The 72,089-nt window shown below is 44.0% G+C and overlaps 2 protein-coding genes and 1 long non-coding RNA gene across 3 annotated transcripts in view; 1 reads left to right on the forward strand and 2 right to left on the reverse strand.

Moving 5' to 3' along the window:
• The window catches only part of LOC132817583 (putative uncharacterized protein DDB_G0290521), a 4,447-nt gene extending 3,497 nt beyond the window's left edge, over positions 1-950 (reverse strand). Inside the window, exon 1 of the mRNA XM_060828089.1 lies at positions 921-950. Coding sequence (XP_060684072.1) covers positions 921-938 — 18 coding nt within the window. The 5' untranslated portion in view covers positions 939-950. The remainder of the gene's footprint in view (positions 1-920) is intronic.
• A 14,339-nt stretch (positions 951-15,289) lies between these two features.
• Positions 15,290-40,208, reverse strand: LOC132817584 (alpha-aspartyl dipeptidase-like). The gene is made up of 8 exons (XM_060828090.1): positions 40,187-40,208; positions 37,965-38,096; positions 30,980-31,068; positions 27,672-27,746; positions 24,238-24,317; positions 21,319-21,378; positions 20,331-20,413; positions 15,290-15,413 (listed from the first exon to the last, which is right to left on the reverse strand). Exons 2-8 carry the CDS (start codon positions 38,057-38,059, stop codon positions 15,347-15,349), a joined length of 549 nt encoding a protein of 182 aa, XP_060684073.1. The 5' UTR covers positions 38,060-38,096; positions 40,187-40,208; the 3' UTR covers positions 15,290-15,346.
• Positions 40,209-53,923: 13,715 nt separating this feature from the next.
• LOC132817608 (uncharacterized) lies at positions 53,924-58,346 on the forward strand. The gene is made up of 4 exons (XR_009644902.1): positions 53,924-53,954; positions 56,052-56,096; positions 58,002-58,070; positions 58,325-58,346. It is a non-coding gene; the product is annotated as an uncharacterized LOC132817608 (long non-coding RNA).
• Positions 58,347-72,089: the final 13,743 nt, after the last annotated feature.

Raw genomic sequence — 72,089 nt, forward strand, 5'->3', positions numbered from 1 at the left:
CATACTGGTTCTGATGAAGGGCTCTTTACTGAAACGTTGATTCTCCTGCTCCTCGGATGCTGTCTGACCTGCTGTGCTTTTCCAGCACCCACGAAGAGATTTAAAATACAGATGAGCAGAATGACTTCTCCCAAAGGGTCATAAATCTGTGGAATTTGCCATCCCAGTTGTGGTGGATACTGGGACATTGAGTAAATTTAAGGAGGATATAGACAGGTTTTTAATTAGTAAGGGTTGCAAGGTTCAAGAGAGCAGACAGGAAAGTGGAGTTGAGGCTGAGATGAGATCAGCCATGATTGTATCAAATGGCAGAGCATGCTCGAGGGCTAAGTTGCCTACTCCTACTCCTAATTCTTATGTTCTGTCAATCTATTTACTAGAATGATCTCCTTTCCCCTTGAAAAAAAATTGATGTACTATTTCCCACTCTTTTCTTCTGCTTAACTATGGACAACCACAGTTAGGTCCATTTTTTGTAAGCCCTGAGACAATGGAAGATTGTGTGAGCTTGCAGAGAGATAGAGCTGGGTATTATCTGCAAATATATAACACCATCTCTTTGGGCAACATTGCCAAGGGACAGCTTGTAAATGAGCAAGGTTTGGGCACATTCCACAGGTAAAAGTGTGGTGATGGGCTGAGGGGTCATGACTGGCAATATCCCGATGAAAAATGAGGTAAACAGGGAGGGAAACAATCCAGGTCAGTGCCATTTAGCTGGAAAACACAAAAGATTCATTTGAAGGGGCTTTTTTTATTTAAAATCAACATCAGTGTTACAGTTATTAACACTGAACCAACAGAGGATGTATTTCAAATGCTCCACGACGGATCATTGTGCCATTTGCTGTTGCACTAAAAGTGACAGGATGAGGATTAACTACAAAACAGAAGCAAATGATCAACATTCTAATACTCACAGCACTTGAGAGATTCATTCCAGGGGCAATGCTGGATGCAGTTTCCTGCACGTCAAAGGCTAAATCCAGCTTAATTACAAAGCTTCCAATTTCGTTAATCTAACCAAAAGAAGAGTTATACGTAGTGAGGGGTGTTTCAGATAATGGTTAGAAATAATGACTCGATACGCCAGACAAGAAATAACTGCACTTTCCTCTGAAGAGTATCCCACCCAGATTCACCCCATCCCTGTAACCCTACATTCCCCATGGCCAATCCACCTAACCTGCACAGCCTTGGATACTCTAGGCAAAATAGCATGGCCAAACCACCTGCACAACTTTGGACTGTGGGAGGAAATTGGAGCAACTGAAGGAAACCTACAGAGACATGGGGAGGAATTGCAAACTCCATGGAGACAGCTACCCAAGGCTGCAACAGAACCCAGGTCCCTGATTCTGTGAAACAGCAGTGCTGATCACTGAGCCATTATACTGCCCTAATGTCTTGACACATTTTAGTTTGTTAAAGATGGTATGCATATTCAAATAGCTGCATTGTGGTCAGTTCATAGAATCATGTATAAAGTTATTGTGATGATCATTTGATTCTCATAAGTTCTTTGCTGAGCCAAATGATTGACAAGTGATTCACTAATGACTAATTCCAAAACTAAATGTTAACATCAACAGGTTCAGTATTAAATGCTGATATGAAAAAAAAACTTATATAAATCCCTCTTTTCAGCAACATAAATTCTCAGTAACATCATGCATAGTCAAAAGAAGGAATTAATTACAGTAACACTCATTACAAAGTATGAGGACAAACAAAGGTCAATTGGATTTGGTGTTACTTACATTTGTTACTCTACAGTTCACAATCGTCAAGGGGTTACCCATTGCGAAAAGTGTATTCACCCTTGCAGTTGTAGCATTCAAGACTGAATCAATCACAGGAATGGTAGTTGATTCGCATGGACCTATCGAATCTAAAAGCAAAAGGTTTTAAGAATAATTACATTTATGACTATTGGTAATTTGGATTAATACCCAATGATACTCTGATTGTTCCTCAGCACAACGTAATACTTGCCAGATTGATAAAGAATCTGGGCTGCAGCAAACAAAAACAGAATAATTTTCATTTTGCCAGCAGAGAGGTGATCGACTCTCCAACTCTTTCTCCACTCTGCCTGCTGCCTGCTGCCTGCTGCCTGCTGCCTGCTTTCATTCAATATTTATTGTGGGGCATTGATGAAACATGACCACAATCCCTCTGCTTCTTCCATTTCCTCCACACCCTTCCCAGCTGTTAGCAACATGTCCAAATATATGTTTGAGTGTGGCAATCTATTTTATAAGGAGTTTCGTGCATCAATTTCCTGTTTCATAATCAATTCAATTTGGGTAACTTTACAAATTATTTATGATGAACTGCAGTAGAAAAAAGAGGAGATCAGTTTTCAAATTAAAGAATTGAACTCCACTCCCCCAAGTTCCAAAGCACAGAGCTATCTATCACCAGCGCCTGTCCACTGTCTACAAGTCAGAATTGTGATGGAATGCTCCCCACTTGCCCAATGAGTGCAGCTGTAACAACATTTGCCACCATCCAGGAAGAATCACCCTGCTTCATTGGCAGTGCATCCAGCAACTTCAGTGTCAATCCCTTCACCAATGACGCACAGCAACGGAATTGTGTATCACTTACAAGGTGCACTGTAGTAGCTCACCAAGAGTCCTCTGACATCACCTTCCAAAACTGTGACTTCTCCACCCCAGAAGGACAAGAGCAGCAGAGGCATGAGAACATCCACCACCTCCAAGACCTCCTCTAAACTACATACCATCCCAACTTGGAACGATATTGCCATGCCTTCACTGTCATTAGGCCAAACCCCCTCCTAACAGTATCCCTACACTCAAGGACAGCAGCAATCAACTAATCCCAATGTCCTCCAGGGCAACTAGGAATGGGCAATAGATTCTGGCCTTGTCAGCTGTGCCCATATCCAAAAGAGCATTTTTTTAAAAAAATGCCCAGCATTGTGAATGTGTTCCAGGAAAAAAAAGTCATATTTTTATTCTGGGGTCTTGTAGAGGTAAGTACAGGGTGGGGGGGGGAGGTGTGTGAGGGTGGTGGTGAGGTGTTGATGGTTAAATGTCTCCAATATGTCATTATAGATAGCGTGTGGAAGGTTAACCTTAATGTTAGCTGAGAAGTCAAATGGATAGCCATTGACAGATCAGAGGCTTAGAGGGACAGGAATCATCAACTTCGCCCCACAAAACTATTCTGCCATTGGTTGAGACCATAACTGATGAATGACTGTCAACCATGAAGCTGCATATGCACCAGAATCCAAACATTGTGTCTCATGATGCTGATGGGATATTAATGCCTGCTCCGCCTCACACTTCATCCACCTGTCCATATGTTCACTTCTTTCATGTTCTTATGTCCCTTACCAATTTGCAGTGGCTCAGGTAATAATCCAGAGATTACAACTTTTGAGATCCTGTCTCCAATTTTGTTCTTAATTCCTGATCTTCCCCAAACAGGACCACTTGTCTATGTTGTTTGTGTCCATGGACAACAACAATAGGATCCTACTTCTCCCTCCCCAGTGTCCTTTCAAGTTGCCTCGAGATAACCTTCATCTTGGCACCAAAAAGGCAACACACCCTGGATCCTTCTCACAAAGGATGCTACCGGTTCCCGGAAATATAGAAACCTCTATCACTGTCACGTTTCTTTAGGCTCTCCGCACTTCACTGTCTTCTAGGACCATGGTGCAATGATCCATTTGACTATCCTCCCACAGACTCTTTCCTCATCCATAAAGGAAGCAAGTACCTCTTACCTGTTGGACTAGATTAAACCTGAGGCTTCTACAATGCTACATTCAGAATCCTTCTACTTACCTCACTCGTTGTCACATCCTTCTGTTAAAACTATCATATCATGGAATCCCCACAGTGTGGAAGCAGACCATTTGACCCATCGAGGCCACACCAACCTTCTGTACAGCATCCAACCCAGGTCCACTCTCCTACTCCATCCCTGTAATCCTGCAATTCCTATGGCTAATCCACCTAATCTGCACACTCCTGGATATTATAAGCAATTTAGCACAGCCAATCCACCTAACCTGCACATCTTTGGACTGTGGGAGGAAACTGAAGTACCCAGAGGAAACCCACGCAGACAAAGGGAGAATGTGCATTTCCACATAGACAGTTGCCGGAGGGTGGAATCAAACTCAGGTCCCTGGTGCTATGAGACTTCAGTGCAAACCAATGAATGACTGTGTCTTCCTCTGACCAGCAGCCAAATTTGAAATTTTTAAGCTACAGCGTGTGATTGCCTAAGACACGGTGTCCAGGTAACTCTCCCACTCCCAGGTGTGTTGCAGTATCTGAAGCTCAGATTCCAGCTTATCAACTTTGAGCCAAACTTCCTCAAACTACAGACACTTAATGGAGATGTGGTCATTGTGGCTCACAATGGGATCCACCAACTCAAACATACGCAAGAACACTCATGTCTGGCTTCATTTATATAGAACCTTGGTGGTGCTACACCTGGAGTACCAAGTGCAGTTTAGGTGCCTTTATCAAGCAAAGAGTATATTTTCCATAGAGGAAGTACAGTGGAGGTTCATCAGAGACCAGGAACTGTGGGATTGTCCTTTGAAGAATGTTTGAGGAGACTGGGCCGACATTCTCTGGTGTTTAGAAGAACATGGTGAGCCCACAGAAACTTCGAGAATTCTAAGAACCTCGACAGCGCAGTTGCAGAAAGGACATTTGCCATGGTTAGAACACAGAACAATACAGTGCAGAACAGGCCCTTCAACCCTCGATGTTGCGACGACCTGTGAACTAATCTAAGCCCATCACCCTTCACTATCCCATCATCATGTGGCACGGTGGCTTAGTGGTTAGCACTACTGTCTCACAGCGCCAGGATCCCGTGTTTGATTCACGCCTCTGGCGGCTGCACATTCTCCCTGTGTCTGTGTGGGTTTCCTCTTGCAGTCCAAAGATGGGCAGGTCAGGTGAATTGGCCACATTGGATTGCTCATAGTGTTAGGTGCATTAGACAGGGATAAAAACAGGGAAGGGGCTGGGTGGGTTACTCTTTTTGTCAGTCAAGGATAGTAAAACGGTGGCTGAGAGAATTTTTAATGAGGACTCGTCTACTGAGGTAGTGTGGGCTGAGGTTAGAAACAGGAGAGGAGAGGTCACACTGCATGGAGTTTTTTATAGGCCTCTGCAGAGTTCCAAGGAGGTGGCAGAGAGGATGACCAAAATTATTCTGGGTAGGAGTGAAAGGAACAGAATGGTCATTATGGGGGATTTTAACTTCCCCAACATTGACTGGAAATGCTATAAATCTAGTACATCGGATTGATCAGTTTTTATCCAATGTGTCCAGAAGGGTTTCCTGACACAGTATGTCGAAGGGCCGACAAGAGGGGAGACCACACTAGATCTGGTGCTTGGTAATGAACCAGGCCGGGTGTTTGATTTAGTGGAAGGTGAGCACTTTGGAGAGAGCGACCATAATTCAGTTACATTTAGTTGAGCAATGGAAAGGGATAGGCAAATACCACAGGTCAAGAGTTATTGATGGGGCAAGGGCAAATTTAATGCGATTAGGCAAGAATTAGGATGCATATAATGGGGTAGCAAAATGCAGGGGACGCAGACAATGTAAATGTGGAGCTGGTTTAAGGAACAGATATTGTGCGTCCTTGATAGGTACGTCCCTGTCAGGCAGGGAGGAAGTGATAAGGTAAGGGAACCGTGGTTTACTAAAGAAATTGTATCTCTTGTTGCGACGAAGAAGGAGGCTTATGTGTTGATGAGGCAAGATGGTTCAGATGGGGAGATGGAGAGTTACAGATCAGTTAGGGCGGATTTAAAGAGAGAGTTAAGTAGAGCAAAGAGAGGACACGAGCAGTCTTTAGTAAATAGAATAAAGGAGAACCCTAAAGCTTTCGGTAGGTATATGAGGAATAAAAGGATGATTCGGGTAGGAATAGGGCCAGTCAAAAACAGAAGTAGGAAGTTGAGTATGGACCCTGTGGAGATCAGAGAGGTGCTAAATGAACATTTCTTATTGGTGTTCACTCAGGAAAAGGAGAATATTGTAGAGGAGAAGGATAAGGTACAAGATATTAGACTGAAAAGGATCGAGGTTAGTTACGAATAGGTGCCACCAATTCTAGAAGGAGTGAAAGTAGAGAAGTCCCCTGGGTCGGATGGGGTTTACCCAAGGATTCTCTGGAAAGCCAAGGAGGAGATAGCAGAACCTTTGGCTTTGATATTTGAGTCATCATTGTGTACACGTTTAGTACCAGAGGACTGGAGGATTGCAAATGTTGTGCCCTTGTTCAAAAAGAGCAGCAGAGATGACCCAGGTAATTATAGACCAGTGAGTCTTACTTCTGTTGGAGGAAAGGTTTTGGAAAGGATTATAAGAGATAAGATTTATAATCATCTAGCAAGCAACAATTTGATTTCAGATAATCAACATGGTTTCGTCAAGGGCAGGTCGTATCTCACAAAGTCCCCCTGCAACCTGCAACATTCTCCCACACTGTCCACCCTCCACCAACTTTCGTTTCATCTTTAAACTTATTAACCCATCCACCTATGCCTGTGTCCAAGTCATTTATAAAAATAACAAATAGCAGTGGTCCCAAGACAGATCCTGGTGACACATCACTTGTAACCGGACTCCAGGCTGAATATTTTCCATCAACCACCACTCACTGCCTTCTTACAGAAAGCCAAACTGCTAAATCGTCTTCAATCCCATGCCTCCGCACTTTCTCCAATAGCCTATCATGTGGAACCTTACCAAAGGCTTTACTGAAGTCCATGTACACCATGTTAACTGCCTTACCCTTATCCACATGGCTGGTCACTTGCTCAAAAAATTAAATGATGTTTATGAGACACAATCTGCCCTTGATGAAACATGTTGACTACCTCCAATCAAATTGCTGCTTGCTCGATGATTATAAATCCTATCTCTTATAATCCTTTCCAAAACTCTTCCTACAACAGACAGAAGGCTCACTGGTCTATAATTACCCGGGTGATCTCTACTGCCCTTCTTGAACAAGGGTAAAACTTTTGCAATCCTCCAGTCCTCCGGTACTAAACCTGTGGATAATGATGACTCAAAGATGAAGGCCAAAGGCTCCATCATCTCCTCCCTAGCTTCCCAGAGAATCCTCGGATAAATCCCATCCAGCCCAGGGAACTTATCTACTTTCACACCTTCTCGAATTGAAAACACCTCCTCCTTACTAACCTTAATCTTTCCAAGTCTAATAGCCTGTATCTCAGTCTTCTCCTCTACAGTATTCTCTTTTTCCTGAGTGAAAACAGATTAGAAATATTCGTGTAGCACCTTTCCAATCTCCAAAGGGTCCACACTCAACTTCCCACTTCTGTCATTGACTGGCCCTACTCCTACCCTAGTCATTTTTTTATTCCTCACATACCGATAGAAAGCTTGAGGGTTCTCCTTTATTCTACCTGCTAAAAACTGTTCATGTCCCCTCCTTCCTCTTCTTAACTCACTCTTTAAATCCTTCCTAGCTAATCGGTAACTTTCCATCACCTCATCTGAACCATCTTGTCTCAAAATCACATAAGCCTTCTTCATCCGCTAAACAAAGGATACAATTTTTTTAGTAAACCACAGTTCCCTTTCCTATCACTTCCTCCCTGCCTGACAGGGACAAACCTATCAAGGACATGCAATACATGTTCCTTAAACCAGCTCCACATTTCGATTGTCCCCATCCGCTGCATTTGGCTAACCCATTATTTGCCTCCTAAGTCTTGCCTAAGTGCATTATAATTGCCCTTCTCCCATCGCTAACTCTTGACATGTGACATGAACCTATCCCTTTCCATCGCTAAACTAAATGTAACTGAATTATGGTCAATCTCTCCAAAGTGCTCACTTACCACTAAATCAAACACCAGGCCTGGTTCATTACCAAGTACAGATCCAGTCTGGCGTCCCCTCTTGACGGCCCTTCGACATACTATGTCAGGAAACTCTCCTGCACACATTGGACAAAAACTGATCCAACTGATGTATTAGAGTTATAATATTGGGCCTCCCTTCCTCCTCCTCATGCCTCAAGCCACATATTGATCCTCCTTGTCTTACAGTTTTCTGTGGCTCTGTGTAAAGCTGGGTGTAATCTAGAGATTTCCAGATCCTATCTCTGTACTTTGCCAGTCATGTATGACCTTAAAACCTCCCCTCTCTATGTTGTTTTCATACAAAGTGTGGCACAGGTCCTGGCTCATTCTGCTCCCCTGCCCCCACTACAGAATAATCTGCACCCTCTTTGTGATCTCTTTGTGACATCCTGCACCCTAACATGAGGAAGGTAGCACAACATTTATGGTACTTTACAATGACAGGTACAGAAACGTGGGCTCATGTGGAATCCTTTTAAGAAATGGCATTTCACCGCTCCATCCTGTGCAATCCAATGCCCCACTTGTTCAAAAGTACATTCCATCACATTAAACATTTTACAATCAGTTGGAAAGTGAATCTTCACTTCAGTTTAATGTATCCACAAAGTAAAACATTACATGTGTGTATCCCTGAAATCCCCAGCTGCTACCAATATCAATAAGTGTCTCTTTTTAACTGTCTTGATGCATTAATCAACAAATCAATAATCCCTTTTAAGGGCCATTTAACTATCATTACAATAAAAGCAAAAACAATAAAAGAAAATGATTTACTAAAGTAATGGTGACTGATGACACACTGCAGCCCCTGTGGTGCCCATCAGTCATGGAAATGCCTCAACTGTACCCGCAGGCACCACACCTACCCTCTCCAAGGATACTCAGTGCCAAGGAGGAGAAAGTGCAGATACTGGAGACCAGAGTCAGGAGTGTGGTGCTGGAAAAGCACAGCAGGTCAGGCAGCACCTGAGGAGCAGGAGAATCGACATTCCGGTAGTGAACAGCTTATGACTGAAACGTCGATTCTCCTGCTCCTCAATGCTGCCTGATTTGCTGTGCTTTTCCAGCACCACACTCTCCACCCATACTTGGTGCTAACCTCACCGTGAAATCCAATGACCCGCTTGACTGCTCCTGTGTGACTAGGCTGAACAGCAGAATGAGGAGCAGGGCTTTTAATCTGCCTCTTGTATCCCCTCCCATCCCTCCCACCCAAACTGGGGAGCCAAAGACCAACGGGAGGTTGGGCTGAGTTGCAAACATGAACTGACCAGCCAACCTCCCTACAGCCACAGATATTGAAACCAGGCCTGCAGAGTCACACAATCAACAAAAACCTGGAGAACAAAACCCTCCAATCACCAGCTGGGAATCCAGGGATCATTGTAAAGCCCTAACACACAGGACTGTCGTATACGTCTGCCTCTAACTCCAAATCCCTGCTGGAGAAAGGGAGAGGAAGTGAAGGATCAGAAGCCGCAGCCTGGAAAGGAAACCTCTCTGCGCGGAGTGGAATGAGGTGGGGGTGGCTTAGATTGTGGAGCTAAGGCTCCTGTGGGTGGTTCACAGCCCTGGAATCTATGAGGAATTCTGTACAAAAAGGGAAACAACTCAAACAGGAGTGTGTCTCATCAATAAAATTGACTGACAAGACTTGTGTTATTATCCTCTGTGCTAAGATTTTCAATTCAGCTTCAAATGATACTTCCTATCATCAAACCAACCATCATCAAGAAAGGAAATTTATCTTTGCTTTATTCACTCATGGGATGTGGGTGTCATTGGCTGGGCCAGCATTTGGTGCCCATCCCTAGTTGCTTTGAAGGAGGCAGTGAATCATCTATTCTGTGAATAGATTGCTGTGAATGCTTCAGTCTTACCTTTTGCACTGATCTGCTGGGTTCTCCCATCATTGAGAATGGGCATATTGTTGAGCTTCCTCCTCCAGTGAATTATTTAATTGTACACCATCATTCCTGCAGTTGCAGGACTGCAAAGCTTAGATCGAATCCATTGTTGAGTTCTGTTTATCACCTGCTACTTATGCTGTCTGGTACCTTCACCTCATTTTTAGGTCCATCTGGTGCTGCTCCTGGCATGTCCTCCTGCACTCTCCATTGAACCAGATGGTTTCCCTGGCTTGATGGTAACAGTTGAGTGGGGGATATGCTGAGCCATGAGGTTACAGATTGTGTTGGAGGATAATCCTGCTGCTGTTGATGGCCCACAGTGTCTCATGGAAGCCCAGTTTTCAGTTGCTAGATCCATTCAAAGTCTGTCCCATTCAGCAAGGTGATAAATCTAGTGCTGCTGCCAATTAACTCTTGGTGGTGAATGTTGAAATTCCTCCCCAGAGTACATTATGTGCCTTTTGCCACCCTCCATGCTTCCTCCAACTGCTGTGCAACATGGAGGATAATACATGGTGAACATCAATTATACTTAATTCCCCCATTCTTAAATTCACATAAATATGTTAGTTGCGTAATTTTTAAAGCCATTATGCCTCCTGAAAGTTCACATATCTTTATCCATTGCACAACACTCACTTCCTCATAATTTACGTGTTTAAAGATTTCTAGCAGATTAATGATGACTTTTTGCAGATTCATGATGACATGATGCAGTTATATTTAGTTTAGCTAATGATTCCTTAACTATCATTTTCTTGTCTTCTGTATTACTGCAATTTCTTAAGTAACAGAATATGTTGTCTGCTCTTTAATACCATCTACCTGTCATTTCATATCTGAATACAAAACTTGTGACTTTGTGTTTTGCTTCTTCTGATATCCATTTTAGCTATCTTTTATAAGGCTCCCATTGTCCTTACAGTTTGGTTTGCTAGTCTTGATAAAAACATTGCTTCTTGATCTTTATGCTTGTTATGACTATCTTATTCAGCAATGGTGCTTTAACTGTGTTGTCACTCCGTACTAATGCACTGCTAAGAATTGCTGTCTTTAGTATGTGATGCTTAACTGAGGTCCGACCTATCTGCTTGGTTGGATGTTAAAGAACCCATGGCCTTATTTTGTATCAGAGCTGAGCAGTTACGTAAGCTCACTGCACTGCTGCATTTCCTCCACCCATGGCCACACTGCATTAAGAACAATATCTAACTTTATGTTTAATTTGTGTTATGTATGGTTAAAAAGAGCAAGATGTAGTCTGTTAATTTTAGAGGGTAGAATCTTTCCAGGCATTGGATGACATGGGCATTGTAGATGCAATGCTGCCTATGATTCGATCAGGGCTGTGTTGGAGCATACATGGAGTTGCAGAAGGTGTGGTTCTACTGCATGGATTTGTCTGGGGGTGTGAGGTTATAGGGGAGGCTCTAGTATAGACCGGATGATGTGTGCTGCATCATTCTGGTGTGCTGTGCTCGCACAGCTGGAATAGACAATGAGATGAAGTGCTGGATGCTGAGGAACTGAGGAGTGGGATCAGTTTCCCTGGGAGGAGGATGAGACACTGGGGAAAAAGGAGCTAAAAGAGGAAGTGGTGGGGAAAACTGAGCAGCCCTGGCAGCATCTGCGTGGAGGGAGCAGAGCTAAAACCTTGGGTCCCGTGACACTTCTTTGGTACTGAAGGGTCAGTGGACAAAGATCGACTGTGCTTTCTCTCTACAGGTGCTGCCAGACCTGCTGAGCTCCTCCAGCTATTTCTGGTTTTGTTTCTGATTTCCAGCATCCTTTGGTGTTTGTCTTTTGGAGGAAGAAGCTCTCCTGGAGTATTCCAGGGTTTGGCTGCATTAGGTATTACTCGGTTCGAGTAGATGAGAGCTGGGTACAGTGGACCATCATGGAATGGTCAATAGTTATTGATCACTATGCCAATATTTAGTGAGCGTTGTAGGGGGACAGTCATAGACTCTATTTGGTCTGTTTGTGTTCAGTAAAATAAAGCTTGTGTTTGGAAATATCCAATTGTTTGCCTGTGTGTGATATTCTCCTATTGGGCAATGACAAGTCATAGGTCCCCAGTGGGCACTGGGAACAGAGTAATGTTGACATAGACAGGGTGTCTAGACACGATGTAGTTAGTGTCAGGTAAATTGAGTGACCTGGTGGTTAAACAGCAACGAAGGGTGAGGCAATGCAGCCATACGTGTGGGCAACAGTCAGCTGTTCTGAGTGCCAGTCATGACTATTACGTTCTTTGGGCAGCGTGGTTTTAGAACATGGAACATAGAAAATGACAGAACAGTACAGGCCCTTCACCCCTCAATGTTCTGCCGATCTCAGATCTAACAAACCGACATTCCCACATTTTACTATCATCCATGTGCCTACCCTAGAGTCACAAAAATGGCCCCAGTGTATCTGACTCTATTACCACCAGTGGCAGTGCATTCCACTATGAATTGCTATGAATCAAAATGGAATTTATATAATTAATTCATGGGATGAGGGCATTTCTGGCTCAGCCAGCATTTATTGCCCAACCTAGAGGGCAATTAAGGTGCAACCACAAAGCTGTGGGTCGGCAGTCACATCCAGGCCAGACCAGATAAGGATGGCAGTATTGTTTCCTGAAGGGCATTAATGAACCAGGTGGGTTTTTCTTCTGGCAATCAACAATCATTAGGTTCTTAATTCTGGATATTTTAAAAATTCAAATGCCACCACCCGAACCCAGGTCCCCAGTACACAACCTGGGTCTCTGGATTAACCTTCCAGTAACAATGCTGCTAGACCATCACCTGCCACTGTCATTGAGAATGACAAAAATTGCCACTTCAACAAATGGCACTTCATTTCAGGGCCAGTATCACTGAATAAAAATCGTATATACACGTTTTAAAATTTCATGTTTCTGTTGAATATGCCTGAACTCTCCTTCTCTAAACTCGGACAACCACTTGAATATTTTACTGGGTTATTTAAGACCATCTGAGAAATGTTGATAAAATTGATTGTTTAAATTGAATCGGACACAAATAACCCGATGTTTTGGAATTTGAGATGATAACTCTGGAGAAGACCACCAGTAACATTAAAAGTAACTTACCATCGCTCAGTATCATTCCTTCAGTGTTTCTAGGTCAAAATCCTGAATATTCCTCTCTAATGGCAATGTGGGTGTCCCTACAGCAAATGCACTGCAATGATTCAAGAAGGCAGCTCACCACCACTGTCTCAAGGACAACCAGGTTTGGGCAATAAATGCTGGCCCAGACACAGATTCCCACGGCCTGTGAATGCACTAAAAGGGCCATTCTCCAGCTCACCCTCTTTCTGGGAGCAACTTGAAGAAAGGACATTGGGAGAGTAACCTCAAGGATTATTTTTCACATCAGAACTGACCTTTTGTGCTTATTTGTTGAAATGTAAACTGGATATGTGCAACATGGCATATCGGGCACAGGGAAACCAGGGAAGAAAGGAACAATGCCTGGGCTATAATGGCAGCATCACTTATGCAAATGACAATAGATGTCCCTTGTCAAAACCGAACTGACTTGAAATGTTGCAATTTTGAAAATTTCGTAACTACCTGTGTCAACTACCTGCTGTGTTTCCCATCTCAATGGTTTGATATTTACTTGGTCATGCCTTCCCCCATTAATGAATGGGTGGAACCTGATGATAACTGGAATGGTGACTGCATTTTATCTCATCGTCAGAAGGTGCAGGATGGGAATTGGACATTTGTTGGCCTGAAATCTTTTGCTCATTGACAATGCTGGGTACATCACTGCTGCCTGCAATGTTATTCCTGACCTGGTGACACCGCCCATTTTGTCTGTGATTGTCCGATTTTGACTGAAACAGATATGGGCAACACAGTGTCTCCAGAATAGGTCCAGTGAATGAACAATATGGAGGATTATGATAATAATTGTGCACTCACGCTCATCTATATAGCTGTAATGTCCGGATGTAGTGGGTGAATCAGTGGATGAGTGAGTGACTGGGTGAGGTGAATCGGAGTAGGGGGGCTGCGAGATCTGTACGTGGGTTGTTGGTTGAGGTGAGCAATGAGGTGGGCAGTGAGACGTAGGGGTTGATCATTGGTTTACATTAGGGATTAGGTTCATCAGTGGCTGAGGGCTCCTTGTCCCACTGAGGGCTCCTTGTTCCAGTGATCTGAGAATCCGTCCCTATTCCTCATACAGAGTCATGTCTGTCAACAGGCACTGGGGCTGGTCAATCTACTGAAAGCTATTGGTGCTTGTATTCTTTGTCAGCGGCTTTGAAGGAACAGCGTGGCAGTTTGACACTTGAAAGATGGTGAATTCCAGGCATGATTTCTGCCACCATATTTATTGCAGGAGCATGTTATTTCTCTGTGCGTGTATGTATGTCTGTGTGCATGTGTGTGTGTGTGTGTGTGCGTGTGGATGTGTGTGTGTGTGTGTGGATGTGTGTACGCTCGCCCCGTATGGATATGTGCATGTGTTTGAGGCACAGTCTACATTAGAAACGGCAGCAGCAGCAGTTTCACTGGGCGTTATTGGGCATGTTAACAATCTCATTTCCCAATTCTGCAATTCAAAACAATGTGGGAGTTCAATGTCAGCATGGCATAGTGCCAGTGTGCTGTATTTACTTTCAGATTGGCAGAAACAGTATTGAGGTAACACGGTCAAACTTCCGTGCAGCTACCAATGCAACATTACATAAAGGCCTTGACCAGCAGGAGCCCTCAAGCTCCAGAGAGCAATAACCTACAATCGCACAAAGCCCTCACTCTAATTGGCTGGAGAGTCCTCCTGGCACCTTCTCCTCATCACACTGGTAAAGCACATCGACAATGAATGAAATGGATATTGATCCTACATCATTGGGGTCAGTGAGACTTTAACCACCAGATGCATTGAGCTTTTGTTCACTGAGAAAACCAAGAAGTCTGGCTGAAAGGTGCACCCCACCCCCCTAGGATTTCAGACCATGGTTTCACTTCAGCTCTCCGTCACTCCTTGCCCCCCACTCAAAGCCACCTCTCTCCCTGTGCAATGTCCTGGGCTGCCATTGACAAATACAATGATGAAGGGCTCTGGCCCGAAAGGTCGAATTTTCTGTTCCTTGGATGCTGCCTGACCTGCTGTGCTTTAACCAGCAACACATTTTCAGCTCTGATCTCCAGCATCTGCAGACCTCACTTTTTACTCAAATACAATGACTGCCTTACTGCAGACAGCTTGTGGGCGTTCCTGGGATTGGGAATGTAACGGGAGAATATGGGGTGCAGTCATCACAACAACGATGCTTAATGTGGTCTAGCCAATCAAAAATGACCAAACCAGTCAAGCCCCAGATTCACACGGGAGTCTGAATTGGATCAGTTTATTTTCATTAGATATGGCATTATTTGCTAACAACTCTACTCAATATTTATATTATTTCATTTGATAGTTTTATTCATTCAATCTTATTTCCTTTATTGTACATGGACTCCTATTAGCAGTTCAGTCAGTGAGAATCTGTCAGAAGGAAGCTGAAGTCTGCTCCAGGGTCATGCTCCGTGGCTTTCTCTCCCCTAGGGAATGAGAACACAATTGCAGTCAGTGCCCCATCAGTCACTTGCATTTTCACACACTATTTACAAAACTAGATTATCTGCTTGTTACAACATGGCTGTTTGTGAAAGCTTGCTGTGTGTCAATTGGCCATTGCATGTCTTAGATGGCAATGACAATGCCATATATTTCATTGTCTCAAAGTGCTTTAGGTGTCCATAAGATCATAGGATAGAGGAGTAGATTTAGGCCATTAACCCATCAAGTCTGATCCACCATTCAACCATGGCTAATATGTTTCTCAACCCCATTCGTCTGCCCTTTCTGTGTAACCCTGGAACCCTTTCCTAATCCATAACCCATCTATCTCTGTAATAAAAACCCTCAATGGCATAGCCTCCACAGCCTTCTGTGATAGTGAGCTGTCTAGATTAGAATGGTGCTGGAAAAGCACAGCAGGTCAGGCAGCATCCGAGGAGCAGGAAAATCGACATCTTGGGCAAAAGCCCTTCATCAGGAATGATAGTGAGTTTCAGAGTCACCAACCTCTGGCTGAAGAAATTCCTCCTTATCTCAGTTCTAAAGAGTTGTTCCTTAAATCTGAGCTGTGCCCTTGGATCCTTGTCTTTCCAATAGTTGGGACATGTTCACTCTATCTAGGCCTCTCAGTATTCTGTAAGTTTCAATGAGATTCCTCTCTCATCCTTTCAAACCCATTAAGCACAGATTTAGAGTTTTCAACTGCTGTTCCTATGACAAGCTCTCATCATTCTTGTGAATGTCCTCTGGAATCTTTCCAATGCCAGAAGTTTTGGTTCAAGGCCCAAAATTGCTCACAGTATGTAAAACACGGTCTGACCAAGTCTTGTACAACCTCAGCAGTACATCCCTGCTCTTGTATTCTAACCCTCTTGATATGAATCCTGAAATTGCTTTTGCCTTCCTAACTGCCAGCTGAGCCTGCATGTTAACCTGAAGAGAATCTTGAACTAGGATTCCCAAGTCACTTTGTGCTTCAGATTTCTGAAGCCTTTCCGCATTTGGAAAGTAGTCTATGCCTCTATTCTTCCAACCAAATTGCATAACTTCACGCTTTCCCACGTTGTAATCCATCTACCACTTCTTTGCCCACTCTCCCAGTCTGTACAAGTCCCTCTGCAGCCTCCCTGTTTCCTTAACACGACCTGTCCCTCTACCTATCTTCGTGTCACCTGCAAAAATGCCCTCAGTTCCTTCAACCAGATCATTAACATAGGACCACAACTTTTCATGTCCTAACACTGATCCCTACGGATATTCACTCATCAGAGGCTTCCATCTGAAAAAAAGACCCCTTTACCAAGCCTCCGCACCTCCCCACCCCCGTCCCCACTCTCTTATCATCTGCCAGTCAGCCAATCCTCTATCCATGCCAGTACTTTGCCTCTAACATCATGGGCACTTGTTTTATTTAACTGTCTTCTGTGTGGCACGTTGCCAAAGGCCTTGTAGAAATCCAGATGACATCAACTTTCTTTCCTTTGTCTAACTCCTCAAAGAATTTGATTAGATTTGTCAGGCATGATCTTTCCTTGGTGAAGATGTGCTGACTCAGTCCTATTTTACCGTGCATTTCCAAGTACTCTACAATCTCATCCATCACAATAGATTCTAAGATCTTACCAATGACCGAGGTCAGGCTAACTAACATATAATTTCCTGTCTTCTGCCTCCCTCCTTTCTTAAACAGGGAGTGTTATATTAGATATTTTTCAGCCCTCTGGGACCCTCCCTGACTCCAGTGATTCCTGAAATATCACCATCAATGCCTCCACTATCTTCCTCAGTTATCTCCTTCAGAACCCTGGTGTTTAGTCCATCTTGTCCAGGTTGTTTGTCCAATTGAGACCTTTCAGCTTCCCCAATACTTTCTCCCTAGCAATGACCACTATTGTCACCTCTACCAACTGAGGTTCTGGTATGCTACTGGTGTCTTCCACTGCAAAGACTGATGCAATATATCTTTTTTTCAAGAGGCTATGGCCTAACATACATTTTGCCCATTTCTAAGGATTTATGATCCTGGGTTACTGGATCACGGAGCAGTGACATTGCAGAGGGTTCAGTGCTATCACCTCCAATACAGGAGGAGAGAAAATGTGTCCAGTGTGTGACCACAAATAATGTGCAACTTGAAGACCGAGTCCTGAGAAAGTTAATGGTAATCTATAAATGCAAGTCTTTATAGATTATATTTCTCTGAAGAAATAACACTGCAGTGTTATGTTGTTCTAAAGTGTACCATTAACTATTTAAGACTGTTGATGATAACCCATTCTCACTGACAGCTGTAAATCCTTACAAAGAGGCAGAAGGTATGCTAAGTCACAGACAATTGACAAAAGGTTATCAAACACATTGAACAAGGGAAAGGTTTATTGCTTGTGGTTTCCCAGATAATGTTTTGTGATTCACATGTCAGACTGTACTATAGTGGCAAGGGAGAATGGGCAAAACAATGTATCAGTAACTGCTGATTTCACCCCCATGTTTGTAGATGAATTGCAGTGCTTCATACAATCTTAAGGGCAGAACTCATGGACACACTGTAATTATGTTCCATGGGTTTTGTTGGCTAGTGGCTGCAATGATTGATAAGGTTCTATAAGCAAATTTCTCAAGATTGATCGTTAGGATTAGCCAGCTATCTCATTGCAGCATGACACTACCAAGGTGAACAGAATGTGAATAGGATAGACTTTGTTCTTTTTACATCTAGCAATAATCAAGTAGTGCACTTTGAACCATTGAGGTGTATCAGTTGGTTTGCTTTTATTTTCATCCTCTCCCATGTCACCAGAAATCCAATGGACACTTTTGCATTGTTGTCTCCTCCGATAACTTATCATTCCAGAAGAAAGTATTTGAAAAATTAGAATGAAAGCAGCAGACCCATTGTAACTTTAATTTTGAATCTCACCTCTTCACTTTGTCACTCGGACTAGATCGCAAGACATTTTCATTGGCATGAAAAGGAGTGACGAAAGGAAATAGATTGAGGATAATTTGAAGCAGAGGAGAGATGAGGATTGGTTAGGCCACTTTTGGAATATTGCATGCAATTCTGGTCTTCTTCCTATCAGAAAGATGTTGTGAAACTTGAAAGGGTTCAAAAAAAGATTTACAAGGATTTTGCCAGGGTTGGAGGATTTGAGCTATAGGGAGAGGCTGAACAGGGTGGGGCTGTTTTCCCTGGAGTGTTGGAGGCTGAGGGGTGGCCTTATAGAGGTTTACAAAATTATGAGGGACATGGATAGGATAAATAGACAAAGTCTTTTCCCTGGGGTCGGGGAGTCCAGAACTAGAGGGCATAGTTTTAGGGTGAGAGGGGAAAGATATAAAAGAGACCTAAGGGGCAACTTTTTCATGCAGAGGGTGGGACGTGTATGGAATGAGCTGCCAGAGGAAGTGGTGGAGGCTGGTACAATTGCAACATTTAAAAGGCATTTGGATGTGTATATGAATAGGAAGGGTTTGGAGGGCTACGTGTCGGGTACTGGCAGGTGGGACTAGATTTGGTTGGGATATCTGGTCAGCATGGACAGGTTGGACCGACAGGTCTGTTTCCATGCTGTACATCTCTATGATTGGCTGTTCCCCAATTAAGTTGGATTGGGCTGTCTGGAAGGATGTTTCAGGAATAGCTTTCAAAAGGGGATTATTTAGATACTTAAATGGGGTAGTGCTGGAGTTGGGATTAATTAGATTGCCTTTCAAAGAGCCAGAATAGGCACAAAAGGGTTGAATGGCCTCGGAATCCAACTCCATTACTGTTCCGACAGCTGAGTTGGTCACTTTTATAGTTGAGTATAGTATTGTAACAAGAGGGCTTTAATTCTCACCTTGCAGTCCTCCCCTTCAACAATGCTCTGCCTCTCCATAGCCACTGGCACACTCCAGGGAGACTGAAGTGGTCACTTGAATGGCGTATGAGATGGCACCCTCTTCTCTGTGGAACTGGCAAGTGACCACACTTCCAGGAGAGAAGTGATAAAGTACTGGAGGACGCCAGTTGTTTCATAATGTCCATGCCAGCTCTTTGAGAAAGCTCTTTCCCCATTGTCCCAGATATCATTCTGTTTCATGTCTTCCTTTTTGCACGGAATTATTGACTCTGCTTCCACCATCCTTTCAGGCATTGCAATCCAGATCATAATTTGCCAAGAAAAACAATCTTCTGTTTTCAGGTTCTTTTGCTCACTGCTTGGCAGACATTCATAGAGATGCTTCATCATTCTGAACAAATACATATTCCATTGTGACAGAAAGGTACAGGAAGAAGGATACCCCCAACATGGCTAACTAAAGAAGGCAAATTGAAAGCAAATTGTAGACAATTTATGGGAAACGGGAAAAGTCTTAGAATCAGAAATTTGGGAAATTGTGAGATTGTCAACTTTGCTGAGAAGAATGGAAAAACATAATGTTATTTAAACCGAGAAAGAGACTGCAAAATTAAAAATTAATTACATGGGAACTGCAAAGTTAAAGATCACACAACACCAGGTTTATTTGGAAGCACTAGCTTTCGGAGCGCTGCTCCTTCATCAGGTGGTTGTGGAGAATAAGATTGTAAGACACAGAATTTACAGCAAAAGGCCACAAGCACATATGTGCTGGGAGAGCAGGATTGAGGGATCAAATGGCCTACTATTACTAATCATGTTCTGGTTACTGATATTGCAATCAGTAAAGATAATTTCTCCCCTTCTACCTTTATTAAAACCGGTCAACATTTTGAATACTCCATAGCATCTTCTCTCAACTTCCTCAGTTGTATGCACCATATTGTCCTCACCAAGCTCTCCAGGCAGATGAACCGTTAAATCATTAACTTGGAGGGGAGGGACTTCTGAATATGAACAAGCTTGCCGCGAGTTAAGGGGGACAACACTTACCGGATGAACAAGCGAGCACCAGTGGTTCCTAACAGTGTGGCCTTATCACCTTCGACCAGGAGCATGGAACCCTCTCGCAAACCCTGCCGCATCAACAGAGAAAGTCACAGTTCCAGCCGAGTCACCCAGCTTCACAAAACTGAACCCAATGATTCTCCAGTCACTGTGTGCCCGACGTTCAGGCAACAAGGAAGACAACACAGAGCTTGATGGAGATCATTTCTGTTTTATTTGGTGAATGCATTAAAACAAGATAATTTGCTGGCAACAGGAGAGGCGATGACCTTGTGATACTACTGCTCCTCAGGGTAACTTCCTAGGGACCCAGGTTCAAATCCCAATTATGAATTCAACAAAAACAAAATCAAGAGTCTATTGATGATGTGAATCCATTGTTGGTTGTCAGAAAAAAAACTCATCTGGTTCATTAATGTGGGAAGGAAACTGGCATCCTTACCTGCACTGGCTTACATGTGACTCCAGACCCATCACAATGTGGTTGACTCTGAACTGCAAGCTGAGAAATTAGAGATGGACTAATGACACCCTCCCGCCATGTATGAATTTTTAAAAACTTGGTGACATACATGGTTCTCTGTTCAATTGAAAGCAGCAGTAACTCATCCTTTCCAAGAGGATTTGGGGATTCAATAAATATATAGATTTTTAAATCACACAATCATATTGAACGGTGCGATGGTTCAAAGGGCCAATATCTACTTCTGCTCCTTTTTCTTGTCTACCTCATCTGATTGTCTTCTTTAATATCACACAACCCTCCTGGTTCACAGGACAAGACAAGCAGTTGCACTCTCTTTGTTAACCTGTCCAGGTTCACTCTATGTCCCTGAGATAAAGGGCGTATTAAGCAAGGAATTTCAGACATGAGCTGCTGCTCTGAGGTACAGGTCAATGACTCACTTGATGACGACACTTGGAGTTCTGGTCAAAATCCTTCAGCTCACAGTATTGTAGTGAAAATACTCACCATGACTGGTGGTGTATCAGGTTCCTCGTGGTATTGTTCAATGCGCTTTTCCCGTGTTTCCTAATAAGCAGAGGGGAGATTTTTGTTAATGTGTGATCACTGTACAACATTACACCACAGAAACAGGCCAGTCAGCCCACCATTTCTGTGTTGGTTGACTGGAAGAACAATCTGACTATTCCTCTCCCCTACTCCTTTCCCATTAACCTGCCAACTTTATGTTGCAGTGATGCTGGAAAAGCACAGCAGGTCAGACAGCATCCGAGGAGCAGGACTTTCCTGTTCCTCGGATGCTGCCTGACCTGCTGTGCTTTTCCAGCACCACTCTAATCTAGACTCTGGTTTCCAGCATCTGCAGTCCTTGTTTTTACCAACTTTATGTTGGTATTTATCTAATTCCTATTTGGAAATCACTACTGAACCTATTCCCATGGAGATTCCCAGCAGTACATTCAGGATCAGAGCTTTCTGCTTAAAAATCATTTCTCCTCTGCTCTTTCACATTTGGGGCCGTTAGTTATCAACCTTCCTCACCATGGAAACAGAGTTTACATCTCTACATGAGCAACACGATTCACCTTTTTAAACACCTCTCTTAAAGTTCCTCTGTGTTCTTGGAACAACTCCAACTTTCTTGGTCTCACTACATAACTGAGCTGATTCATTCCTGGTTTCAACCTGGATTTTTTTCAATAAGCATTCTCAAAGGCCTTACCATTTTTCAGAGAATGCGTAAAGTGTGAAAAACGCCCTTCGGCCCAACAAGTCCACATTGACCCTCCAAAGAGTAACCCACCCAGACCCATTCCCCTACCCTATTACTCTACATTTACCTCTGACTAATGTGCACCTAACCTACATGTTCCTGAGCACTATGGGGAATTTAGCTTGGCCAATCCACCTAACTTGCACATTTTTGGACTGTAGGAGGAAATCCACACAGACACAGGGAGAATGTGCAAACTCCACACTGACAGTCGCCTGAGACTGGAAACGAACCCAGGTTCCTGGTGCTGTGAGGTTACAGTGCTAATCACTGAGCCACCATGTCACCCTGTCAAAGTGTTATGCTCAGATTTGGACAGGTTTACCAGGTTTAAAAAGGTTCTGTGCAATTTGCTTTTTTAAAAAATTCTGTGTGTTCATTTGCAAAGGCGCTGTTTAACCAACAGTTATTCATATTGGAACTCGATTATAAGCATCAGATTATCACAGCCCACAGTAAAGCTTTGATGTATCCTTCCAAAAACAGCGTCTGCTTCTCAATACTTCTAATCAATCTGCTCAGATATGTTATGGCACTCATCTGGAACTTGAAGCCAGGCATGCTGACTCGGAGGTATACACCTACCCCTGAACCACAAAAGCCCTCAGGATATGGCTGATGTAATGAGTTCGGAATATGACACTTCAAGCAGTAAAGAGGAATGTAGATACTCAGAACCCTCTCCACTGGGAGACACTGAAAAGATGAACATGGCTTACATTGGAAGCTGGCAAAGCTGTACTCTACTCTTTTTCATGAATAGGAATATTTTCATTGTTTTACTTGATAAATCGAGGTGCAACAAACATTTGTACTGGGAGATAATGAAACAAATCACATTACATCCATCAAACAATTCCCAGGAAAGGAAATCAGAAATGCACCAAATGAATCTTAAATTTCAAGGCAAGCTCAGGCTGAACTGTCCACTCCATCATAATGTTCCAAATGAAAAACAACTTCGTGGACTGTTGACCTCCATTTGAGTAGTTAATACATGTAGCTCCATAAAAGCTCACCTTCCTGTTTTTATATCAAAAGCGTAGTTAACATAACATCCAATCATTTATAAATGTGACTTGAAGTCTCTTTATAGACATACACTGAAAGCCAACTCCAACCATCTTTCAGGCAACTCTTACTATTCACCAGTGTGGACACCAGCCTTGAGCTTCTGCAATTAACAAAGTCCCTACAAAATGACAGCAGACTGCACTACTTTGTATCACTTCAGTTTATGTCAATGCTGAGCACTTAGCCCCATGTGTTGATTGTTGGGATCTTCATCCAGGTAGTGAGGGTTTATGTTAAATGGAACTAGACCAATGCCTTTGAATGAAGGTGGATAGACAATCGGCATATCATTGGTAGTGTTGATACTGACAGTGCCTACGTTTGTCCCAGCACTGGACCCCAGGTAAGGAATACCATCCTGTAAAGTAAACAGTAAATGATCAAGCTCCGAAAACTGCATCTTGCCTTAAAACGACTGCATGACACAAACCAGTCTACCATCTGAGGCAGCTAGTGTACAATGAGTGACTGAATTTGCTTCTCATCTGCAGAGAAGCCTAACTCAGTGAGAGTTTGAGTTAGTTGCAACGAATGACACTTCCATGACATTGAGTTATGACCAAGCCAGTCTGCAGGTATAAGTAGCATTTTCTAAACAGTGACTATATTTTCTATTCAAAGTAACTCACTACTGTCTTGATATCCTATTTTATTCTGAGGGGGTGTTTATGATAACAGCACAGACACAGGGAGATTTTGTATTGTGTTGCACAACCAATTCTAGTCTTCAGGTGACATGTTATTAATGGTATTTGAGGGGGGGACAAAAGATAACTAAACCAAGGTGTGTAGATTTAACTCAATCCTTACTTTAAGTTTACGGTTGGATATTTTGTCCTTAACTTTTAGAATAAATCTCCCTATCCACACACAGTTCGTAAACTGTGCACATAACTATGTAACCCTGTAATTAGACCCTCCAGCCTGTGGTAACACTGCAAAGTCTTCAGTCGGGAATGTATTTACAGTTTCGGATGTTCACATATAGTTACAATGCAAACATAGCTACAGAATATTCAGCACAGAAAATGTTGGCTTTCTGGTCTCTAATATGTAGCTCTTTCTTCAGAAGGTCATACCTGGAAGACTCTCCTGTGTATCTCTGAAACCAGTTTGTTGTCGTACAGAACTTTCAGCAGGCGAAATGTGTTCCCACCACCTGGAGTAGGAAACATTAGAGGGAATAGAAAGTTAGATCCACCAAGCAGTGACTATCCAGGTCAAACGTAAACAGGAGCCAAGAAGATGGGAGTACGTCTGATCATGTGTGGGACTGAAGGGGAGTGTGGGTATTGATCACAGTGACTCATTGAATATTAATGAACATCGCCTGTTGCTAGACGCAGTCTATCCCAGCTCTACATATCCCACATCTGATGCTGGCATCGTTCCCAATCACACTGGTGATTGAATGAAACATACCATAAAGAATAGAAGATACAACTGTTCTGAAAAATAGACACATAGATTCAAATGTCCTTCATGAACAACACATACCTTGGGGACAGATCACAGGTTCATCACAGATCCCCAACAAGGAACAGCAATGGGGCAAGCTGAGAAGGGTCAATTCATTTGCAGCTTTCTTTAGGTATCTCTGCACCAAGAGTGTTTCAATATCTTATACATGAAGTTAGTCATACTGACATGGGCTGCAAAACTGACTACAGTGCACCTGCTTCAACTGCAGCATTTTGGGATGTAAGGCACAATATAGCTGTCACCAACTCCTGTGGAAAATACATTTTTAAAAGCCTTAATGGTTTAAAAGAGAAAAAAAATACTTCAAACAATGATCTGAGTAGTAAAATGGCTAATGGAGAAGGTAGTGTTGGAATGGTTAAAAAAAATTCTAAGTGGTTTGACTAATTTCCTTACACAGAGATTACTTTTGCTGCATAGGTAAAGCTCAGATCTGTCACTGTTTTTACCAAGATGGAATCAGACATAGGAAACTCACAAAATTTACTGCCAAAGCAAAAAGATGTGTGGATATGTAGATTTTAGTACTTAACTGACGGAAAGGGATGGTTACAGCATAATTTTCCAAATAACTCACGCAGCTGTTCCATAAAAATCCAATTAATATTTAAGTGGGTTTTACACATGGTCACAGACAACAGTCCAGATGCTTGACACCATCCAGGACAAAGCAGCCTGTTTGTCTAGCACCACATCCACTCCCTTCACCACCAACACTCAGTGGCAGCAGTTCATCAAAGTTCAATGCTACGGATGGTAAACATTTCATCATAATCTGTCACTTCTCTGCATATTTTAAAGTATATAAATTACATTCTTTCCTTTGAAAAGACGTAAAACTTGGAAGCAAAATTGAGAACAGCTTGTATCTTATGGTGGCTCAGTGGTTAGCATTGCCACCTTACTGTGCCAGGGACCCAGGTTTGATTCCCACCTCGGGTGACTGTCTGTGTGGAATCTGCACGCTCTCCCTGTCTGCGTGGGATTCCTCCAGATGCTTCGGTTTCCTCTCTCAATCCAAAGATATGCTGGTCAGATGAATTGGCCATGCTAAATTGCCCATAGTGTTAGTCAGGGGTAAATATAGAGTAGGGAAATGGCTCTGGGTGGGTTACCCTTCAGAGGGTCAGCGTGGACTTGTTGGGCCTGTTTCCATACTGTAGGGTACCTAATCTAAATGTTCCCCATAATACCACAGCTGGGCTTGACCCAGCAAAGGAAACAAAGCTCACAACTGCCATATCATGTCCCTAGGAATCACAGAGCATTAACTACAACATTGCAAAGTCAAGGTATGCATTATATTGGAGAACAACTTGTATTTGCAAGTTTATGACCAGACGTTAGTAATCCACTATTGCGAGGAAGTGTTATCTCATAATGTGCAACTCATCATTTTGCCAAAACAGAAGCAACTAAGGGAGAATGTATCTAATCCCTAAGTGGCACAGATGATGTCATTTAGCCTATTGTATCCTTGTCAGCACTTTGATGAAACTTAACTATTAGAGTAATCTCTCATTGAAGCTTTTCCCAAGTTTAAACTACGTCTGGTTGACCAAGAGGAAAATAAATTTGAATGGGTGGAGCTTTCTTTCTGATTTCACCTTCTTCACTTTATAGTTACTGGCCCAATGAAAGGATAATGTTTGCTACTGACCTTGAAGAAAGCTGTTGCCAAGGATACAGAGAACTCTCTGGCATCTCATTACAATTACAATTTAATTCTGGCACCAACAGATTTATGTACAGCTTCTTCCCCACTGTTATCAGATTTGTAAATAGACCTCTCAGATATTAGAGTTGATCTTTCTCTGCACCTTCTCTGTAGTTGCAACACTACATTCTGCATTTTGTTGTATTACCCTGATATACTTATGTAAGGTGCAATTTGTCTGGTTAGCATGCAAAATAATACTTTTCACTGTATCTTGGTACATGTGACAATAATAAATCAAATCAAATAATGAATGAATAACTCTGGCATCAGATGGAATACATCTCTCAGATGACAAAGGAAAAGGAAATAGGAAGCACTAAAATAAAATAAAGAACCGTGGACACTGGAAATCAAAAGCAAAATTCTTAAGAATGATCACTGGATCTGAAAGATTAACACTGCTTTCTCTCCACAGATTCTGCCAGATCTTTTTTTAGAATCCTTACAGTGTGGAAACAGGCCCTTTGGCCCAACAAGTCCACACCGACCCTCCGAAGAGCAACCCACCCAGACCCATTCCCCCTACCCTATATTTACCCCAGACTAATACACCTAACTCACCTGAGTTTCTCCAGAAATTTCTGTTTTTGTTTCAGCAAGTAGAAAGTCCTGTTTATCATTCTTTTCCCAAACCATTTTAAAGGAGAATAGAATAAATATTGTGACGTGCTTACGAGATGAAGGTGGAAGTTGAGAATTATGGAAGAAGATACCCTTGAAAAACATCTTTTTTCTTTAGCCATGTAATGGACAGAAAAATACTCACAACTTCTAAAATCAGGCTTTTCAGGCCAAGGAGATTGTTAATTTAGTCCTCATTTGACAAAGCCTAACTTTTTCAATAGTTTATACAGCAAAATGTGTGAAATGTTGAGCTGTACACTAATATGCAAATTCTGTGCTGATCATGTTTGCAAAGTCTGCAACAATGCACCATGTGGGAGAGGAGGATAACATTGATAGGCACTTGTGTGTTTCCGTATTTAACTGCACACGTGTAGACACTAGACGTTTGTAGTCAATTTTATACATTAACAAGAGAGAATGCTCTCAGTTCTGTCAGCAACTGCACATTCCAGCTTACTGCGTGTGTAAATGATTCCATTAAGCTCCTGCATTATGGTTAACTCCTTAATGACAATCTGTCCGGCTATCCCAAAATTAGCCCTCAAAACAAATCTGCTTTCTATCCTTGTCCATGAAGTGTGTCATGCCTCCACATTCCTAATGATGAAAGTGGAAGTAACACTTTATTGATTGATGATTAATGACATCTACGTTCGACCCAGTCAGATAGCTCCAGATTCTCACCCACAAAGATTCCTTGTGCTTTCTGTACTGCTCCCACAGGATCTGGAACTTCGTGAATACTGTCCAATCCATAACCTGAAGAAGAAAGGTGCAGATTTATAAAGGAACAAATTGACAAATAAAACAGTGTTGCCTGCATTGTTGGGAAGACCTAAGCCAAATGTTGTTTTCCACTAACTTGATTGCCTGCACTTTCCACGTCCGACCGCGAGTCTGAGCTGCAAGTTTGTTAGATTAGATTAGATTAGGTTAGGTTAGATTACTTAGAGTGTGGAAACAGGCCCTTTGGCCCAACAAGTCCACACCGACCCTCTGAAGAGCAACCCGCCCAGACCCATTCCCCGACCCTATGTTTACACCTGACTAATACACCAAACACTATGGGAAATTTAGCATGGCCAATTTACCTAACCTGCACATCTTGAGACTGAGAGGGGAAACCGGAGCACCTGGAGGAAACCCACGCAGATACAGGGGGAATGTGCAAACTCCACACAGACATTGCTGGAGGTGGGAATTGAACCAGGGTCCTTGGCGCTATGAGATTACAGTTACCTAACACATGCAGATAATGAGTTGCAAGTCATTTTCTGATAGTTTGTTGACTTTATTAAGATGCAGCAGTTTAGATGTGATAGAATAGATCATTAGATAAAGAAAATATAGCACCATGCCACTTGAGGATGGTTCACTGATAAGAGAAGGCAAAACGGAATGTTTCGATATGGTTAAGGTAGTGGGTTCAGCCAAGATGTGAGGTAACTCTTCCCTCGATGTTTCGCCTCTTCTGGTCTGATGTCCATCTGCCTGGTTAGGGGTCCTGGGGAGTGTTGCTGAACAAAGAGACCTTGGAGTGGCAGGTTTATAGCTCCTTGAAAGTGGAGTCAAAGGAATGCCTAATCTCTAGTTTCAGAATCTCAGCAGTAAGTACTTGGCCTTATTGCACTCCTTCTGCTTTCTGGTTTTGCCACCAGGTTTATCTGGCCAGCCTCCTGCCTTTCTGGCCAGCCTCCTGCCTTTCTGTTCCCTGGTAAACACGAGCTCAAAGACTCGTATCAATGTATCTCTGCTCCTAAACACCTTTTCCAAATTGCACCACTTCATACCACTCCTCCTCATTCTTCCCAGCAACATGCATCACTTCACACTTCTCCACTTTCACTGATGTCCACCATATACCTGCCCATCTCTCTCTCATGCTGTTCTGTATCTCTCGAAATCTGTTCCCAACTCATGGAGTTTTACATTCCATCCCCCACCATTTCAGCAGTGGTGATGTTGGAGGAGGGGGGAGTTGTGTTTGAGGCATGGGATGTAAACTATGTTGGGTGTCTAATCTACTATGGACCTGCTCACTCCCAGCCCAGTTCCCATAATGTGGTGCAGTTGGTGAGGTGCCCACAATTAGGCAACTGTTGTCAAATCATTACCCTCAAGACACCTCCACTGCCATCATGTGTGAGGGTCTGAGAAAGCTGTGTTCTTGCCCAAGTTAGTGGGGGGACAGGGAAGAAACAGATTAGATTACTTACAGTGTGGAAACAGGCCCTCCGAAGAGCAACCCACCCAGACCCATTCCCCTACATTTACCCCTTCACCTAACACTACGGGCAATTTAGCATGGCCAATTCACTTAACCAGCACATTTTCTTTTTGGACTGTGGGAGGAAACCCATGCAGACACGGGGAGAATGTGCAAACTCCACACAGACAGTTGCCTGAAGTGGGAATTGAACCCGGGTCTCTGGCGCTGTGAGGCAGCAGTGCTAACCATTGTGCCACCGTGCCACCTACAGGATGAAATATTTCCTTCAAAGGGATTATTGTGTGTGTACATTGGTGGCAGCTCTCCCTTCAACTCAAAATCATTTTTCTTCCTCTCTGCTCAGCTTCAGAACCATGATCCCTATCCCCTCACCCCCACAACACATTCCCCGCTCCCCCACCTTCAAGGATGACTGAACCTTGCCCATCTAAAAGGTGACAGGGGTGTACCTGTCTCAGCAACCCTGACACTTCCTCATGGGATTGTCCAAATTGCTTGTGAATGCTAGGGTTCTGGTGCTGCTGACCTTCAGCTTGTTAAGGTCATCCACATCATGTAATGCAATCCTTTGATCAGTCCTTCTCCCAGTGAGAACAAGCAAGAGGCCAGCCAGGGTAAATCCAGTCCCATTCTTCCCAGTTTTCTGTCATCTGTCAACTTTGAAATTATATCTTGCACATGTCCAAGTGCTGGTCACCAATGTATCACAAACAGCATTCATTTCAACACCCGACCCCTGGGGGTCATCCCTGCATGCTTCCCTCTGTTCACTACCACCTGTCCTTTGGCAAATTTCATACTCACACGGCCACTGTCCCTTTACTCCCAGGAAATCCAACTTTGAGAACAATTGGCAATTTATCAAATGCTTCCTGAACATTTATGTGAATCAACCACACTCCCTTCATCAAACTTTTTTTAATTACTTCAAAGCTAAGTCATGTCTATTTAGCAGTTAGATGCAACAAGATGTCCCTGCACATTAATCCCAACAAAAGCAGCACTGTCTTAAACACATCAATGCTGCATGTCCACCTGACCTAGATATGTATCATTGTTTCTTCATTACTAGGCCAAATGTCCTGTCAGAGAGCATCATGGGAGCACCATGCAGATCAACAACACTTTACAGAGGAAGTAGGGTTAGACAATGACAGCATCATTTGCACCAAACTAATTTTCAACATTACTGCTCAGTGAGAGACTTGGAAAGACCCACGCTTATAAAAATCTTTCATGAATTCAGAATGCTCCGAAGTGACTTTCAGTCAATTTTGGCACACCGAGCTCCCATTCATATAATCTTGGCTGAGAGATAAATATTCGCTGGAGCACAAGGGAAATTGCACATTCTCTCTCCCTTCCCCCTCACCACCTCTCCCCTCCTACTGCATCTCTTCTCCTCCATTCTCAGACCTCCCACCACATTCCCTCCCTCCCATCTCTCCTCCTCTCACTCCTCTCCTTCCCACCCCGCCTGGAAGGATATTGGTGGCCCTTGGTTGAACACCTCAAACAAGAGATGACACTGCCAACAGTGGAGCACTCTGTCAATGCTGTACTGCAGCATCAGTCTACATTTTATACTCAAGTCTTTGGAGCATCAAGTCCCACAGTCTTCTAAATTCAGAGATGAGCACGTTAACAACCTGCACTCCGGGGTGTGTGTCTGCTTTTCTTGGTGCGAGTGATCAGAGAATTGATTTGAAAAGAGCAGCACAGCATGAACTAGAACTATACACTCAGTGGACAATTTTCTTACCCAGACTTTCAAATTTACACCGTGCTTTCTTGGCATATGCATCTCTGTCATGCAAAGCATACGGGATAAATAAAATTCTCTTCACTTTGCTGCAAAAGAAAGCAAATTAATAGGAGTCAATGGAGAGCAAGTAAAAAATAATTTCAACACACTAGATAAGTTATAAATGACTGGACAAGACCATGGTGGTACTGCAGATGCTGGAGATTACAGTCAAGATTCGAGTGGTGCTGGAAAAGCACAGCAGGTCAGGCAGCATCCGAGGAGCAGGAAAATCAATGTTTCGGATAAAAGCCCTTCACAGGACTTTCCTGACGAAGGACTTTTGCCCAAAGCATCCATCTTCCATTGGATGCTGCCTGACCTGCTGTGCTTTTCCAGCACCACTCTAATCATGGTGGGACAATGCTGTTTGTTAAATTTGATGACAATACAAGGTGTTACTTTAATTCTCATACTGCCGCCACAGTAAAAATATGTTTTCCAATTGAAATTGAACTAGGGACTAATTGGGGTAGGATATTGACCCCCTTTGTCAATCTAATAGTTCAAATCTAATAGTGTTTCAGATCTCCAGTTTTTCGATTTATTTTAAGTTTCCTCTTTCATGAGATGAGGACACCACTGCCAAGGCCATTATTTGTTGACCATCCCTAACTGCCCTTGAATTAAATTGCTTGTCAGGACCATTTCAGAGAACAGAGAAGAACCAATCACATTGCTGTCGGTCGGATGTCCTTCGCAGCCCAGACTGGGTCAGAATGACAGACATTCTCTGAAGGAGATGGATGAACTAAGTGAGTTTTTAACAACAATCAATGAAAGCGTTCATGACTGAGATTGAGTTTACAATCACGGATTCATTAATTCAGCTTAAGTTCCATCAGCTTCCACGGTGGGTTTTGAACACGTGTTCAAAGGACGAGTTCAGGGGTTATGGATTAGAATCCCAGTGACACAGAAATCACAGCATCCCACAGTGCGGGGGCAGGCCTTTCAGCCCTGAGGCCACACCGACCCTCCGAAGAGTATTCTAGTGGGACCCACCCTGTAACCCTGCATTTCCCATGGCTAATCCACCTAGCCTGCACATTCCTGGACACTATGGGCAATTTGGGCGGCCAATCCACTTATTGCACATCTTTGGACTGTGCAAGGAAAGTGGAGTACCCGGAAGAAACCCACACCGACTCCCACAGCTACCTCGATTTCATCTCTTTCCACCCTACCTCCTGCAAAACTTCCATCCCCGTATCATCAGTTCCTCCACCTCCGCTGTATCTGCTCCCAGGAGGACCAGTTGCACCACAGAACACACAAGATGGCCTCCTTCTTTATATACCTCAATTTTGCTTCCCACATGGTTGAAGATGCCCTCCAATGCATCTCATCCACACCCTGCACCCCACCCCTCGAACCCCACCCCTCCAACCGTAACAAGGACAGAAACCCCCCCCACCCCCCCGTCCTCACCTTCCACCCTACCAACCTTCGCATAAACCGCACCATCCACCGACATTTCCGCCACCTCCAAACGGACCCCACCACCAGGGATATATTTCCCTCCCCATCCCTTTCCACAAAGATCATTCCCTCTGTGACTACCTGGTCAGCGCAACGCTCCCCAACACCCTCCCGTCCTGGCACCTTCCCCTGTCACCGCAGGAATTGCAAAACCTGCACCCACACCTCCTCCCTCACCTCCGTCCAAGGCCCCAAAGGAGCCTTCCACATCCATCAAGCTTTCACCTGCACATCCACCAATATCATTTATTGTATCCGTTGTTCCTGATGTGGTCTCCTCTGCATTGGGGAGACTGGATTGGGGAACAAAGCGCTTTAGGGAACATTTCTGGGACACCTGCACCAATCAACTCCACTGCATTTCAACATTTCAACATTCAAGCCCAACATTTCAACTCCCCCTCCTACTCTGCTGAGGACATGCAGGTCCTGAGCCTCCTCAACTGCCACTCTCTCACCACCCGACACCTGGAGGAAGAATGCCTCATCTTCTGCCTCGGAACAATTCAACCCCAGGGCATCAATGTGAACTTCACCATTTTCCTCATTCCCCCTCCCTCCACCTGATCCCAGTTCCAACCTTCCAGCTCAGCACCATCCTCATGATCTGTCCTACCTGGCAATCTTCCTTCCCATCTATCCACTCCACCCTCCCCTCTGACCTATCAATTCCATCCTCATCCCCACCCACCTATTGTACTCTTTGCTACCTTCTCCCCAACCTCACCCCCCTCCCATTTATCTCGCCACCCTGGAGGATCCCTGCCTTCATTCCTGATGAAGGGCTTTTGCCCGAAGCGTCGATTTTCCTGCTTCTCGGATGCTGCCTGACCTGCTGTGCTTTTCCAGCACCACTCTAATCCAGAACATAGGGAGAATGTCTGCGTGGAGTTGGTACAGTCACCTGAGGCTGGGATCAAACCTGGGTCCGTGGCGTTGTGAGACAGCAGTGCTCACCGTTAGGCCACGGTACTGCCAGGCCGCATAAGCTAGGCTTTGCCAGTATAGAATACTGATGAACGATCCCATTGAGAAGATGAAAAAGAATTTAATAAGGTAGACAATGAGAACCAATTTTGTCTATGGGGAATCGAGAAGAGCAAGGCTAGTTGGGAATCATGTCAGGAAACATTTTGTCTGGAAACGCAAAAGACAGAGGAATTCAAGAATTCTGTCCCCCTTGGAAGCTGTTGAAAACCTGAATAAGCTTTTACGAACTAAGTTTAGGTTTTTTTTAGAATTCCTACAATGTGGAAACAAGCTCTTCAGCCCAACAAGTCCACACTGACCTTTCGAAGAGTAACCAACCCAGAACTATTCCCCTATCCTCTATTTACTCCTGACTAATGCACCTCATCTCCATATTCCTGGACACTACAGGCTATTTAGCATGGCCAATCCACCTAACCTGCACATCTTTGGACTGTAGGTGGAAACCCAAGCAGACATGGGGAGAATGCCTACCATCGGGGAGAAGGTACCAGCCGGTCTCGCAATGGTTTCTACCCTCCTGTTGATGGAATATTGAATGGACTCTCAAAGTCTTAACATTTGCCTGTACTTGTGTTTGTGCTTTTGCTGCTGTTTACCTATTAGTTATTATCTATGCTACCTAACTATGCAATCTGCCTGTATTACTCACAAGACAAAGCTTTTCACTGTGCCTCGGTACACGTGACAACAAATTGAATTCAACGTGCAAACTCCACACAGACAGTCACCTGAGGCTAGAATTGAACGCAGATCCCTGGTGCTGTGAGGCAGCAGTGCTAACCACTGAACTACCTTGCCACCCTTAAATCTGAGGTAGGTAACATTTTAGAAACTGAAAGAACTGAGGATGTTTGGAATAAGAAACAAAAACAGTAATTGCTGGAAAAGCTCAGCAGATTTGGCAGTATCTGTGGAGAGAAATCAGTTAACGTTTCGGATCCAGTGACCCTACCTCAGAACTGATGGTAGCTCGGAAAATGTCGGTTTATATGCAGAAAATGGGGTGGGGGGAGGGGGGAAAGGAGTAAATGATAGATAGGGATAGAGCCCAGAGAGAGAGAACAGCTGGACAGACAAGTGGATAACGGTCAGCCGAGAGGATGAATAGCTACTAATGGGAACTATTATTGGCTAACAGGGAGTTTTAGGTAATAGCAGACTATGTGATAACAAGGCCTGGGCTGTGGGGAGGCAGGTGTCTCAAACCCTAAAATTGTTGAACTCAATATGGAGTCCAAAAGGCTGTAGAGTTTCCCAGGCAGAAAACGGGGTGTTGTTCTTCCAGCTTGCGCTGAGCTTCACTGGAGCACTGCAGCAAGCCTGAGACAGAGATGTTGGCCAGGGAACAGGGTGGGGTGTTAAAGACACAGGGAACTGGAAACTCAGGGTCCGTTCTGTGGACAGAACATAAATGTTCTGCAAAGGATCATCCAGTCTATGCTTTGTCTCCCCAGGCGAGAGGAGCTCACATTGTGAGCAGTGAATGCAGTGGACTAGATTGAGTGAAGTGCAGGTAATGCGGTGTTTCACCTGTAAGGTGTTTTTGGGCCCTTGAATATTGAGGAGGGAGGAAGTAAACAGACAAGTGTTAAACCTTTTGCAGCTGCAGGGGAAGATGCCATGGGGCTGTAGCGGGTGCCCCGAGTGGAGGAGGAGTGGATCAGGGTGTCCCAGAGGGAACGGTCCTTGCAGAAGGCTGGAAAGGCGGGAGGGTGGGGGTTATGTGTGTGTATAGAATATCTGTGTAATGGTGGCATCTTGCTGGAGGTGGCAGAAATAGCAGCTAATGATCCTCTGGCTGTGGATGCTGGTAGGTGAGGACAAGGAGGACCCTATTGGACCCTATTGCTGTTATGGGAGGGAAGTGAGGGGGGTGAGGGCGGGACATGGGTCAGACCTGACTGAGGGCCCTGTCAACCAAGGTACTGGGGAATCCTCGGTTGAGGAAGAAGGTGGACACTTTGGAAGCTCCTTTGTCAAAGTTGGCCTCATCAGAACAAATGCGACGGAGATGGAGGAATTGGGAAAATGGAATGGAGTCTTTACAGGGAACAGGCTGCGAGGATGTATAGTCCAGGTAACTGTGGGAGTCAGTGGGTTTATAGTGGATATCAGTGGCCAGTCTATCCCCAGAAATGGAAACAGAGATGTCGAGGAAGGGAAACGAGGAGTCAGAGATAGAGGGTAGGGTAGAAATTGGAAGCCAAATCGATAAACTTCCCTAATTCTGGATGAGAGGGGGAAGCAGCACCAATGATCTCATCGATATATCAGAGAAGGAGTTGTGGGTGAAGGCCGGAATAGGACTGGGACAAGGAATGTTCTAAGTAGCCCCGCAAAGAGATGGGCATTCCTGGGGCCAATGCGAGTTCCCATGGCCACCCCTCTGACCCGAAGGAAATGGGAGGAGATAAAAGAGAAGAAGCTGTTGAGGGTGAGGATGAGCTCGGCCAGGCAGAGGGTGGTGGTGGTGGGTGGGGGATGGTTCAGGCCTTTGCTCCAGGAAGATGCAGAGAGCCCTGAGACTGTCCTGAAGGTGGATGGACATGTAAAGAGATTGCAGCTCCACGGTAAAGAGGAGGCAGCTAGAGCCTGCAAACCAGAAATTCTGAAGGGGCTGCGAACTGTGCGGGGGATGGGAGATTGAGTGCTCACTCGCCTCTACCTCCTTCCCAAAACCTACATACAGGACCTCCCTGGGCAGACCCATGGTTTCTGCCTGCACCTGCCTCACAGAAACCATCTCTTCCTACCTCAACTTGGGATTTATTTCTCCCCTTGACCAGTCCCACATACATCTGCAATTCCTCTAATGCTTCACGTCAGTCTCAGAAGTTTCCGTCTGCGGGTTCCAGCCACCTTCTCTTTACCCGGGATGCGCAATCCATTATTCGGATCATCAGACACCATTTCCGCCAACCCCACGGGGGATGCCACCTCCAGACACATATTTCACCCCCTCACCCCCCCCCATTGTCAGCATTATACAAGGACTTTTCCCTTCCGGACACCTAGTCCATTCCTCCTTCACTCTCAACACCTCTCCTCCCACAGCCACATGGCACCTCCCGCTGCAATAGCAGAAGGTATAACACCTGCCCATTTACCTCCTCCCTCCTCAGTACCCAGGGGGCCAAACATACCTTCCAGATCAAGCAGCACTTTACCTGCGCTTCACACAATGTCATCTCCTGCATTCGCTGCTCACAAAGTGGTCTCCTCGACATTGGGGAAACGACTGGGTGACTGCTTCATAGAACTTTTACTTGCTCCTTCCACAAAAAAAGACCCTGAGCTTCCAGTTCCCTGCCGCTTCAAGACACCACCTTGTTCCCCAGCCAACATCTCTGTCTCAGGCTTACTGCAGTGCTCCAGTGAAGCTCAGCACAAGCTGGAAGAACAACACCCCGTTTTCTACTTGGGAATCTTACTGGCCTTCTAGACTCAATATCAAGTTCAACAATTTTAGGCCTTGAGGTATCTTCTCCTATTTTACCCACCCCCACACACCAGGCCTTGTTATCACATGGTCTGCTATTACATACAACCCATTGTTAGCCACTAACGCTAATGGCTTTTCATTCTCTCTTGCTGATCGCTATCCACTCGTTTTGTCTTTCCAACTGTTCTTCTCTCTCTTGGGCTCTATCTCCACCTATCATTTACTCCTTACCTCCATCCCGCCACCCTTTCGTCTGCATAAAAAACTTGTTCCTCATTAAAAGTCACACAACACCAGGTTATAGTCCAACAGGTTATTTGGAAGCACTAGCCGTGCTCCAGTCTCCACAACCACCTGATGAAGGAGCAGCGCTCCGCAAGCTAGTGCTTCCAAATAACCCTGTTGGACTATAACCTGATGTTGTGTGATTTTTAACTTTGTCCACCCCAGTCCAACACTGGCTCCTCCAAATCATAACTTTTCCCTTGCTACCATCAGTTCTGAGGAAGGGTCACTGGCCTCAAACATTAACTCTGATTTCTCTTCATAGATAATTTTTTGTTTAGCAAAGATGTTACTAAATATGGGCCAAAGGCAGGTATATGGAGTTAGCCCACAGATCAGCCATGATCCTACTGAATGGTGACCTGGGCTCCAGGGGCTGAATGGCTCATTCCTGTTCCTACGGGGATTAAAAGGTTTTTGTCAGGAATGGCTATTTAATGTTTTTGAAGCAAGACAGGTGGAATGGAATTAAGATGCAGATCAGCCATGATATAACTGGATTGAACAAATTATTTGGGCTGAATGGCCTGCTCCTGTATCTGTGTCATGGTTTCTGATTGTCAGGCTGGCATCTATATCATGAAGCAAGACAATAATTGTCTGTGGTTAGTCGTCAGTTTCCAGGGCTGACTGTGGGGGAGATATTTTAGCCCTTCCTTTCTTAAGCAGATCATTTAAATATTACTTAGGGGCACAATGAGGCCAACGATATCACATGCACATATGCTTTTGAATACTTACTCGCCAAAAAAATTGACTATTTGTTCCTGGCAATGTTCCAGGTAGCTGCCTCCATACATTGTTGAGTTTGAAACCAGTAACGCCCTGCGTTTCATCTTGACTCTCCTCAGGATATTATTTCTGGTAGAGCTCCTGCAAAGTGAAAACAGAAGTTGGAAAATGTCAACCTTCTGCTGCATAAAGACCCCAGAACCTGGGAGCGAACTCTGGATTTTACGGAGGCTACGTTGAAAGTGATACTTTGAAGGAAGACCAAATTTTGTGTGTGCTGCAGGTAGATCAGAGAATCTCTACAGTGTGGAAGCAAGCTATTCGGCCCATTGAGTCCATGTCAGCCATCCTATCAGCATCCCATCTAGACCCAACCTCCAGCCTATTCCTGTAACCCTGCATTTCCCATGGCTAATCCACCTAGCCCACACATAATGGGCAATTTAGCATGGCCACCATCTAACCTGCATATCTTTGGACTGTGGGAGGAAACACACACACAAAACAGGGAGAATGTATAAACTCCACACAGTCAGTCACCCAAGACTGGAACTCAACCTGGGTCCTGATGCTGTAAGGCAGCAATGCTAACCACTGAACCACCATGCCATATCACTGCCCTTCTCTTCAACTTGTTGGTTATAATAGCGTTAAACCAGCTTCAGTGATATACACAAATACACTAACTGGTGTGGAATGAACTCTAAGACATTATTTGGCTCTTGGTGTTCTGTCTCTGAATGATTCAGTGCCACTTTCTTTTATTGGTGTGTGTTTATATCAATGATTTTTCTCAAAGTTGATTTTACACATCAAAGAAAGAACATCTTGTGTTTCTAGGGCTTTTTACAACCTCAAAACATCCCAAAGTGATTGATGCTGAATGAAGTATTTGTGAAGTGTGGTCACTGTTGGGCTTAGGAAATGCAATGGTCCATTTCTGCATAGCAAGCTTCTACATACAGTAATGCAGTCATGACCAGATCATTAGTTTCAATGCTGATATTGGTGACAATTCTCTTTGCCTACTTCAAAATAGTAATGTTAGACATTTTATGAGCGGGCAGGTAGGTACTCAGTTTCAAAGGCCAGTGTGAACACAGGATTGCCATTGGGGCAACAAGAAAAACATGGATTTGTATGATGTCCTTAGCTGGGTAAAAATGCCACAGGCTGCTACACAAGAGCAGCATCCACCAAAATTTGTTACTGAGCTAGATGAGCTAGAGGTGGGACAAGTTAAAAAGATAACCTTTGACTTCCATCATTAACTGGTGAATCTTCGAGTAGGGTTACTTGCACATTTCAATCGGTATGATCGCTGACAGTTTACACAAAGCCATTTCATACAGGATAAACAATGGCATCAAAAATAATATACATGTGACACTATCTTTCTTTGTTGGGTTGACATTCAACTTCAAAAAGACCACCTTTTTGTGTTCATTCCTAATGGGCCAGGCCTGAGAGACTGTAGGATGTCCAATCATCTTCCAGAATCTACAGGATGCAGGTTGACATCTTGTTTGAAATTGAACAAACACAACCACAGTCACTCTGAAATTGAACACAACTACAGTCACTCTGAAATTGAACACAACCACAGCCATTCTGAAACTGCATCTGACCACAGCTATTCTGAATTTGAATATAACTACTGCAATTCCCAGACAGATCACTGTAATACCGCTGGTGCAAACTTTAAGTTTAGGTTAAAACCCCAAAGAACTGTGGATCCTGTAAATCAGAAACAAAGACAGAAACTGCCAAACCTACTGGGCTTTTCCAGCACTTTCTGCTTTTGTTAACTTTAGATCCATTTTTAAATAACTTCCATCAGGAAATAGTCAAAAGATGCAGATGCAGCGCTGTACATCCCTCCAGGTAGCAACGTCGGAGCAGACTGGCATTGTCCTGGGGGAAGGCATTGAGTGCACCACCTTGGCACCATCCCATTCAGCTGGATTTCCTGGTTACTCACTGCCAAGTGGGTGTCAATTGCTTAGATTAGGTTCCTTACAGTGTGGAAACAGGCCCTTCGGCCCAACAAGCCCACACTGACCCTTCGGAGAGTAACCCACCCAGACCCATTTCCCTCTGACTAACGCACCTAACACTATGGGCAATTTAGCGTGGCCAATTCACCTGACCTGCACATCTTTGGACTGTGGGAGGAAACCAGAGCACTCAGAGGAAACCCACGCAGACACAGGGAGAATGTGCAAACTCACACAGACAGTCGCCTGAGGTTGGAATCGAATCTGGGTCCCTGATGTTGTGAGGCAGCAGTGCTAACCACTGAGCCACTGTGCCATCCTCTCCAACCCCCATCTGCCATCTCTGGGGTAGATGTCAGGTTCCGCTCAATATTGATAGTAATTCTCCAGGTACGCAATGGTTTTTAAAAGATGGCACCCGCACCAGATATGGTGATCCATTCCGGGATATTCTGGTGGTGGAAAGGTGTTCAGGGAACAGCGAGTGGTAGGATCGAGCTAAATGCAGAGAAGGGCAAAGCAAGGGCAAGGGGTTGGTCATGTGATGAGGCGGATTTGGTAATGTGCGGCACCAAAACACACTAGACCCAATGAAGCTGACATATCGCCAAAAACAATTGTGAAGGTCCAGCCCACAGCCCTTTCTCCTCACCGCTGCTGAGATAAAATCCTAAAACTGACAACCTCACAAAACACTCATCATTTGAACTGCGGTGGTTCAAGAAGGCAGCCTGCTCTCACTTTCACAGAACAGCTTAAAAAAAAGTGGACAATAAATTCTGACCTTGTCACCCATGCTCGCAACTCAAGAATGACTGGAAGAAAATCTCTAGCCTTGCAACGCCTTTGAAACCTCCACTCTACAAACCACGACAAGCAAACATGTTGTTACACGACCCACTTGTGTTGGGTGGTCTCCTTCCGCTTTTTATTAAAGGCTGGCGCAAGCAAAACCTGAAGAATTGAACCTGACAGTGAAGGGGAGTGAGACAGACTAAAGGTCAACACCTGAATGACGCCTTTGTGGTGATTTCAATGGACAGATCCAAACTGGGCTTCAAATTAAACCGACCTCCGGATGTGTCTGCAACTTCCAAAGTTACGTTCACCCTTCAATAACTCTGTAACAATGAACTGTACTTGTTTTCCCTGTGAACCAGCCTCCATGTTATAATTCACTGCTGAGCACAGGGCAGCAACTCAGCATCGAACCACAGCGTCTGCACTTCGACCTCAATAAACAGCTGCATGTAAACAACTGAGAGCGTAAGCAACTTTCACATCCTGGGCTGATCTAGTTTCATTTTATAAATAGAGATGGCAGCCTTGCAGCAGCCCCAGCTCTTGTGGCTATGTATCAGCTTCTGAGGAACGTTCTCCATTCCCCAGACTGGGGGCTCCAGCTTTCAGATTGACCCTTCCTTCTGGGTGAGTCATTAGTGTGCGCCTCCTACTGGACGAGAGCAGACCAGCAGATGCCTTCTTGAGCATTGATCATACCTCCCACCTCAACCAAACAGACCCCACCACCAGAGATATATTTCCCTTCCCACCCCCATCTACTTTCCATAAAGGAGATTCGAGTCGAGAGGGTGGTGCTGGAAAAGCACAGCTGGTCAGGCAGCATCCGAGGAGCAGGAGAATCGATGTTTCAGGCAAAAGCCCTTCATCAGGAATGAGACTTGTGAGCCGAGGGGATGGAGAGATAAATGGGAGGTGGGGAGGTGGTGTGGGGCTGGGGGGATGGGAGCCCTCTATGGCTCCCTTGTCGGGTCCATGCCCCCCCACCAACCCACCCTCCCCTCCAGGCACCTTGAGCTGCCACCACAGGAATTGCAAAGCATGCACCCACACCTCCCCCCCTCACCTCCATCCAAGGCCCGAAAGGAGCCTTCCACATCCATCAGAGTTTTACCTGCACTTCCACACATCATTTACTGTATGCGTTGCTCCCTAAGCGGTCTCCACTACACTGGGGAGAGAGGACGCCTACTTGCAGAGTGCTTCAGAAAACATCTCTGGGACACCCATACCAACAAACCCCACCTCCCTGTGGCCAAACACTTCAACTCCCCCTCCCACTCAATCAAGGACGTGCAGGTCCTGGGCCTCCTCCATCGCCAATCCCTTACCACCCGACACCTGGAGGAAGAACACCTCATCTTCCACCTTAGGATCCTCCAATCACACGGCATTAATGTGAATTTCATCAGTTTCCTCATTTCCCCTCCCCCCATCTTATCCCAGTTCCAAACTTCCAACTCCGCACCACCCTTACCACTCTCCTACCTGTCCATCTTCCTTCCCATCTATCTACTCCACCCTCCCCTCTGACCTATCACCTTTGCCCCCACCTCCATCCATCTATCACACTCTCAGCTACATTCCTCTACATTATAGCAAAAGTTGACAGTGTGAGGTTACTGAAATTATATATTGAAAAACAATCCACATCTTTTTCAATATATAATTTCAGTTACATCACACTGTCAACTCTATACGCCACAATCACCTGATGAAGGACCTCTGCTCTGAAAGTTAGTGCTTCCAAATAAACCTGTTGGACCATAACATGTTATTGTCAATGTTTTCCCCCTGTGTCCACACTCATGTTCCCCCCTTAGTTCCTAATTCAAACACATGCACCTATGTTTCATTATGGATCCTGGGCCAACTTGGTGCTGATGTGCCAATTCATGACTCCACCTTTTGCCCTCTCCCTCCACGCCAACTCACCCAGTATCCCAAATGGACTAACCTGAGGAGCCATGCTATCATCGAGTAAAGCAATACGGCTGTCGATGTCACTGTTTATTTTGAAAAACCACTCAGAGAAAAGATCAAAACATTGAATTTCCTTCAACTATTCTCAGACATTGCACTCCATTGCTTTATGTCTTACAAAGACAAAAATTAATATTCTGCAACTACTTGGAACTGTCAATCAAACTGTTCACTTACATCTGACTATGTTAATGTTAAGTACGAAAATCAGGCAGACTGCACAAACCCTATGACAGGGTGGTCTTGAGGCTCATGTCAACAGACAAAGGGAAATGCAAGGAGTTGATTTTCCTTCAAACAAAACTCCACAGACAATGTTTTAAGACAAAATAAATCACTTGACAACTCACCTGTGACATCCCTGACAACTGTGCCAGTTCTTTGACAGACTGACAGCTCTGGTGGATTTAAGCACCTTTTAGGCACTTTCACATACACTTTCAACAATCCTAAAGGGCACCTCACCCCGAAAACCAAATCAAGAGGTGCCCCTTGTAAAAGGTGTCCAGGGACTAAATCCAAAGGGCTACCGTATCCTTCCAAAGGGGTACTCTGGCTGTCCAAACAAATACACAAATACACAGGACCTTCTCTAGTCTGCAAATCCAAGTTTCACATTAAGGAGTGATTTAAATGTCCCCAACGTGCTTCCACAAACACACACATACGTGCAAAGCATGTCCTGACCCAGCCCCACCACAGGATAAATGGGTAAGTATCATGTTTGGCTGAGGGACTTACAATTCTGGGCCACATTTTGACATGATGTGGTGACGATCTGGACCCAGACATTTATATCATCTTTAATGATCTCAGAGAGCATAAAGCACTTGCAGCCAATGAAGTGCCCATTAGAAATGCCTTCACTGTTGTAGTCAAGACCAGAGGCTTGAGCATTTAATGTCAGATGACACCCTCAGTGGAACACTGAGAGGATGTTGGATACTCAGAGAATCTAGAGAAAGTGAGGACTGCAGATGCTGGAGATCAGAGTCGAAGAGTGTGGTGCTGGAAAAGCACAGCTGGTCAGGCAGTCTCTGAGGAGCAGGAGAATCAACATTTCCGGCATAAGTTCTTCATCAGGAATGAGGCTTGTGGGCCAAGGGGGCTGAGAGATAAACAGGAGGGGGGTATGGGGCTGGGGGCAAGGTAGCTGGGAATGTGACAGGTGGGTGAAGGTGGGAGTGAAAGTGATAGGTTAGAGAGGAGGGTGGAGCAGAAAGGTGGGAAGGAAGATGGACAAGTAGGACCATTCAAGAGGGCGGTGCCATTTTGGAAGCTTGGGACTGGGATAAAGTGGGGGGAGGGGAAATGGGGAAACTGGTGAAATCCAGTCAGAGAAACTGTCTTCTCGATGTGATGTGAAACCAAGGCACAGACTGTCTCCACAAGTAGACATAAAGATCCCATGATGATATCTAGAGAAAAGCTAGGGAGTTCTTCCTCCACGTCCTTCATTAATATTATTCTTTCACCCAAAATCTGGGTCATTGTGACGTGGGGTTTTGGGATCTTGCTGTGCGTACATTTGCTCCCATATTTCCTTCATTAAAACAATGACTACTCTTCTACGATTTTTATGAATACAAGTATTTTTAATGATAGCAAAGGCTGATTTAGATACTTCAGCTTTTATTTTATTTCTTATGAAAAGCTGGGCATTTCTTCCATCAATATTTTTCTTTCACCCAAAATCTGGGTCACGATGACAGTTTTTTGTGGGATCTTGCAGGGGGTACATTGGCTCCTGTGTTTTCTACATTAAACCAATGACTGTACTTTAACTTTTTTTAATGACTGAAAGAGTTTTTAATTATCCCAAAGGCTGATTTAGATACTTGAGCTTGGCCCCTGGAGGATACCAGATGAGTTAGCATGGAGAGAGTGAGAGCCAAAACTGAGTTGGGGCATGGGTTGTCATCAATTCAGTATAGGGGATGAGGTAATGATATGTGAGGGTTGTCAGGGGGAGGGCTATGGATTTAAAGCTCAACAAAACGTTAGACATGCTATCCCAGAGAACTGAGATTGATCTTTTAAACAAAGGTCTCAACTCCAGAATTATGAAGCAATTCAACTGTGGGGGATGTAGACAAGACCTTTGCACTTGTGGGGAGACCAAAGCTCAGCACTGTGTATAGAAGGGGAAATAAAGGCCTAGTGGTGTTATCACTGAGGTGTTAATCCAGGGACCCAGATTCTGCCATCATGGAATTAGAATTTTATAAAAGAAAATCTGGAATTAAGAATCTAATGATGACCATGAGTCTGTTACCAATTGACTCATGTCCTTTACGGAAGGAAACTGCCATCCTTGTCTGGTCTACATCTGACTCCAAATCCACAGAAAGGTGGTTGAGTCTTAACTGCTCTTTGGGCAATAAATGCTGGCCGAGCCAATGACACCCTCATCCCGTGAATGAATAAAAGTAAAACAAAGATAGAAAGGTTACCAATAAATCAGGAGAAATTTTATTCGCCCATTGAATGATGAGAATGTGGAACTCACTGCCACATTCGAGAAGCTGAGGTAAATAGTGTCAATGAGTTTATGAAGTTAAATAAGCAAGTGAGGGGTGAAATATGATACTGCCTGCAGTGGGTTGAGACTAGCATGGAGCATGAAGCCTAGCATAGACCATTGGGCCAAATGGCCTGTTTCTCTTCTGTGATTTCTACATTCAGTAAAAGCATTAGAGTGGTATCAACCACAATGTCATATTAAGAATATTTTCACTATTGCCAACTAGTCAACTGAAATATTTTGAAAACTGGTCAGCTCAGAGAGTGGGAGTGTTGCAAATGAATTGATAAGAACCTTATTCTGAAAGACAGCACTTGCTTTGATCAATGACAGATTTGGAATTAATATTATGATGTAAAGGACACGACATTCTGCAGTGCCATGGTTACTTGTTTCAAAACAAAACCACTCCCGGTGCATGGATAAAAAAAATCAGAGGGTCAGAAACATGTGCCAAGTTGGTTTGGTCAGTTAGTGTGCACTGGATGCAATGTTAATAACAACAAAAGGGCTGTGAGCCAAATATCTGTGAATCCAAGGCTGTCAGAATTCAATTATGGATAAGCTGCATATTCCACAACCAAGGAGCCATTCTTTTGGCAGCATTTTATCAGTGTCTTCGACAACTCTGAACAGCCGCAGTGATGTGAGTACTGACATCCTTGATGTCAGCGTGTCCCAGTCAAGTATGCCCAAGAAGTTATTTCAGAACTTAATCTTACCTGGTACAGATAGAAAGCGATCCACAGCCAGCAGTTCCAGATACAGCATTTCACACTCTGACAGGAGCCAGTCTCAAAGCATGAAGAACCCTGGACTCATTAAGGTAAATTGTTTGCTCCATAGCAGTTGTGTGGAAAGGTTATGCAGTGGGTATAGGTAAAGTATTGAGGGTGAATTCCTGAATCCTGGCCCCTGCTGAAATGATTCAGAACATTCATTTCAAAAAGGCCCTCTTTCCCCACAGCAATCGTAAACTTCATTCAGGTGAGGGGCGATGTATTTTACAACCTTGCAACTTCAGTTAATGTCGTACACCCATTACTCCATGGTCATTTTGAGCTGCCAGTCCAGCAACATCCCCATTTTAGAAATCTCAGCCTTGTGTTCAATTTCCTTTCATCTCTTCTCCAGTCCTACAATCCTCCAAATTTCTCCAATTCTGGTCTCCTATCAATCCCCAATTTTAATTGCTCCACCACTGGCCACTGTGCCTTTCACTAACTAGATCCAAAAAGTAGGAATTCCTTGCCTTAACATTTTTCCGTCTCTTTCTCTCTCTCTCTCTCTCTCTCTCTCTCTCTCTCTCTCTCTATCCTCTTGGTTACTTCTTAGAACCTATGGCGTTTCAGTAAGGGGTTTTGATCACGTGCCCTAATACTGTATTACTTTAGCTGGCTCTATGTCAAATTTCGTTTCATGGCATCAGTGGGGGGTTGAACATGAAAAGACATTTGTCAGCAATGTTCTGATGACTGGTCACCTTTAGTGCTCTTCACATAGAGCTTTCCCAGACTGTTTTTTTAAAATGGATATTGATTTATGATCATTAACTTGACTCCCTCCAGAATGAGGGAGTCAATGGAATTGTTCCCAGGTCCTCTCTCTCTCTCAGTACATCATCACCCTCAGAGGTAAACCTCATCTTTTCTGAGAATCTCTGAGCCATTGTCTTCAAGGGGTTGCAGTTACTGGTTAACCATTTCAAATACTGCATGGCGCAAGGCTCTCACCCTGATATTATCCTCTTGCATCGTTGTTGAAAAGTGTGGTGCTGGAAAAGCACAGTAGGTCAGGGAGAATCCTAGGAGCAGGAGAGTCAACATTTGGGGCATCAACCCTTCATTAGGAATGAAACGTCAACTCTCCTGCTCCTCGGATGCTGCCTGACCTGCTGTGCTTTTCTAGCACCACATTCTTCGACTCTGATCTCACTTTGTCTCATTATCTTCTTACAGCGTTTCATGGGAATTCCGACTCAAGCAGAAGATGAAGCCGATGCAGCGGCTCGTTCCCAAGCCCATCTAATAGCTGTGGATGACCCGGTGAGTTATTTGCCCCAGTCTCGGTGATCATTCACACACCAGGCCGTGTGCTCCACTTGAGATTGCTTTGGGTGGGATTAAGAGGGAGGTGCATATGTTGGGGAGGTTTCAGGTGGCCAACCAACAAAGTCAGAGAAGGCAGGGATCCTCCAGGGGGAAGGCACTGGCAAACCAGTATCGGCATTGACTACTAGTGAGAGTGATGGCACTGTGGGGAGTGCAGTCTGGAGCATATTCACCAAACCATGAGTCAAATGACTGTGCGAGGACTGAGGAGGCAGTGAACAAGCACAATTAAGCATTTATCGGACCATAGATAGACAATAAGTGGATGGACTGTAACCGTCTTGTGAGTCCCACCCAGTTTGTTGCTTTCCTGGGACCAGGGTAATGGGCAATGTTGTATCAGATATTAGTACCTGATTGGGTTAACTGAAACAGGAGATAGGCTTTGCCCATTAAGACACAAATTGGGCACCCCTGTCGTAGACTTATGCCAATAAGGGAGATGGGTGGCAGCGAATACAAGGCATTTGAGGTAGTTCAAGTGAACACAGTCACAAGAGCATAAGAGGCTGCCAACACTGGGAACCAAACATGGCTGCAGCCGTGGGCCCCACTGTCACGTACAGGTTGCTGAAAAGCAGTGCTTTGTGGGAAGAAAAGCCACAAAATCCGCAGCCGGCCAAGGACAAGAAAAGAGAAAGATAAACCGCACCCAGAAAACTGTGAGGGTATCTTTAATTACTCAGCAGCTCCAAAACGCACTGAGCCAGTCAGCTACTGTGCAAGAAGCAGCAACAGGATAACAGGATAGCAACCCTGTCTCAATACATTGAATCAGTTGGAAAGAAAGGAACAGAGTGAAAACAGAAGAACACGCAGACTCTCACCAAAACCACAAAGGGCATAATAACATGGGGAACCTGGGAAATAGCAGACGGTATTGGATATCGAATGTAAGCTAAGCCCCTTAGAGGAAGAGTGAAAATTCTTACATTTATAGAAAACTTCTAGCCTGAGAAGCTTTGAAGGCTTAAATCATGATATTTAGCGAACAAACATCATTTAACTTTATTGGGAATAGCTGCAAAGTTTGATATACGTAAGGGATTATTTTTCCTTTATTCTAGGATGGGATGTGGTTATTGCAGATCCCTAACTCCCCTTGACCTTGCCATCCTAATTCAGGGGGCAGTTAAGAGCCCTTCCTAGATGGACATTAGTGAAAGCTGTGGATTTTTCTGAGAATCATCATGCTTGCTGTTATACTTGCATTTCATTCCAGATTTCATTCAATTTAAATTGCACGACCTGCTTTGGAGAGATTTCAACTCATGTCCGAGATCATTAGACCAGGGCTTGCTATTACTGGCCCATTAGCATTGCCATGATCCTGCATTCACTTCCCAGAATTGCTAAAATGACAACATAATGTAACTAATGAGAGTCAGAAATCAAAAGAAGAAAATCAGTTTATTTTTAAAATGTCATTGAGTTGAGTGAAAATCTAATTTAGATTGCACAACTGAAATATCCTGAAAGAGATGATAACAATGTCATGCCATTTAATCAACAAAAGGCAGGCTTACCTCAGATCGGACCTGAATCATAGATATTGTTGAAAAGGGTGTGACAACAATTAATAAGGGAAAGTGAAGAGAGAAATTTTGAAGTAATTCTTCATTTTAAAGTAATTTGATCATCTTTAAGCAATTGAGAATAATATATTCAGGGCAAATCGAATCGTACGGTCATAGAGACGTACAGCATGGAAACAGACCCTTCTGTCCAACCAGTCCATGCCAAACAGGTATCCCAACCCAATCTAGTCCCACCTGCCAGCACCCGGCCCATATCCCTCCAAACCCTTCCTTTTCATAAACCCATCTAGATGCCTTTCAAATGTTGCAATTGTACCAGCCTCCACCAATTCCTCTGGTAGCTCGTTCCATACACGTACCACCCACTGTGTGAAAAAGTTGCCCCACAGGTCTCTTTTATATCTTTCCCCTCTCACCCTCAACCGATGCCCTCTAGTTCTGGACTTCCCCCACCCCAGGCATGTCCTATTCATGCCACTCATGATTTTGTAAACCTCTATAATGTTACCCCTCAACCTCCGATACTCCAGGGAAAACAGCCCCAGCCTGTTCAGCCTCTCCCTATAGCTCAAATCCTCCAGCCCTGGCAACATTCTTGTAAGTCTTTTCTGAACCCTTTCAAGTTTCACAACATCTTTCCAATAGGAAGGAGACCAGAAATGCATGCAATATTCCAACAGTGGCCTAACCAATGCCCTGTACAGCCACAACATGACTTCCCAACTCCTGTACTCATCACTCTGACTGAAGGAAAGCATATCAAACACCTTCTTCACTATCCTATCTACCTGCGACTCCACTTTCAAGGAGCTATGAACCTGCACTCCAAAGTCCCTTTGTTTAGCAACACTGCCTAGGACCTTACCATTAAGTGTATAAGTCCTGCTAAGATTTGCTTTCCCAAAGTGCAGCATCTCGCATTTATCTGAATTAAGCTCCATCTGCCACTTCTCAGCCCATTGGCCCATCTGGTCAAGATCCTGTTGTAATCTGAGATAACCCTCTTCGCTGTCCATTACACCTCCAATTTTGGTGTCATCTGCAAACTTACTAACTGTACCCCTTATGCTCACATCCAAATCATTTATGTAAATAATAAAACGCAGTGGGCCAAGCACTGATCCTTGTGGCACTCCACTGGTCACAGGCCTCCAGTCTGAAAAACAATCCTCCATCACCACCCTGTCTTCTACCTTTGAGCCAGTTCTGTATCCAAATGGCTAGTTCTCCCTGTATTCCTTGAGATCTAACCTTGCTAATCAGTCTCCCATGGGGAACCTTGTCGAATGCCTTTCTGAAGTCCATATAGATCACGTCTATTGCTCTGCCCTCATCAATCTTTTTTGTTACTTCTTCAAAAAACTCAATCAAATTTGTGAGACATTATTCCCCACGCACAAAGCCATGTTGACTATCCCTAATCAGTCTTTGCCTTTCCAAATACATGTATATCCTGTCCCTCAGGATTCCCTCCAATAACTTGCCCACCACCGAGGTCAGGCTCACTGGTCCTTAGTTCCCTGGCTTGTCCCACCCTTCTTAAACAGTGGCACCACATTAACCAACCTCCAGTCTTCCAGCACCTCACCTGTGACTATTGATGATACAAATATCTCAGTAAGAAGCCCAGCAATCACTTCTCTAGCTTCCCACAGAGTTCTAAGGTACACCTGATTAGATCTTGGAGATTTATCCACCTTTATGCATTTCAAGACTTCCAGCACTTCCTCCGCTGTAATATGGACATTTTGCAAGGTGTCACCATCTATTTCCCTACATTCTACATCTTCCATATCCTTTTCCACAGTAAATACTGATGCAAAATATTTATTTAGTATCTCTCCTATTTTCTGTGGCTCCACACAAAGGCCACATTCCTGATCTTTGAGGGGCCCTACTCTCTCCCTAGTTACTCTGTTGTTCTTAATGTATTTGTCAAAACCCTTTGGATTCTCCTTAATTCCATTTGCCAAAGCTATCTCATGTCCCCTTTTTGCCCTCCAGATTTCCCTCTTAAGTAAACTCCTACTGCCTTTATACTCTTCTGAGGATTCACTTGATCTATCCTGTCTATACCTTACACATGCTTCCTTCTTTTACTTAACCAAACCCTCAATTTCTTTAGCCATCCAGCATTCCCTATACCTGCCATAGGAGGATACTAGAAGGATAATTCTCAACTTTTCGAAGGTTTTCAACTATGATTCACACAAACGAAGGATAATTTTGAAAAAGAAATTTGGAACACAAGCTCAAACACCAGAGGGGCATGTGGGACTTGAACCTGTGCATTCCGGTCCATCGCTGGGGACACTACCACAGTGCCACAGGGCCCTACACCAGACCATGGAAATCTCCAATGCAGATTCTGATAAGCTGGCACCTTGTACAGGCCCAATTTTCACCCATTCAAGTCCATTATATTACACAATGTTAATGGTGTACTCACAAGATGGACAAAATATCATGCTTTCCATCAATCCCCACCTTTGCTCTCACCCTAAGACTAGGCTGGGAGATGAGGTAGTCCATATGGCTATGTGGGAAGTTATGGGGTAAGAAGAACCCCTCCTCACCCTGATTAAATCTGAAGAAGACTGAGGTTGTCATTCAGCCCCTCAGCTCATTGAAAATTGTGACAGGAACAGAGTGACCCCTTGTGCCATGTGGAAAGGCCCAGTATAAACTGATGGTCTCCCTCTGGAAGAGCCACTCTTGGCTCTCAGCTAGAGTCTTTTTTGCTGGGATTTTGCTGACCAGCTTGGGCCAGCCCACCCCATTCAGCTTCTTTAGGGACCTCCATCTCCTTCTGCAGCTCCAGAAATCCCTGCAGTCCCAGCAATGGCCACTGCTCCCAGTGGTGCTGTTGGGATGGAAGAATGCCTGCCCTCTCTCTGACAGCAGGTGGGGAACTGCCTGATGGCTGTGTAACACCATCGGGACCCTTAGATATGGCCACAGTGGGGTTTCCACTGGCTGTCCGGTGGAATGCGACTATAACCATGGCCCCTCATTCAGCACTGTGTCTTTTTCCTGGTACCACTGGATTATGCAGGGGACGAGAGCAGCTCTGTGTGCATCGGATTCTTGTCAGTGGCACTTCCATTTTCTGGTTTTCAGGAATCTCGTGAAGAATTTATTTTTCAGCTGAGACACTAACGAAAGGTTTCAGATTTTTCGCGTCAAGTAGACACACAGTAACATAGAACATTACAGCGCAGTACGTGACGTTTGTCCCTCGCTGTTGCGCCGATCTGTGGAACCAATCTGAAGCTCACCAAACCTACATTGTGATGGTCACAAAAAGATCCTCACTTTTTTTTTAGATACTGTGTCCAAGGTGACTTTGGTGGCCATGGACTTTCCTGTGTTGACACTTGGTTAGTCTTGGCAAGCTTTTTTAAAATTCATTCGTCAGATGTGAGCATCGCTGGCTAGGTCAGCATTTATTGCCCATACATAATTGCCCCTTGCATTGAGCAGCTTGCTCTGCCATATTGGGCTCCTTGGTCTGGAGTCCCACGTAGGCCAGATCAGGTAAGGATAGCAGATTTTCTACCTGAAAGGACATAAGCGAACCAGAACAGATTTTTCCAACAATTGTCAATGGTTACATGGTTGGCAATAGACTCTTAATTCCAGACCTTTTTTTTGACTGAAGTCAAATTATACCAGCTACCCTGGTGGGGTTTGAACCCACCCCAGAACATTACCTGGGTCTCTGGGTTAATAGACTAGTCATAACAGCACTGGGCCATTATCTCCCCAAAACAAATGCTAATGTAATGTTCGCCCATTCCCTTCTGCGGGAACTAACAGGAGACTGCTCTGACTGACCACCAAAGGAATGTTGGGTCGGTAATCATCTTGTTTGGCCAGGTCTTATCCTGAATTGGGACTTGAACCCAGACCACTTGGCTCAAGGGAGAGATGTGACCAGTTGTGCTAACAAGGCTGAACTTATGGCATTGCTTCAACTTAATGACTTTCCATTTTTCATTGCAGGTTGGTTGTGTGGTGTTTCATATAAAACACTGTAAAGACTTTTCCAATACTTGTATCCTTTTTATCAGCTGAAGGCTTGACTGTTCTCAGATGTTTGATCGACCTTTTCTCTCTGACAATAACCTAGTGAGTTATACTATTGTCCTTTTGTCTGTTGAAACCTCAGTTTTAATCCACTGTGTTCAGGAGTTGGCAAACAACACTAGCAAGAACGATGAAGTCAAAAATTAGATTCATGCAGAGTCGGGCTAGGAGGACCATTGGGGAGATAGTGGAGGTGATATTTCAGAAAGCTGGGATGAAATAAGCCTTCTCCATGGAGATTGGTCTCCTGAAGTTGCAAATTGTAAGGATATCAGGTGTTTTGTGTACTCAGATGGGTTAAGGAAATTCCAGGATGCATTGGGATAGTAGTTACCAAAGCAACAGGGATCTTGGACAACTTAAAATGTTGGTAAATCTGAAGCTGTTGAAGCCACAAACAACGAGCCATGTGCTGCCACCTGCTGGTGAGATGAGTGAGGAGTGAACCAATTATGCCAGGTGTACCCTGGGGGAAATGTTAGGCTGATCATCCGAATGCAGGTTGGTTTGGGGTATTAACTGACTGACTCCTGCCCACCCTCTCTCAGAAACTGAATTGTTCTCTTTAAGTGATCCAACTTTCAGTGGTTCTAAAGAAGAGAATGTTTCTGGTTATCCGGATCACTGTGGGTGAAGTCATGAAGTGTACCACGCCACACCACCTGAGGGAACTCCTGAAAATGAAAAAGTCAAAACTGGTCATTCCCTTTGAAGAAGTCAAATACTTCTGTGTCCAGGTATTGTATAAAAACATCTAATTGATGAGCAGATACTTTTGGAGGGAAACCAACTACGTATTTCGATTTGTCCCTTTAACTCTCACTCTCTGCTAGATTCCTAGAGGGAAGAACGATGTAAGGAACAAGGTCATTGTTGAGCTACTGGGGATTGAGCGACGGAGTGACAGCCAAAAACTCCTCGGGCGAACAAATCTCCAGCTTATTGACATTGTCCAAGTAAGTCTCTTCATGTAACAACCATCATGACCATATCTGAGGCTGAAAGGCAACTGGTGACGAAGCTTCTAGAAGTTTCATTCACTCCACTATCAATGGCCATGTTCAGCTGTTGAGGTCATCAGCCCCAGAATTCTCTTCTCAATCCTCCTGTTCTCTTCTCCTGAATTCCTACCTCATTGGCTACATTTTTGGTCAGCTGTCCAAAGTGATTCTGTGACACACTGACCCTAATAAGGTTCTTGCACAATGTGTTAAGCTGTTAAATGCATGTTGTTGTTGTATGAGGCATCCTGTTCCCGTAACAGGTCACACGCTTGAGTAACTAATCCACACAAAGCGGAAAGTCCATTCTATTTGTTGTCCTACGTCAAGTTAGCCAAGTGACCTTAAGGTCATGGAGGTAGTTTCTTAATGCCTGGGACTGGGTGGTATGCTGGTGGCAGGGGGTGAGGGGATGGGTGTAGGTGTGTTGGGGGTGAGGTTGCAGGTTGTTAGGTAGTGGAATTGTGAGAACCAAACTCCTGTTCTGAGTCACTATACCCAAAGTCTGTGTGTGTGGGCGGGGGGGGGGAGGGCAGACAAGAATATTCCCATCAACACTCAAACACAGATAATGGCCGACAGAGCACATTTCAAGGAGACAGTGCACTCAAAGGAGGGGAGATGGCTAGGAAGAAAACTGCACATCATAGTTCTCTTGTCTTGCCCTTGATTGGCTCTCCCAAACTGGCCTGGTCTGACTGAGCTGGCAGGGAAGGGGCAGGAGGAATGGAACAAAGAATAGCCTCTTCCATTAGACCACTGACAGTCCTCAGAGTCCTCGCAATTTGTGGCCAATTAGAAAGGTATAGGGGAGGGGTGGGTGGGTAGAATAGAGGGGGGAGTTCAGTCATTCTCCTTTAACTATTGTCCCATCTTTGTTTACCAAGATGTGTAGCTTCCCCACAGAAGTCAAGAGCGCAGAGTTTTTTTTTCCAAATTTGTTCATTGGATGTGAACTTTCTGGCTGGGCCAGTATTTATTGCCCATCCCTTACTTGGGCAGTTCAGAGTTGATGACCATGTTGTAGGTCTAGGGTAACGTGGAGGAGAGACCAAGTAAGGATTCCCTTTCTCTAAAGCTGCAGCATGCTGGATCAACAGACACTCTGTGGTGCCATGTCCCACAAAGCATTACTTCTTATTGCAGCACCAGTCAGCTTTGAAACAATCATTTCCGGGCCCTGCCCTTTTAGGAAGCATGTTTTGGCCTTGGAGACAGTGCATTGCCCATTTCCCGGAATGACAACTGGCCTCCATCTGTTCAATTAAAAGGAACAAGTCCAGAAGTAACTTTTGTATTCTCTGGATTATGCAACTTCAGAGATAAGTTGCTCAAAGCTTTCACGATATGAAGCAGAATAGTTGGGTGAATGGAGAGAAACTGTTGTGACTGGTTAACGACTCGAGGACATCGTTAAATTCAAACTGGACCTTTCAAGAATGAAGTTAGGAAAACTTTCCAGGTGTAAAGGAATTGGGATTTTTTTTTTCTGGAAGCAGCAACTGGTCCTGTGTCAATTGGACATCTATTGATAGATTTTAGTCCACCAGAGATATCAAGGGAATATGAGGCAAAGATAGTTAAATAGAATTATGTGGCAGATCGGCCATGATTCACTGAACAGTGACAGACCTGAGCTTGAATGGCTGAATTGTTTCCTCCAGTACCTTCCTTCCTCATCACTGCTCCATCTAAACAAGACAATCCATTGGGCCACATAAAATTATTAAGAATTTTGGGCTGTGGGCATGGCCACTGTGTATAGGGTTATCAATAATTGGGGTGTGCTCATAAATACTCTCCCTCCCAACACTTCGCTATTAATGTTGATGTCCTCATCTGCTTCAGCACCCCCTGCCTCCCGAGCTCACTGCTCTTGAATTCCCTCCGAAACGTTCCATTTCAGAGTGAGCCAACTATTAATTTGCTTCTGCCTCAGCCAGCCTCTGCCGAATGCTTTGTAGGCATTTCATTGCTTTGTTAAAGGTGTGCTATATCAGTGCAAGTTATTCTTGTGTGGAACAGTCATCATTGGGTCTGTTTGTCTTTCAGCAAGTTTCTGTCTCGGACACGTATGAACTAGGGATCAAGAATCTGGTGAGTATTTGCAGAGAAACATAGAAACATAGGAACAGGAGTCGTCATTCAGCCCTTCGAGCCTACTTCACCATTCTACATGATCATTATTGATCAACTAACCCAGTACCCTGTTCCCGTATTCCCCCCAAATCCTTTGATCCCTTTTGTCCTAACAGCTATATCTAACTCCTCCTTGAAAATATTCAATGTTTTGGTCTCAACCACCTTCTATGTTAGCAAATTTCACAAGCTCACCATTCTCTGGGTGAAGTAATTTCACTTCATCTCAGTCCTAAATGGCTAATTCCGGAGCCTTAGACTGTGACCCTTAGTCATGGATTTTCCAGTTTTCGGGAACATAGGGACCAGGTCACTGGGATAGGTGATGCTGAGGGTAGAATGTAAACATAACGTCATTTACAGGTTGTGCATTAAGTTTCCCTTCCCAGTTCAAATGTTGTGGGAATTTAAAAGAATGAATCCAGCTTGTTACAATCCCAGCTGGTGTTTCTGAAGGAAATCCGGCTTGTTGGATTTTTAGAAGATTTAATGTCAAAGTCTTTCACTGAAACACATAAAGCTGCAGATTCTGTTTTAAAAATACAACAGAAGTTTATGACACAAAATTAATTAAAAAGAAACAAACTGAGCTCTCCAAACATAGTTTGAAAGATGTAAAAAAAAAGTGACCAAAAAAAAGCCCTGACTGCTCATGAACACCATAACTTTAATGAAATTCCATAGTAATTCTATCCCTATCATATCTGTAGGTTTGAGTTAACTGTTTCTTATGAGTTCCCGTCCTGTGAGTAATGAGGCCTTTTCCCTGGGATATTTACACAACTGAGGTCTTAGACTTTCCCAAGTCTTTTAGAATGTACAGAGTTCTAAATAAACACTCCCAGTTTGGAAGTTTCATTAACTAAACTCTTTCCCTGAGGTAACATACTCACTGGTTCCTGTGAACATTGCCCTTTATCTAAAAGGAACTGGACTTGTATTTGATTTCCATCAGACCTCCTTCAAACTGACCAAATATTTACTGATCTCTGAGCTTATCTAAGCTGAACTCAATCCTTAATCATTCTAAACTCAAACTCAAGCCTCCAGAAGATAAGCAAACTTCCATTGACATTCCATAGGTCCTTGCAGTCTGAAAAATACAAGTTTAAAGTCATACTCCTGGAGAAACTAACCTGATCAATTTTTGAATACTTTCGCAAAAGAAAAGCACCCATATGCCACTAGTTTAAAATCCAAAAACTCTTAAAAAGTATTGACATCTATAAATCACGCTCTGTGCATCACATTCAGGCAGATGTTTTGAATAAAGTTAAATCATGAGTGTGTCTGTTTGTGTGCCAGTGTTGTATGATAACTTTACAGATGGAGCTCCTTACTAGTTCCCTATAACTTCGGGTTGCCAACATTTTGGGCGACTCTAGGGATTGAACATTAATCTCTGGGATTGCATAGTCATGGGTTTAAACTCCAATTTCGAGACCTGAGTATGTGATCTGGAATGGTATTACTGAGTGAATGATAGAGGTGTTTTTTACAGAGGGAGGGGACAATAATCCAAGGTCCTCACTGGCAAGTGTAAAGAATCCCAGGGCACTGTGCTAAAGAGGAACAGGCAGCTCTCCTAGTTCTTGGCTAACACCTATGTCTCAACCAACATCACCAAATATCGATTACCTCATGGTTTAAGTCATTCCTTTAAGTGGGAGCTCGCTGTGCACAAATGAAATGTTGTATTTCCCATTAAGACATCAGTGACCACACGTCAAAAGTACTTTGAGTGTCTGTGAATTGCTTTGAGACATGCTGGGGGTGTGAAAGGTGAGCTATGAATGTTATTTCTTTCTTTAACAATGTTTTTCTGTGAAACTCTTGAATAATTATTGTTGTTAAATTTTTCAGCACATTTGCAGTCTTGATATGTCGATAGACTTTTCCTATGGCTATTTCGGATATGGATACTCGAATCAGGTATGGTCACTTCACCCTGCATCGATAGCAAAGGCTGTTCTTTGCTGGTATTTTCAGGTTAATCTTGCCTTCTATCCTTTCCGTTTCCTGTTTAAATAATTCCTGTTGTTAGTCCCTGGGACTGTTCAGCGATTTGGTATTATGTTTAATCTGGCAAGGTGCCTTTTCAACTCTCTGGAATTTATCTTTTGCCAGCCTTGTTCTTGACATTTTCCTCTTCTACCTTTTAAACATTTTGCTTCCTCTCACACCAGCTGAAGAGATTTGACAAAGAGAAACAGAAAATCCAGGAGACCTCCCTCTTCCTCCGGATACCCCCCTTGGAGAGCAGGAAGGACCAAGTGTAGTGAGTAGAATGTTGAATTGAATTGAATTGAATTGAAATAGCTTTATTGTCACATGTACTGAAATGTGTACAGTGAAACGTTTACAGTCACCACATTACAGCACCATCTTAGGTACAAGGGGCCTTGGCACAGATACTTACGATCTGAGGAAAAAATATTTGAAAAGCAGAAACAAGAGTGCAGCAGTATATGTCATAGGAATACATTAGAAAATGAAAGAAATAAAACTTTCAGAATATCAGTCTTGCTGAATCAAGTCCACGCTGGCACTAACTCTACAGGGAGACCTCTACTGCCTCGCCCCCTCCCCAGATCCACCAACATAGGAGTCACCCAACATTTAGCGCCATCTCTTCATCGCTGGGCACTTGGCTGACAGCGCTGAAGCCACACACATCCTGCAACCAAGAGTCTCTGGCTCCGCTGCCAGGACAGGCCGCTGCCAGGCCGCGAGTCACCCTTTGCCAGGGCAACAACCTTGAAGCATCCACTGCCGCCTGCCCTGAACACAGGAAAACACAATCACTGCCACTCTGGTGTGGCCCACTTTTGCTGCCACACTGGGCCAGCTGACCAACCTGCCACACAGAGGAAGGACAGGAAAGACCAAAAGGAAAGAAAACAATGTGAAACAAAAGAGCAGAAGCAAAAGTAAAACAAATAAGGGAAGCAGATGGGAGCAGACAGGCTCCATGCAAGAGCTCACGTGCAGCCCTGTCACTCCCCTCCCTCTCTGGCTACATTGCACAGAAAGATGTCAAACTTCAATGGTTCAAACCCGTTGTGATCATTGGACAATGCGGTGGAAACTGGAAAGCTTTGATCATTATCGCAGGTCCTGCTCAAGGTGAGGGCCATTAGCACCAATCACCATGTGCATCAGTCATTCACTCTGGACGTAGAACACTGACAGGTCTTACATAAGGCTCCCTCCAATTTCCCCCAGTGTTCCCCGAACACCATTTCCCCAAATTGTCACCACTGCTACCTTGAAAGAATAAAGAGCAGCCGAATGGGAATACCGTCAACCTCCAATATCCCCACCCATACCACACACATGATCCCAGCTGAGTGATGTACAGTGTATTACTGTTCCTTCATGGCTGATGGGTCAAAGTCCTAGAGATCCCTTATCCAACAGGACAGTGGGAGTGCCTTCACCACGCTGACCTCAGTGATTCAAAAAGAAGGCCCACTACCAGGCTTTCAGGGAGCAATTCTGAATGAGCCATAAATGCTGGCCTTGCACTGATCCCACATGTCAAGAATGGTTTTGTTTTCATAATAGCAGGTCTTGTACACAATCTGACTTAGGAACGTAGGCATCACCTCTTTCCTCTCCCATTAGTTCCTCCTCAGCCACGAAATTCAATGCCTTCCTGTCTCTGATCTCTATCACTATCCAGTAAGAGGATTACAGCCACAGGAATTGACTGAACTGAGCTGAATGGAGTAACTTACTCCATTAACTTACCACTGACTGATGTCAGCCTAATAGGAAAGCAGGGAATATAGACCAGGTAGCCTAGTTTCTGTTGTCAGAAAGTTCAGGAATATATTATTAAGGAATTACTATTCTGCTAGAAAGATCAGCACAGACTGTGAGTATTGCTCAAACAAAAAAGATGTGTTTTATCAGTGCTGTTTATCTTGCATTCATCAGGGCAATTTGCAAGAAGTTTGGTGTAAAGAAAAACAGCTTTTTGCATTGGTTGGTATAAGATTGTCAGGAAGAATGTACCAGATGATGATGACTGACATTTAACTTCCAAGTTTTGTTTAAAGGAGGTTGAATCTGAGGCACTGCCCTGAGGAATGAACCAGAAAATGTCAAATGAGCTTGCAGAACCGTGCATTTGTACATAAGAATGGTTACACATATTAATATACAGGCCTTGTTAGCTGTAGTGATAAAAGGCATGTATATGCATTACATCTGCTTCAACAACAAAATAGGCAAGTCCCAAATGTGTACCATTTTGCTTTCCAAATGTAAGGAAGCTTCTTGCATTGAAGACAGTACAGTGAAGGTTCATTTGTATTAACTTTGCAAAGGAGTGTGGTCTGGTGACCAGAGGCTGAATGAGTTGGTTTCAGACTGGGAGAGCTGTCTGAAACCTTTGCAGCAGTATGGATTATCCAGTCGCCATTGTGGTGATTGTAATGAGGTCAGTGAGGTGGAGCTCATAGAATGTGAGTTCCCTGATTTGGGCTGTTAATCAGGGAGCCCTGACTGACAGATATAAACAGGAGTGTCAGCCATCCTGCTCACTCTGACAGCTGCTCTTGAGGAAGCTGGGAAAATAAATGGAATGTCACCGGCACGCACGCAACATGGGTGCTGGGGGAAAAATATGCACGACCGCAGTTAGGCAGTAGTGTGGGGGTAAAAACAAAAAGATAAAAGAAAAAGAAAATAAACAGGAGTGTCAGAGGTTCTGTTCACTCTGAGAGCTGGCTCTGAGGGAGCTGGATCAGAGTCAAGGTTTCGGTGTGTGCAAATAAAGAATGACAAAAACTGGAAAAACTCCACAGGTCAGGGAGCAGTTCTGAGGAAGGGTCACCGGACCCAAAATGGTAATTCTGATTTCTCTTCATAGATGCTGCCAGACCTGCTGAGCTCTTCCAGCAACTTCTGTTTTTGTTTCTGGTTTACAATGCTTTGTTTTTATTTGGTAAATAAAGGGTAACTTGGTGATAGTATACTGGCCTCTGTGGGTTTATTGTAGCCATCAAAAAGAGTGGGCTTGTTTCAGCGAGTTAGTCTTTGGGTCATGCCTGCCTCATCCTGTTTTTTTTTGCAGCAATGTGATTACCTACCAACCCATGCCATTCCCAGCATTCCTACCGGATTATCTCCATGTGTCTCCAGGCAGGGAGAGAGACAGGGAGACTGTGTCAGAAGCGACAGCAGAGTACCTCACGAAAGTGCCCAGAAAAGTCTTGCAGCTCATGAAGTCAAGAAAAAGGCAAGTCGCCTCCTCTTATTAATGTATAGACAGAGCTCGTGTGAATTGTCCAGTTCACCCTCTGGTGTATTTCAAAAGGCAATTAACACTCCTTTATACTTTGACTTGAACTAATAGATTGTGTGTCAAGTTTGGGAAGAGAGCCCATCCTGTGACTAAAGACATTGTCTTTGGGAGAGTTCCTGTTTGATTTCGAATCGACTCCAGTTTATGAGGAAGGACAGAACCTTTCCTCAAGGATGGGCTGCATCAGAACTGGAACAGAGTGACCGAACTGACAACAGAAAAAAAAAACAGGAAAGGCAATCAGTGAGTGACCTCAACAAGAAAGTGAGGAGAGAAGACCCATGAAGCAAATAACACAAATAAAAAAACAATTTAGTGAAGTGGTTGTAACATGTAGGGAATGAAGAAGGTGGAGGAGGAGAATGAAGTGTTTCTGAGACTTCTTTATCACTATATTGTGAGTTTCTCTTCATTGTGTCCATTTGGAGACCTTTTAAGTCAATCCAGGCAAACAGATGCACTTGTAGGCATGAATCAAACTGCAACATGCTTCTTCTTAGATAGAACCGAAGACCAAATATAATCAGATTATATTTCAAAGATTCATTTTAAATCAAGATGTAACATATTACCCTTGTTATTACAAAGACATTCACATTTAATATTTCTCAGCTGGTTTGTGTTTGAAGAATTGAGGAAAAATTGAGTTTTTTTCAGATTTTTACTCTTAAATCTAATCAAAGATGTTTTTGTTCAAATATTCCTGCATAAATGGGCTGTTTCTGCTGACAGCCAAATGCATCAGCAGCAATATTTCTCATGCGTATAGTTACAAATACCAATGAATGATTCTATTTTAATTAATCATTATATCCGATCACAGAAAAAGGAGGTGTGACTTTTCTTTTAATTTTCAAAAAATTGACGAATATTGTGTACATGTGTATGTGCATGTGCAATCAGCAATACAGAGGTTTATAAGTGTCACACAGACAGATCCTAATAAATGGGGACCTCATTCAGGTGAGTGTCCAGTTCCGAAAGGTGTGAGCCTGTCCAATCTTACATTTCAGATTGGATCACCTGAGGCAGGAGTTAAATGAGAAGCAAACTCAGGAACAGCGAATGGAATTCTTGGAACACCTGATCCTGAGGAAAATGGAGAAATCGGGAAAAATGCTGAGGTCAGAGAGGAAGGTAAATTAGTAAACATGTATTTTCAGTGATTTGAGTAAAACACATCGAAGGCTGCTGTTCAGCCAGATCAAATGCTGCTTTTGTCACATTGAACAGAAGGTGAACCTTGTCTGTTTGTTATGCTCCAGCCCCGACTTTAATCATTTGGGCTGGCAGGGGGTGCAAGGAGGTCAGAAAACCTGTGGGTGTTGCCAACAAAAGTAGGTTTGTTCAGGAGTCTCCAGGAGTCAAGATTGAATATTCAGGATCCTGCTATCAGCAACTGGCAGGAAAAGCATTGAGATTGTCATCAATAACCTTCTCACTGACACTCAGTTTGGGTTCCAGCAATACTATCACTTCTAGGCTTCATTCCAGCCTTTGCTGAAGCATGGATAGGTTCCAGAGCTGAGGCGAGATTGGTGATGCTGCCTGTCAAGGGTAACATCTTACCGAATGTGGCATCAAGGAGCCCAAGCAAAGCTGAAGTCAGTAGGAATCAGAGGCAAACTGCCCATTGATGAGAGGGTTGCATAGTATAAAGGAAGATGATTGTGGTTGCTGGGGATTAATCACCTCAGCCCCTGGAAACACTGCAGGAATTCCTCAGGGTAGTTATAGAATTTAGAATTAACCTGTCTAGGAATGCTATGACACAGTTCGGAGACAAGTGGGACTCAAACATAGCCATTGCAGAGGTGTGCAATTACATCTCTGGACAGGTTTAACATTTTCTAATTATACAGGTGGGACACGAATCCAGGTCGACTGGCTCAGAGGAGAGACACTACACCACAAGAGCACCTCTTGGAACAGGTTTGTGACCCAGGCTCAACCACTTTCAGCTCCGCCCACGAACATAATAAGACTGGAAATGCGAATGTCTGCTGATTGCCTGATGTGCAGCACCACTCACAGTTCCTCAGATAATACAGCAGTTCACGGCCATATGCAGCAAGACTGGGACAGCATTCAACTTGGGTTGACAAGTGACAAGCAACATTTCTGCTGCACAAGTGTTGGGAAATGACCATTTCCAACAAAAGTGAGTGAAAACACCTCCTACTGCTTGTAAAGGCAATAGCAACATTGAATCCTTCATGAAGAAGAAGTTGGAGGTTACTATTTACCAGAAACTGAACTGGATCAATCAAAGTAATATTGTGGCAACAAGAGAAATATAGAGGTTGGAAATTCTGTGCTGAGTAACTCATCTCCTGATTCCCCAAAGCCTGTCCACCACAGGACACAAGGAGTGTGGCGGAATACTCACCATTTACCTGGATAAGTGCAACAACATTGAAGGGACTTGGTGTCAGCCTGCACCAAACAAATCCAATCGACAGGCACAACATCCACCATCTTAAAGCATTAAGTTCCTCATTCATAAGGCATCATTGGCGCTGACAGGGAAACGGTTCTCTACCAGGATTAGCTGCATCAGGTATAAAATGTGGAGTGTTACCTTCCTATTTTAATCATAAAGGCATTGTCACTTAGAATATAAACCCTTAGTGCAACCCGGAGATCAACAAAGCTGTGACAAAGGTTTGTATTTCAGGTTTACAATCTGAGTCGGCTGCATTCTGCCTCACTGTTCTGGGGGAAGGCTGTGAGTTTGAAATGTTTGTGCCCGCGATGATATAACAACACCAACCAGGGCACTCAGACTGAGAATGGAAAGGGAACCAGTTTGCCTTGGCAAAGGGTTCTGTGAATGGATCAAAGTCCATACCATACCAGGACAAAACAAAACTCACAAGTTTGGACGAAACAATGGGTTTCAATTTTCTTCAGGAGAACTCTGAAGATCAAGTCTCTTTGAAGATTCTTAACACTGTCTTTCATTTCACAGGGAACTCTCTGGACTGGTTTAACAGAAGGAGAAGCATCTATTTCTATTCTCCAAAAACCAGCCGATCCAACAGGTAGTGGAAGCGTCTCTTCAGAAGAACAAGTGAACGGTACAGTGTCAGCGGCTCTCTGATCATGGGAACATAGTTATAATGGAGAAGGTTGTGAAAGAGCTCGGCAGTTGCTAAGCAATGTAAACATAAACACAAATGTAAGGTACAGAGCTCGGTTTGTATTTCAATCAGCATCTCTTACAAGCTGATAAAGTCTTTGGTAGGAGAACACTGTTGGATCCCATTCTGTCTCCAATCCTCTCCTCAACTGCTCCATTCCATTGCTTTCCCCTCTCACAAACTTTTCATTCCTTCATCATCTTTGGCTCTCTCCACCTCTCTCTCTCTCTCCCCTCTCCCTTACAATTAGATCTAGATTAACATCAATCATTGGCCAGCTTTCTGTACTAACAACCTCATTTCTGTTTCTCCATCCCCTGTTCTTCTCTCATCCCTTCTTTGTCCCTTTCCCTCTCTCCATACCTTCCTCACCAACTCTTCTTCCCCCATCTCCATTTCTCCCTCTATCTGCCTTTCAGCTTCCCCTCTGCCTCCCTGTCCTTCCCTTCCTCTCTCTCTCTCTCTCTCTCCACCTATTGATTTTTCTTCTCCTTTTTATATCTCTCTCTCTCTCGCTGCTTAACTTGACCCTCCCTCCTTTTCTCTACGTTCATCTCCACAGCTTCCTGTTTCTCTTCCTTTCCTCCTCTCCACACCATTTCCCTCCCTTCCTTCCTTTCTCAAGCTACTCCTTCCTCTACTAGCCCTCTCCATGTACCTCCCTCTTATTCTCCTTCCTTTTCTTCCTATACAGTGAGACACAATTTCACTTATTTACAAAAGATTCCTGTTTTATTGTTTTGTTGAAGCCTGCCCTTATCTGAAACTGGATTGAGAACACCCAGGTTTTTTTTAAACTGCCGATCCGTTCAGACAAGTGGACAATTGAGGCTTCATTTTCTCCAGTCTATGTAGATTTGAAAACTGGAGTGTGGGAAATGAGTGGTCAAATTACGAACACGTGCAGCATCTCATACCAATTCCCCTACAAATTAACTTCTTCAGACTGTTGCTCCACACTGGACTCGTGTGCTGGAAATCAGAACCTGTTAGTCCCAGACTCATCAAAATCTTGCTCAAAGTATAAAAAAATTCCCCAATTTGCCTGCCTTATTAGACCTTAAAACACAGGCTAGGTTTCTGTACTTAACTAAAATCACTGTTTAGTATAAATAAACAGATTCTACTCACAAATAAACAAAAATAAACATGCAACATTTATATTTCTGACTTAACACTCTAACCCTCTTATAAAAGGCCTGAGGGAGGCAATGATGTTGTGGTATTATTGCTAGACTATTAATCCAGAGGTGCAGTAATGCTCTGGGACATGAGTTCAAATCCTACTACGGAAGATAGGGGAATTTGCATTTAATAAATAAGTCTGGAATTGGGAGTCTAACAATGATGACAAAACTGGTGTCAATTGTTGGGGAAATCCTATCTAGTTCCCTAATGTCCATTCGGGAAGGAAGCTGCCACCCTTACCTGGTCCGGTCTGCATGGGACTGGAGACTCACAGCAACATGGTTGACTTTTAACTACCCTCTGGGCAATAAATGCTGGCCGAGCCCAGAATGTCCTCATCCTCTGAATGAACACATTTTTAAAAAGCCTAAACGTACATACAGACAGACAAAAACAAATTGTGTTATGGGGTGGAGTGCAAATCTAGAGACAGTTCAATGGCCCCTGTCCAAAGGATTCACTGAGATCATCCTTTTGCTTTCCAGGACTTGTTGCTTGTTGATCTCTCTTCAGGTACTTTTCATTTCTTTGCAGGTGGCACAGACTGACTGGCTCACAAATTGAAAAGCCTTTTAGTTATTGGTTAAAAGCCACAGCTTACAGCAACTGGTGAGGGAAAATAAACTGGCTTTCTTCAGGTTGAAGTTTTTTTTTAACTGCAGAGAGAAAGACACCACAACCACTGCGAGAGGTCCAAAAGCTTCTGGTCATATTGTTCATACCCAATAGCTGATCGGCTCCCTAGGAGCCAAACACATAGCTTTTGGCAGGAAGAAGGCCTTTGGCACTGATAACTGGTCACCACTGCACAGACCAATCAGCGACTTGTCGCCAGCCGAATCTCACTTTGTACACATAACCTGGCTCCAGTTAGTCTGCAACTCACCTTCCCCACTGGCCAACCAGGTTTAGAATAAATGCTGGTTACTTGCTTTTGAAAAGTGCAGTAATCTACAATGTCTATAATCCTTGGTTTCTAAAGGAAAGTCATTTCCCAATTTTAGTCTACTGTCAAAAATAGAGAAGAATGAAGGGTGACTGTCTTTACAGGAGTAATTTACAATTACAGTGTTCAACTGCAACTTTGCATCTTCCGATTTCTGCAACCAACTGCTCACATTTTAAAATTTAGGAAGGGAAAACGTTTAAAGCAGGCACAGGCTATTCAGGGCTGATGTTGGGAAACATACTAATGTTAGTTAGAATTTGGAAGCTTGTCTCCCAAAGCATTGTTGAGGCTGAGGTTAAATGAAAATGTTAGAGCTTTGTTTGTTGGGTTTTTATTCTGTTTGGGTATTAAGGCTTGCAGAACTAAGATGGGTGGAAGGGGCTATAGTACAGATGAACCTTGGCTTAATAAGGGAATAGGCCTGTGGGGCTGAATGGCTGACAGCTATTTCTATGTTTCTGCGATACATTTTAAATTGGGACATGTACAAGGTGATTTTTACACTGAGCTAATAGTAAGGAAGGAATTTCGAGTGGTGTTGGAGGGTCTATCCATCAAGGGCAGGAGGGAAAGACATAGCGTGGAATTGAGTGAAACCGATTCCTCATGTCACCTTCCAGTTTAGAAACTCTTGTTGAGCTTGATGGTCATCATAAAGACTCTTCATGGTCACTCTCAGTAGACAGTGCTTGTTCAGCTTTTTATTTCCATTGATTCTGATGACAAATTATATTGTCCCAGTTACACTCTATTACTCTGTTCTTTCCCACAGAATGTCCTTCTTCTGAAGTTGAAGAACAGAAGGCGGAAATTAAGGTATTGAAAACAAGTCACTCTGTACATGTCTCAGAGTGAGGTCTTTATTAAAACAGGATACACTCACCCCACTGGCAACAATCTGACCTGTTCAGCTCAGGACAAAAAAAGACATAGATGATTGCACATTGCATAAGACTCATAAAATATAAATGGGACACCCCTTACCCTCCACTCCCCTCTTCTGACTGTCACTGTTCCGTCCTAAGACTGAATCCCACAGATACCTGCCCTCCTGAGATCACACTCAAAAGGGGTCATTGTGAACCTAGACCTGAATATTGTCAGCAGGCTCTTCAGATGTGGAGTCCATCATAACCCAAGCGCAAATTAACAACACATGCTCAGTATGGGGTGCACTATTTATGAGATTAGGGTTACAGACCATACACAGGAAGCACAGCCTTTCTTTACTGCTCTCCAGCCTGGCTTTGGTTGACACATTGATAAGGAATCAAACATGCACCCTTTCTAGCTAAGGACACTTTGATCTAATTGTGTGCTGTTCTGCTCAGGCAGGTCCTAGTGCCTTGTCTATGATTTGCTTTGATGCTGTCAACCCGGGAAAGGTGTGGGGATGGTAGAAATCCCATCAGACTGGAGCCAATGGTAACAGATCAGCCAAAGCTCCTATTAGTGGTCTGCAAATACATGTTTGTATGTTTAAAACAAACACCTCCTGAATACTCTTACTTTTAAGCTGGAAGGCTGTGTGTGTCACACAATTCCAGAGTTCAAAATCTTGGCTTACATTCCTGTGCATTACTGTGGAAGTGCTGCATTGTCGGGGGTGGGGGTTCCTGTCCTTACAGGATGTCCCAAAATGCTTTCTCATTAAATGAATTAACTGAAATTTTGCAGCAAAATTTTGTGGCAGTGCTACTGGGAGGCTGTGGCTGCTGCTGGTATGGCAATGACCTACCAGTGCAAAGTGAACACAGGGTGCACCGGTGGGAAGGCCACTGGCAGGGAGGACAGGGAGGGGCTCTTGACTGCTCCCAGACCCTTCCACCATTATCTTGAGTCAAGGACAACAACCCCCCCACCTCCCACTTCCCCAGCGCCATCATTCAACAGCACGAGTTTGCTTGTCATTGTGCTGCCTGCATTCCTACCTCTCCAACCAGAGTGGGGTGATATGAGCCTTTTAATTATGTGTGCCAACCCGCCACCTAATTAAATATGCCGCAGCCACTCTGTACCAGGCTCACCACAGGGGAGGCCACGGTGGTTAGTGTTAGCACTGCTGCCTCAAAGCGCCAGGAACCTGGGTTCAATGCCACCTTCAGGTGACTGCCCGTGGAGTTGCACATTCTCCCCGAGTCTATGTGGATAACCATCGGTTGCTCCAGTTTACTCCCAAAGCCCAAAGATGGGCAAGTTAGGCGGATTGGCCATGCTTAAATTGCCCATCGTATCCAGTGATGTGCAGGCTAGGTGGATTTGTCATGGAAAATGTCGGGTTACAGGGATAGGGTGGGGGGGCTCATCTGTTTGGGATGCTCTTGGAGATTTGGTGTGGACTCATTGGACCAATTGGTCTGTTTCCACACTGTAGGAATTCTATGGAACATTGCATCCAACTACCCCTTCAAGTTACTGAATTGACTGCAAAGCACTTAAAGGAAAAAGTGAGGACTGCAGATGCTGGAGAGTCAGAGTTGAAAAGTGTGGTGGTGGAAAAGCACAGTAGGTCAGGCAGCATACGAGGAGCAGGAGAATCAACATTTTGGGCATAAACCCTTCCTAATGAAAGGTTTTTATCCGAAATGTCGATTCTCCTCCTTCTCGGATGCTGCCTGGCCTGCGCTTGTCTAGCGCCACATTTTTCAACTGTAAAGCACTTCAGGACATTCTGAACTTGCCAAAGGTTCTCTATAAATATATTTGTTTTTACATCTGCACATGGTCAGGATCACCCCAATGATTGGGATTTCCAGTTCAGTTCAACGTAAGATTTCCTTGCGCAATTCCTCATGTGAATTAATTTTACAATTCTTGTTTCAGTAATTGCTCATGATCTCACTCCCACATTCCCCATCCACACCATTGTACACGGTGCTTAGGAGATGGGGAAATATTTGATCAGTTTGAAAACTTGGGCTCATTCTATTATCCAAACTTCCCATCATGTGTACTTCTGAACAGTGAATAAGTGATTTTGTTTCTGCATCCACCCTCCTGTTCTTTAAGCGAAACTCATGAGGGAACCCTAAATCTAGCATATGGTGTGGTGTTCTATGCCTCAGTGAGCTGCAGGGATGATACCTTCCAGGTCATATGCTTGCAGGAAGACGCTGACTCAATGCTTTAAAATGTCTGCTCCCATGCTTACAACAGGTCACCAACAGTTTGATTTCTCTTTCTAATGAGTCACACCCAGGTTTAATTTATCGCACATGCATAATAAATACCAGACATACATCATCAACAACTGAACCACTGTAACTGGATTTTGGGTAATCCAAGATGGAGGATGGGAAAAAATCATTGTGGCTGTAAGAGCTGCTCCTTTCTTGTGGTGTTTTCGATGTTGGAGCTGATTTCCTTGAGCTTTTGGAGCAGTAATCACTGTTTTATAAGCTGTTGCATTGTTTTGGAACTTTGGGGGGAAAAGCTCAAAACAACAGCACTTTTTAAAAGGAAGAAGAGAGGGAGGGAGCAGATAGCACATGGGAGGTGAAAAACATTGTGTAAACCTGCACAGGTGAGTGACTGTGCGTGTTCACTGCTCAGTCAGTTGGCTCTGCTATTTAGTAATAAATATCCCTGGACATCGGAGCTTGTTCTAGAAAAATGAACAAACAGTGACAATCACAGTTGACTTTGGAGAAACCTGTGTGGGCAGCTCATAGCACGGGCAGCAGCTCAGTGGCTTATTTTTTAAAGTGTAACCTTACTTTATTTTTGTAAATCTACAACAGGGATTAGAGTGGGTTTTGTTTTGATAGTATGTTTTATTGAGATCTGTCTCTTGATGAATATCTGAAGATATAAATCATAGATACTAAGTTATCCTGGTGCAGTGTTTTTAGAGTAAAAAGACTATTATTTTCTGGGTGTGTAGATTGTTAATGTTCAAACGTGGCTGTTAATAGAATGACGTGCTCTTCCTGTCAGATGTGGGAGTATAGAGAGAATTTCAATGTCCCTGATGATTACATCTGCAGGAAGGTGTGTTTGGTTGCGAATCCTATTGGAATGCATGGATCAGTTGGAACAGCAGTTAGAGGCAATGAGGAATTTACAGGAGCCACGTGGTGTAACAGATGACAGTTGTAGAAAGGTAGAAAAACTGCTGATACAGTTAGGTAGATGGGTTAACTCCAGGAAAGGTAGGAGAGGAAGGCAGGTAGTGTGCAGGAGTCTCCTGTGGCTATCCCCATCTCTAACAAATATGCTGTTTTGAAAAATGAATGGGGGTGATGGAATCTCAGGGGAATGTAGCACCGACAGCCAAGTTTCGATACTAAGACTGGCTCTAGTGCAATGACAAGGACATCAGATTCCAAGTAATCGATTGTGCTCAGGGACTGTCCAGTCAGAGGCACAGACAGATGGTTCTGCAGCTGACAGTGAGAAATCAGAATGGTGCACTGCCTCCCTGATACCAGGATCAAGGATATCTCGGAGACGGTGCAGAATATTTTCAAAGGGGAAAGGAACCAGCAGGAGGTTGTTGTATACATTGGAATTAATGACATAGGATGAGAAAAGAGCAAGGTTCTGAGTAGAGAACATAGGAAACTAGGCAGGAATTTTTAAAAAGTAAGTCCTGGAAGGTAGTAATATCTGGATTACTCCTGGTACCATGAGGTAGTGAGATTAGGAATAGGAGGATAGAGCAGATGAATACGTGGCTGAGGAGCTGCTGTAGGGGAGAAGGATTCACATTTTTGGATCATTGGAATCTCTTCTATGGTAGATGTGCCCCTGTACAAGAAGAATGGATTGCCCCTAAGTTGGAAGGGGACTAATATACTGGCAGGGAGATTTGCTCTACGTGCTCGGGAGGATTTAAACTAGTGAGGAGGTGTGGGGGTGGGGGGGGGGGGGGAACACATGGAGGTAGTGAGAAAATAGATCAGTCTGAGAATGGTGCAACTGAGAAAAGGACTCAGTCACACAGTCAGGAACAAAGCAGAGAATGAGGCCGAACTGATCAATTAAACTGCATTTATTTGAATGCAAGAGGCCCAGCAGGTAAGGCAGATAAACTCAGGGCATTATTGAGAATATGGGACTGGGATATCACAGCAATTACAGAGACATAGCTCAGGGATGGACAAGACTGGCAGCTTAATGTTCCAGTGTTTAGATATTCCCGGATGGATAAAAGGGGAGCAAGAGAGTCATAGAGTCATAGAGATGTACAGCATGAAAACAGACCCTTTGGTCCAATCCGCCCGTTTGGACCAGATACCCTAATCTAATCTAGCCCCATTTGCCAGCACCCGGCCCATATCCCTTCTATTCATATACCCATCTGGACGCCTTTTAAATATTGCAATTGTACCAGCCTCCACCACCCCCTCTGGCAG

The sequence above is a fragment of the Hemiscyllium ocellatum genome, chromosome 7, assembly GCF_020745735.1.
Source record: "Hemiscyllium ocellatum isolate sHemOce1 chromosome 7, sHemOce1.pat.X.cur, whole genome shotgun sequence".
Classification (NCBI taxonomy): Eukaryota; Metazoa; Chordata; class Chondrichthyes; order Orectolobiformes; family Hemiscylliidae; genus Hemiscyllium; species Hemiscyllium ocellatum.

What these genes read in the sequence shown, in the direction of transcription:
- LOC132817584 (XM_060828090.1), bottom strand. Translation starts at nt 38,059, where the DNA reads ATGAAACGCAGGGCGTTACTGGTTTCAAACTCAACAATGTATGGAGGC. An exon ending in ATAGTCAATTTTTTTGGCGA is followed by an intron (nt 31,069 to 37,964) that starts GTAAGTATTCAA and finishes TTTCTTTTGCAG; the next exon opens with CAAAGTGAAGAGAATTTTAT. An exon ending in GGTGCTCGCTTGTTCATCCG is followed by an intron (nt 15,414 to 20,330) that starts GTAAGTGTTGTC and finishes CTCATTCCCTAG; the next exon opens with GGGAGAGAAAGCCACGGAGC.